The sequence below is a fragment of the Euphorbia lathyris genome, chromosome 7 (genome assembly GCF_963576675.1).
Source record: "Euphorbia lathyris chromosome 7, ddEupLath1.1, whole genome shotgun sequence".
NCBI lineage: Eukaryota > Viridiplantae > Streptophyta > Magnoliopsida > Malpighiales > Euphorbiaceae > Euphorbia > Euphorbia lathyris.
Genome location: NC_088916.1, coordinates 2,981,170 through 3,053,258, shown reverse-complemented (window position 1 = coordinate 3,053,258; position 72,089 = coordinate 2,981,170). Strand labels below are relative to the sequence as shown.

General features: G+C 34.5%; 3 protein-coding genes across 3 annotated transcripts; 1 reads left to right on the top strand and 2 right to left on the bottom strand.

The window, feature by feature from the left end:
- Window positions 1-4,971: 4,971 nt before the first annotated feature.
- LOC136200824 (flavin mononucleotide hydrolase 1, chloroplatic) lies at window positions 4,972-12,236 on the bottom strand. Its single transcript, XM_065991300.1, is given in 7 exon segments — window positions 4,972-5,263; window positions 6,363-6,450; window positions 7,754-7,905; window positions 7,907-8,021; window positions 9,549-9,600; window positions 10,545-10,620; window positions 11,871-12,236. Coding segments are annotated over 7 exon segments (840 nt in total). The 5' UTR covers window positions 12,098-12,236; the 3' UTR covers window positions 4,972-5,133.
- A 40,287-nt stretch (window positions 12,237-52,523) lies between these two features.
- Window positions 52,524-61,123, top strand: LOC136235235 (guanosine nucleotide diphosphate dissociation inhibitor 1). The gene is made up of 13 exons (XM_066024825.1): window positions 52,524-52,752; window positions 54,309-54,371; window positions 54,454-54,537; window positions 54,655-54,762; window positions 54,856-55,028; window positions 55,423-55,534; window positions 55,649-55,729; window positions 55,886-55,948; window positions 56,078-56,176; window positions 56,314-56,438; window positions 57,404-57,614; window positions 57,718-57,792; window positions 60,763-61,123. The coding sequence occupies exons 1-13, from the start codon at window positions 52,666-52,668 to the stop codon at window positions 60,811-60,813; spliced, it is 1,332 nt and encodes a 443-aa protein (XP_065880897.1). The 5' UTR covers window positions 52,524-52,665; the 3' UTR covers window positions 60,814-61,123.
- Window positions 61,124-67,324: 6,201 nt separating this feature from the next.
- On the bottom strand, window positions 67,325-70,139 carry LOC136201537 (uncharacterized). The gene is made up of 2 exons (XM_065992225.1): window positions 69,510-70,139; window positions 67,325-67,778 (listed from the first exon to the last, which is right to left on the bottom strand). The coding sequence occupies exon 1, from the start codon at window positions 69,892-69,894 to the stop codon at window positions 69,523-69,525; it is 372 nt and encodes a 123-aa protein (XP_065848297.1). The 5' UTR covers window positions 69,895-70,139; the 3' UTR covers window positions 67,325-67,778; window positions 69,510-69,522.
- Window positions 70,140-72,089: the final 1,950 nt, after the last annotated feature.

Genomic DNA, 72,089 nt, shown 5'->3' with positions numbered 1-72,089 from the left:
TCAGCCACATCTACAGAGAACAAAATCGAATTGCGGATCGCTTGGCGGCGGCTGGGCACGAGGGGATGTTAGGTGTTTCCACCCTTTTCTGATCCTCCTATCTATCTTTCTTCTCTCCTTTTAGAGGACAGAGTTGGGGTTAGCTTTCCTAGGCTGATCCCAGGTTAGCTTTTGTCTCGGTGTTGGTTTGTTTTCTTTCCTATTTCTACCAAAAAATAAATAAATAAATAAGATGTAACAAAGTCCTTTTCCTTGTATTCTTAATTTCTATGCAACTTTCTAGAAAGACATGTAATATGAAACCAAATGAGTAGTATTTATTCTCTTAAATACAACTAGCTAAAGTTTGACTATGATATCCCCTTCATACAAATTAAAGGGTTAACGTCCGATATCTTTCTCTATTAAGGTTTACTCGAACGCTCCATTCTCCGATAGATATATATATATATATATATATATATCAGGTTGGATTTGTTAATCTTCAACAACCAGATATCCAGTGATCCAACAGACACGCGCGGGTTCAATTTCCATCATTCGCCCATAGTCTATGAACCCAATAAAAAAAGATAAAAAATTAAAATAAAAGCTATTACTTTTAAAAAAACTTTGTTCTTAAATCTTATTACTTTTTTAGTTAATTGAGCTTTTTCTTTTCTATGTAAACAATAAAAAAAAAAAAAAAAAAACTTATTTTTGAAATATTAAAAGTTTAATGCGGAAACTCTTTTAATCAAAGAGAAATATGGTGGTGATGAATCCATAAAATTTAGTACAGTAAAACCTCGATAAATGCATATTCTTAGAACCGGAAAAAAATATTCATTAAGCGAGATTATTTATTTATCGATAAATGAATAAATTATTCATTTATCGATAAATCAATATTTATTATTTTATAGATAATTTTTCATTATAAAATGCATACAGACGAAGAAATTATCCAGTCAATAATGAACAATGATGATGGAAATGATCCAGAACCAGATGATGGTTGCGTTGTCGCAAATGTATCGTCAAAAGAGGCCTTTCAAGCAATGGTCACCTTAAACAACTATTTGCTACAACATGAGCAAAATATACCAGAAGTTGTGGATGATGTTCATTTTGGTTTAGGTGAAAAGAAAAAACAATCAACTATAGATGCATTTTTCTGGAAGAAATGACTTCTAGTTGATTGATTGAATTAATTGAGGAGGGGTCCCTGCCAATTTATTTGGCAAGAGGCTGCTCCTAAGACTCGAACCTGTGACCTCTTGGTCACACAACAATAACGTTTACCGTTGCGCCAAGTTAGGATAATTTAATAAAAATATGAATCTATAGTATTTTGTTTTTTCTTGAAATTTAAATCTAGTTGAATTTCATCTCTAACTATTCTTAGTGCATTCAAAAGTTCTGGTGTATCATTGTCAAATTGTAATAAAATGATGCTATAATTGCTTCCTTTCTTGTGACTGGTTTCAAAAGTACGTACCGAATCATCCTCAGCTTCATCCTCAATTGAATTTTGCTTAACGCTCGACACAATTTCTTCTAAACTTGAGCATTCATTGTTTTCACCTCGATAATCCAATATTTGATTGACATCCATTGTATTGCGGTAACCAAGCTGATCAATCGTTCCTTCAAGGTCATGAATGTCTTCAATGGTTGCTTCCTCTAAATTCTTTGTAACAGATTCATAAGAAGCCTATTTTTGGTATGATTTGAAACAACATTCCATATAAATTTATATAGCAATTCATTAACTATGATATATTGAATATTTTTAACATAAATACAATGAACTTCCAGGTTCAATTGACTTATATAATGCACATTTAATCTTATTTGTTCATTGATTTTAGACAAAAACTTTATTTAAATTAGTAATTTAAACTTTATTTTAAAAAAAAATTAAAATCACTCTATAAGTTAATAATTATTAATTTATCGATTAATTAATAACTCTCTAAATTAATAACATTTCATGGTCCTAATATTATTAATTTATAGAGGTTTTACTGTATATATATATATATATATATATATATATATATATATATATATATATATATATATATATATATATTTCAATAATTATTAATTTATATTTTCATTGGACCCTTAAGGATTTAAATATTTTTATTACTTAATGCATTTAGCGAGGTTAGTACTTTAGTCCATTGGCCAAAGTCGGGACCGAAGAATTTATTATATAAATGAGATTATCACTTTATTGAACATTCATTTATCGAGGTTTAACTGTATGTTACAATCGAAGAAAAACAATTTTAATTTCGAAGTGATGTATAACTGGTTTATAATTTTAAATTATATATATATATTATTATTATTATGTTATCCGATCCAACCAATCTGAATTACAATCCAAATTATTCGATTGAACCAAATGATTCATAACCTAATTATAAATTTGGTTTAATTATTATCGGATTCTAACAACATTGGTTTAAAATACTTTTTGATTTTGACCTATAAATATGATTTGCTAACATTCACCCCTATAAAAATCAATTCAGGGTGTAAACGCCAACATTTTTTTATATGTCAGGAGCCCAATAATGTTTTTACCCCGGAGAGTTTGGTATGAATAATAAATGGAGTGGAATAGGGATAAAAAAAAGGTAAATTTCAAATAAAATCCATGTGGTTTCACTCATTTTTAGATAAATGACTGTGGTTTACTTTTTATCAAAACGATGATTGGGGTTTCGCACTTTTAATAATGCTATTAAAACTATCTTTAACGACCTGAAAATGAAAATTTTCAACAATTAAAGTTGTTCAATGTCATATTTTCTATGGAACTACATTTTAGATTTTACAAAATCATCTTTTTTGGAACTTTCTCTCTCTAAATATTAACTTTCTCTCTCTTTACCAAACACCATCTAACTAATCTCGAAATAAAAAAGTTGAAGAATTAAAGTTGCTTAGAATATTAATAGTTCTTAAAATATGTCATTTTTAAGTCGTTAAGGGTGATTTTAATAGTATCAATCGAAAAAGTCCTTATTTTGCTAAAGTTGAAAACCTCAGTCCTCGTTTTGACAAAAAGTAAACCACAGTCCTTTATCTGAAAATTAATGAAACCACAGGGGTTTTATTTGAAATTTACCCTAAAAAAATCCATGAGTCAATTATCTCATGTTTGTTATATGTAGGGCTGTAAATGAGTCGGACCGCTCATGAGCAGCTCGACTCGATTTATAAACGAGCCCCTCGTGAGCACGATTTATTGGCTCGGTTCGTAAATGAGTCGAGCTTGAACAAGCCAAAGCTCGGCTCGAAAGCTCGCGAGCATACTCGATTAGAACATTTATGAACAAATTTTAGTTTTGTGTTAGTTCATACTTATCTAAGTTCCAACTAAAAAGGTAAAATGATTTTTCAGCTTGTTTATTTATTCACGAATTTTTCTTATCAGCTTGTTTATATACACAATTAAAGAGCTATTTGCGAGCAAATTTCATAAATATAACTAACGATTTACTCACAAACAATTTATGGATTGATAATTTTCTTAATAAACCAAGTTCAATGAGGATTTCGGGCTCGAAACAAGCTCAAAGCTCGGCTCGAGCTCGTTTATTTTCTAATGAGCTGAGCTGAGCTTGAGCAAGTCAAAGCTCAGCTCGGGCTCGAGCTCGTTACTTTTATAGCAAGCCGAGCTTAAGCGGGTCAAAGCTCGGCTTGATTACAGCCCTAGTTATAGGGATAGAGCAATGAAATAAGAAATGATAGGTTATCCCTCAAATCTTATACCTAGGAGGGGGTGGGATAATCTCCTACAATTTTAATGAAATGGAAAAGTCAATTTTATCCCTCAAATTAATCTTATGTAGTTTAAACAGAGACACTATAGTAAAAATATATTATTTTATCTCTATCTCTATCCCACGAAACAAACATTGTATAATAATTCTTAATTATCTATATCTAAACATTTATCTTTATCCCTATTCTTATCAAATGTCAAACGCTATTTATTTTAGGATTAAGATGCAAAAATACCCTTAACGTTTTGGGTCAGGAGCAATTTTACCCCTAACGTCTAAAATGGTACAATTTTACCTCTAACCTTGGAAGCCAAGAGCAAGTTTACCCCCAACAATGATAAATTAGGTCAATTTGAGAAATAATTCATCAAACTGTGTTCTCTGTCATGAATCTTACGTCTACATTTCGCACGTGCGTCATTTTATCAGTAACAAATCACATATGTTGGGATGTGGCAAAAGTGAAAAAATATACTATCTTTTTATACGAATTAGACAAAAAAAAATAAAAAAATTCACCGAAATTTATAAATATTAATCTCCAATTCTATTATTAAATTATAAAAACATGAAATCATTTTTTAAGAACGAATTGTTATGCAATTGATGTAGAATAAGGAACAAAAATATATGTGTTTTATAATATTGTCTGGAATTAACCCAATTTATCAATGTTATGGGTAAAATTGCACTTGACTTCCAATATTAGAGGTAAAATTATACCATTTTAGACGTTAAGGTAAAATTGCACGTTAGGAGTATTTTTACACCTTAACCTTTTATTTTATGAGGTATAACAGATCAAAGACCAAATAAATTTTGCAAGTGAAATGAGTCTAATAATTGATTTTAGGGTAAATAATTTATTAGTTCTCTCAATTTTACCTAACACGTTGTTTAGTCCTATTTTGAAAAACACATTATAAGATCTTTATCTTTTATCAATATTAACCATTTGATCCTTATATCTATTTTTTTTAGATTTTTAACCGTTATATTTGATATAAATAGACAGAAAGAAAATAACAGAGTAACATGACCATTTTGTATAGTACTATAGTTATCCTGAAAACTAAGATATGTTCGGTTAAAAATTTAAAAAACATATACAAAAGGACCAAATGATTAATATTGTGTTTTTCTAAATAGAAGGACTAAACAGTGTATTACGTACAAAAGTATGGACTAATAAATTATTTACCCTTGATTTTAAAATGTCAATATGTAATTCTTCCATTCCTAATTTTAGGCTGTTGAAGGAATAAGTTGTACACATTTTTTAAACTTTGAATCTGAAGAAAAAAAAATGTTAATGATTAATTTAGATTGCAAGTAGCTAATAATATCATGTCTTCTGGTATTCATCTTTGGATATAATAATTCCCATCTGCAAGAGATCTCTACGTAACACATCTGCATTTTTGAAGTGAATCCCAACAATTCCAACTTCATTTGCAGCTTCTATATTTTTCAACCTGTACGGGAAATAAATTATCGTGTCACAATTAATTTAGTGGATTGTTAAGTACCGCCCCCATGTTACTTATCACCGCCCTTATATGGACTTTTTCTTTACCTTCTCGTAATTTTGATCAAAAACTGAAAAGTCTCCCCAAAATCACAAACCGGAACAACAATAATTGAAATTATGAAAATAATTGATACGTGACAATCCGAGAACCCCGGAAATGGATGATTACGAGTCAAGAAACATTAAAATTTACGTTTTTTTTTATCAAAGAAATCATGAAAATAATGCATTTTGCATTTTTCGTCAAAAAAAAATTGGACGATTTTTCATAAAAAAAATTTATACAGATCCAAGGATCGAACTCTCACCCTCTCAAATAACTCCACTACATCTTTACCATTTAGGCTACCAATGCATTTTGTTATAAATCTAAGTCTACATAATTTTTAACCATAGCAATCTTAATAATTATCAAATTTGAAAAAAAAAATCTAATCGGGGAGCCCCAAAAATCGGAGGCCCTAGGCGGCCGCCTGTGCCGGATGCCCCTAGAGCCGGCCCTGGCTTTAACCACAATAATGATTTTACTGCTTTAACAGTAGCAACATCTGATGGAAAATAATACTCCCTCCATTTCTTATTATAGGTCGTTTTAGTCTTTCCAATTTGTTCATTTTCTATGAAGGGGCTTCTTACTTCCCAAACAGATCCTCCTACATCTATATATATATAAACGCTGGTTTATCAAGAATACGCAAGAAAAGCACTTCGAATTGTTGATTCATCGCCAGAGATGGCTTAGAACCAACAGTTCATTATCTAATGGATTTTTCCGCTCCGTTTTGCATTACCAATAGACTTTTGGCAATACTTTCTCAAATTTACCCTTATTTATGGTAGGAGAAAGATTTAGTATTAAACAAAATAATCTCAAATAAACCATACAAATTAAGAGCGGGAATTTTTGCATAGAAAATAGAGATTTAGTTTAGGAGGTATCAACGGTAAATTAGTCGTTTTAATAGTCTAATTAAAATTGTATTGGCATAAATGCTACCTAGATATTGAATCGTAATATAGAGGCAAAAGAAGAAAAACAAAACCTGTCATCAATGAAGAAACAGTTTGTTGGATCTACTTTAAGATGTCTAAGCACTTCCAGATAAAAATCAGCATCAGGTTTCCTCTTTCCTGCAATGTTGAGGTAGATAAACATCATTATTACAGATGATTTTAAACAACTTCATTTATATTTGAATATAATCAGTAATAAAAGTATATCCAGAAAAATCAGCAATAAATAATGAATGAAAGGACAAGAAAAGAACACCTAACCCACGTGTCATTGAATAATTAATATAAAATTCTGTCATAAGATTAAAGAACCAGAAATGGGATAAAACCACTGCTGTTAGAATCATACGATTCGCAAGTCGGCTCCATTTCGAGCCGACTCTATGGGCAGAATCGAAGCAGATCAAGAATTGGATGTGAATTGGACAACTCAGTGGTGAATCAGCCGGGTCGATTCCACCTATTCATGAATTATGAGAAAAAAAAAAGCTGCAGCAATAAAGGGTTTTAATTATTTTGGAATTTCTAAAGTTATATTAAAGGAGATGACTTTTTGTCGCAAAACTACCAACATGATGCGCTGTGCAAGATACGAGCTAAGACCTGGATCCCGTTTTCCGAGTTAGTTAGCTTGTTTGACCATGCTTTTATCAAAATTCTCTTAGATTTATACTTTCTCAGATTTTAAAATACTCGTTGCCATGTTAAATTAAAGGAATAAAAAAAAAATCAACAATCAAAATTCAAACTCAAAGAATCAAGACAGATTACAATTTATTTACAATAAAACTTGTGACTTTCCAATTTACAATTACAATGACTCTTTTGAGAATCAATCAACAGATATATAATTCCATTCCATCGTGGTGCATGTGGATCAAACTTTCTTCTTTCCATCAGGGCGAATGTGTAACTTTGTTCGAAATTTCAAAGCCAAAAATAGTTATTCATGGTTTTTAATTATCGGAAAAAGACGACGAGACTCTGAAACTCAAACTCTCCATTCTACTAAATTCTAAACTCAGTGAATTTTAGTTTTTATAATATTAAGAATTTGAACCGAATCTTACAATTTGATTTGTTTACAAGTCACGATTCACAAAATGAGGATTTCAATTCACGAGTCAATTCTCGATTTGACAACTACGGATCAAACTGATTGAAAGAGTTTTGATCTTATGACAGGAAATGAAATTCAATCTGCATCTATTGTTAATAGACAAAAATAATCAGCAATAACAAATCAGAATGAAATCAACAATACATTTCCTCATATTATAAGGAATACATGGTGAAGTAAATAGCATAGCAGAGAACTAAAATCCAGTTGCAGCTACTAAATCGAAGACACTGACACTCCAAAACATATACATGAACGCAAACATATACACAAGAATCAACAATCAAACCGCTGGCATACCTGATATACATGAACAAAATGTCCAGGATAAATATGCTGAGATGTTTAACTTCTCCTCAATCATTTTGTACCTATAAATCACAGTCTGAAGAATATTACAAGTCATTTCACCACATAAGCAATAATACGACACATCTATTTCATTCAGCTTACCAGATGGGATAGTTTGTAAAAGCATGTATCTCATAGTTATTTCGTTTTAAATCACAAAGCAACTCTTCAACACCATCTATGTAGGAATATCCTCTTTTCATACAAGCTTTCATCCCTGTAAAAACAAAAAAAAAAAAAGAAAAGAAAGAAAGAAAGAAAGAAAGCTAGTTAGTTCCTCTATAGACATGATGAAGAAAACATACATATTGAAAGAAGCCTCACATATAAGAACCATTCTTCTAAAATTAAGACAGTAAAATATTTAAAATATAAATAATCAAAGTTTCCTTATAGCATAGCCTGAATTGTAATTCTTCCATTCCAGTTGTATGGCAATCATAGTTGTGAAAGGCGCAAGGCTCAGGCGCGGCCCCGTACGACACAAGGCGCACCAAAATAAAATAGCATTTAAAATTATAAATAACAACACTCAACGTTTCTAAAATGACACAAATAGTCAAATAACAACAATCTTAATCATAAAATGCAATAGATAAATTCTAATTAACTACTAAAACATAATTATAATTCATAACAAAATTTAAATCTAAAACCAAAGTTCAACTTCAACTAAAAACTAAGTTAATAACTAATAATCTAATAATAACTACTTTCCTCAAGCAAGACTAAACTCTTTAGCCTATATAGTCCCTATTCATCATCAATGGAGGAGAAGCTGCTAAGTGTTTGGAGTTTTTTATCCTTTAGAATTATAGCTCGTCACTTTCCTTTCCTTTCTTGTTTTTTTTCTTTTTCTAACTTAATCACTTTCTATGGTTGTGATTAGAAGCCTAAAAAACCCAGCAGTTGCGCCTAGGTGCGCCCCACTCAAGACGCACGCCTGGCTGACATCGCCCACCTCACACACAGAGAGACGCTGACCCTTGACCCTTGCCTCAGGCGCGCCTTTGACAACTATGATGGCAATGACTCAATAACTTAGTGACTGGAGCTAATTTCAAAGATTAGATTTGATGAGACAGATTGACGATAATGCACAAATAGTTTATAACATTGAATTAAGCAAATTATAAAAAATAAGTTTCGACCAGAAATACACATCATAAAAAGTGTAACATTTAAAATAATAATAATGAGAATTTAAAAACTTCAATCTCCATGACTATATCACATAGTTTGATTTATCGAGTGCAATAACTATAAAAACGCATCAACCAAATTCTCATTAAGAACAGATGTTAATATCCAGCTTTTGGTAGTAACGTCAACAAAAAGCAGGTCGTCACAAAGCACATCATATCACGAATCATGTCACATTCCTTAAATGACAACAAATTAAATAAACAGTCGAGAGAAAACACATAAATGGAATCAGGATTAACCAGTACTCATAGTATTGGTAGGAAAGTAAGCCAAATTATGTAAGCGAAATCCTAAATCAGTTTTTTGTTAACAATTGTCAGTTACTGCTCGTAGTCACAGACAAAGTATTGAAAATGTCCAAGGGGTAAGATAAGATAAAAAGAGCATATTAAATTAGAAAAACACTAATTATCCATCAACTCTGAATAGTAAATATTCAGTTAATCATATGGCAAGCATAACCAGGCTAGGAGTATAATGCTAATCAATTCTAACAACACTAAAGAGAACGTGAAATATCTTAAACCAAGTCCCCAACCTTCCAAGTCAAATGGTCTTCCATCTTTGAATAATTTTTTGGACAGCTCCATCTGAAGGAAAAAATGAAACCTTTACTCAAAAGTGCACTTATACAAATAAATAATAATGGAAAAAAGAAAGAAAGAATGAAGTATGAAATTGATAGCTCAAGTAGTTTAAGACGAATCTTTGTCCCGCCTAGGAATAAACAACCAACCCCAAGAGAGATATTTTCTCGGACAAAACTGTAGTTGTAACTTAATAAGCTTGATTTTTTAGCATTAGCCACTAGATTTTAAAGTAAATTTCTACACTCCACATTCAGATTCCAGCCTGTAAGCAGCTACTTAAACACCTCAGTTCCTCAATGTCTCCAGTTGGTTGCTGCTTTCAAGTCAATCAACACTCTGTTGATTTCTTACGATGATATTATTAGAATCCCAAAGCTACACTTGATTTCATATATACATTTAAGATACTTCTGTAATCTACATGGCAGAATTTAAACTTAGTGGTGTTTGAATATGCAGATGGCAGCCTACCGTTGACATTTTTAACAGCATTGAACCTGCCAAATGAAGAAAGAAGCAAATGCCCATCTATACAACACAGAACAAGGATGTTTATGTTTCCGACTTTCAGTCCATGTACTACAGCCATCAATGCCCTAGGTAAGCATGACATTGACATGCGTAATTACTTTCCACCTCCATCCCTCATTCTTGTCCAACCAGCGGGCCTTGCCACCATGATGTAGGATAACATAGTACATAAGAAGCATGGTTTTCAAAAAAATAGATTTTGTGTTTCAAGAGGAATCATTTTTCATATAACAGAGCCTTGATTAAGATATTTACTCATGATCTAGTCTTATTAGAATTCACACTATGTATCTCCCTAATGTTTAATTTTAAGACAGATTTTATATGTATCTCAAAAAATGCCTCATTGTAAACCTCTTCACCCACACACAGATAATACGTAGCAATAACAATTCCAAACCAGTAAAGTGTACCTCATCTATTTTCCCTTCTTCAAACTCAATCCATGCAGTTGGGTGCTTGCTTTCTAATAGTTCCTCAAAAGACATACTGAGGATAAAATGTGATCCAATTATCCAAAAGAACTACTATAAGAATAAAAGCTTTCAGTGTAATAAACGTAACAATAACCATCCATCATATGATATAATTTAATAATACAAATAAAGAATTAGGCAGAGCACAAACTCATATCATTGTCAAAAAGCTACACAATGCCAAATCACCCGTAAAATTAATATAACACAATAGCAAACTAAAATCAAAATAAAAACTTTGCCACACAATTAGCCCAATTTTGAACTCTCCCACTAAAATTCACTAGTAAGCATGGATCACACATGCCTAAACTATACGGTTCTTCTATTTAGGAGTATGACAAAGGAAAAAGAAGGAAACAGAAATAGAGTGTCAAAGCACAAAGTCAGGGTAAATTACATTCGTGGCCACTGAATTTTGCCCTTAGCAGCATTATAATCACTTAACTTCAAAATCCAACATAAAAAGACTCACCTCTGCCCTTTACTAACACAAAAGCCAATCAACCTTGGCCATTCTTTTAGCAGGTTCATTGTAGCGATGATAGAAATAATATTTTAAGCAACTTTAATTCTTGAATTTTTTAGTTTTGAGCTATTTTAGGTGTTGTTTTGTTAAAAGAGAGTGACTATTAAGATTGATAAAACTCTGAAAATGGTGATTTGAAAAATCGTGAACATGTACTTTTCCATTTTGAGATGGACAAATGTCATTTTGAGGCTGCTTTCTTTCATAAGGTGCCATAGTGCCGCTAAAGGAAAAAGTTAATTGACTTTTATGTAGGTTTTAAAGTTGAGTGGTCATAATGTCAGTTTAAGCAAAACAGAGTCGCCATGGCTATATAATTTGTTAGTCCCCACTATTTTTTTACTTAACACACTGTTTAGTTTCCTATTTTGATAAAAACGTTATAAACTGTCCCTTACAGCTATTAACCCTTTGTACCTTTTGTCCATTTTTTCTAGATTTTTAACCAAACATATCTTAGCAATTACAAAATCAACTGTTACTAATAAATTATTTATCCTAGTCATAATGCTGAAGAAATTCAGTTATTCACATCATACAATGACCATTCAACCTTAAAAATAATGCAATACAACAGCAAATCAAAGTAAAAAACTGCAATACTACGCCAATTAGCTCAATTCCGAATCGTTCAATTAAAATTCCGGATCAGGCACGCATAAACACTGTAAGATTCCAATATTTACGACAATTACGAAGAACAGAATAAATGAAATAGATAGAGGATGAAATACCCAAAGAAAGGAGCAATATCGTGGTAAAACGGGTCGCGAACAATCGTGTCCATAATGTCAAAAAGCAAGACGGGAAGTTTTCTACCAGTGTTGTGGGAAGTCACGTCGGATGCAGCGGCGGAGAAAGAAGCTCCGGTAGAGGTGGATCTAGGATTAAAAGCCATTTTTGTGGAATTAGAGGAGAATCTCAGAGGGAAAGGGAAAGCAGCGGTTACTCCGACCACCATTTTCACATCGGCGGATCAATGGAAGATTAAAAATGGCCACATGCCGCATTGCGTGTCTGAAGGGATTATACATCGCCAGGCAGCGACAGTATAATAAAAAAATCGATTGAAATTTTGTGAAGATAATAAATTAGATTTTGTTCAAAAAATTAATAAAAACAAAGATTTGATATCATAAAAATATATATTTTAATCCCTTGAAAAACATATGTGTATATATATAATATCTGGCTTAATTAGGTTTGCTGATTGGTTGGCTGAGAAGCTCACATGCACATCACATGGGCCTCATTGTCTTTAAACTTCTAGAGGGGGTTTTATTGTAAATAGTGATGTGAATGGGTTGGGATTCGTTCTCATCGGTGACCCACCTCGACGGAACGGTCCAATAAGAATCTTCATGAGATGGGGGATGGGAATAATTTTGCCTCTCAGAAAAGAGCGGGGGTGGGAAAAGGTATCCCCGTCCTGCGGAGATCCCCATTCCCGCCCCATCAATCCCCGATAGGGATCCCCGATTATTTCCGTGATAATTGATTTTTTTGGATGATTTAAGTATATTTTAATTAGGTGATTGGTTGTTTTCAATTTTTAGTTTTTTTGTGATTTAGAAAATTTACTTGGTATTATTAGTCACTGTTTCCTAAATGTATTTGTTTTTACTTAGGGCACGTTTGTTTTACCTACTATTTGTTATTTGTTGTTTGGTGTTTGTTGTTTGCTGTTGGAAAAATCTGTTTTTCCAAAAAGTAGAGAATCTCAGTTTTTATAAAAGACTACTTTTCAGGTGCAAAAGGCAAATAGGAATATGAAAATGAGCAACCAAACACCTCTTTATTCCTTTTTAGCATAAACGGTGATTCCCCACGGAGAATGAAAAATGGAAAATATAGATGACTTTTTGGAACATCTGTAAACGGGGAATGAGAATCCTCGTGAGGACGAAAATGGGGTAAGTTTGTCCACGTTTAGCTCACGGAGACGGGGATGGGAAATGCATTTCCCACCCCGCCCGCTCCGTTTATATCCCTAATTGTAAACACTAGATGCTTGTAAGATTCCATAAGAAAGACACGAAATTAAGGTTCAAAACCACTCCTAAAATTGACAGACAGAGTCAGTTTAGCTCAAAACGAAATTTGAATATTAACTCAGCTTTGCAATTGGTAAGAATTGATAAATTAATCCAAAAGCAATATATGTAAAAGTTTGTCAAATTTAGACTAGTTTGTCAAGTTTTACCAACTACGGAACTGAGTTGATATCTAAAAACTTCAAATTGGACTAAATTGACTTTATCTACCAACTTCAAGGATCATTTTGACACTTAATTCGAAAAACAATGGTTGTTTTTTATAATTACAATATGTGTTGTTTTTCTTATAGGTAGGAATGTCGACGGATAAAATATACGCGGTTAATGTCAATTTTAAATATTCATCCGTTTATTTTTTAATTATCGTACCCATTTCAATACTCTAAAGGGTATATTTCTTAAATCTCATACCCAATTTTTAAATCGCGAGTACTCTTACTCATTAAGAATTAATACATAAAATAAATAAATTACAAATCTAACAAAACATATATTTAATAGATCATCTACAAATTTAACAAACATTCTAAATCATTCAAGTTTTCAAGAAATTAAAAATAAAAAGTTCTTTCATTTTTTTCCTCCATTTAGGGCTCGTTTGTTTTACCTGATGTTTGATGTTGATGTTTGCTCTTTGCTATTTGATGTTTCCTATTGATGTTTGTTGTTTTCTGTTTGTTGTTTGATTATTAGTGTTTGGTAAAACTATGATTGTCTCTTGCTGTTAGTATGTAAAATGACTAATATGGACATGATTTAAATAAATATATAAAATTAATTCTAAAAATAACATAAATTACAAAATTACAAAAAAAAAATGGTAAATTCTAAAAAAAACCATGTGGTTTCATTTTTTTCAAAAAACAATCATATGGTTTGTTTTTACCAAAACAAAGGATCGTGTTTTACGCCGTTACCAAAATTATGAAAAATGACATAACAACGTTAAACTCGATGATGTGGCAAAGGGTAAAATAGTCCAAATTTATTGGGGGGCCTATAAAAGCACCGTTCTCTCACTTTATGACTTTTCACATTTCAATCTGCTGGAAATCCTTTCAAAATCGAAGAATCAACTAAAAAAACTCTCAAATTCTTTCGAAGGAAGTTTCTACTATTGAAGGGTTGTGTTTTCTGGAGCCACGCAGTGGAATCAAAGTTGGAATTTCTGTTCGAAGTGGGTAGGGTAACCACATTTTAAGGTTATTCCAAGGGGTCGTGTGTCATCCAAGGTAAGTAAACCATAGACATGAACATTTCAATTTCTTCTTCTGTTAGATGTGTTATGGGTTTCTGGTTTAGTTTGAGTATGTTAGGGTTTGCAGTTCAAATGATTAAGAATCAGATTTGGGGTTTTTTTGTTGGGCTTCTTAAACATCTCAAGTTATTGAGCATGTAATGGTAATTGCACTCACAGATTCATGTAAATTATTGAAATTGGTATTTGTATGGTCATATGGGTATGAATTTTTGCATTTTATATATTGTTAACTGTGATAAGTATGGTTAATGTTGTTTCTTGTTTTTATTGGATTGATAACTAATATATTGTTATGTAATTTGGTTTATGTGATATCTATTTATGTTCTTTTTGTTTTTGCCTGTATGTTGAATGAATGGGTGCAGATGGCTGATTATGTGACCCTGGTATTTCACCATGGAGGCAAATGGTCCTCGTTTGATGACTCTATGGAGTATTTAGGGGGAGATATAGCTGAGATCACAGTAGATAAGGATTACTTAGGCTACTATAGACTTTTGGACTATTATAGGAAGCTAAAATATATAGGGGGTGTAGGATATGGATTCATGTGAAAGGACTTAGAGGTGAATGGAGTTATTCGGAGATAGTACATGATGATGCATTAGCGAATGTGGCAGATTTGAATAGAAAATGGGATACTTGGGATGTTTATTATCAGGCTCTACTTAAACATGTATCAATGATTAGGGATGATGTTTTTATCAATCTAGTTGATTCTGAAAATGATGCACCTACTGAAAATGATGCACCCAATTCAGTTAATGACTTGTGCCCTATGTTTGGTGGGTATGAGTTGGTGAGGGTAGGGGAGATAGAGGATTTAACTGTAATTGATGATAGGGTGAGAGTAGAAGAAACGGTTGAGGATGTATGTAATGGGGAAACAGTTAAGGATGTAGGAAATAGGGAAACAGTTGAGGATATAGGTAATAGGGAAACAGTTGAGGATGTAGGAAATAGGGAAACGGTTGAGGATGTAGGTAATGGGGAAACAGTTGAGGATGTATGTGGGAATGGAGAAACAGTTGAGGAAAAGGATTTAGGTAGGAATTGGGAAGCAGTAGATGAAGTAGAAGTAGAGGATTGCTTTGTTAATTCTGATGGGGGGAAGTAGATAGTGGGGATAACAGTAGAATTGAATATATTAATGAAGATAGTAGTGAAGATATTGGTGAAGACAATGATGGTGATAATGATGATAGTGAAGATAGTGAGTTTGAGGTGGGTGCAGGATGTGAATCCTCAGACAGTGAGGATGTGTCTTTAGATAGTGAGTCAAATTTGTTCAATAAAATGCCAAATGAGGGTACATCTAATGCCCCTAATAGACAAATGCACAATGATGGTGTCAATCACTATTCAAACATGAGGGAGGTAGAATTTGAGTTCAATGAGCCTGCTCTTGACTTAGATGATGAATTAAGGAGCTTACAAGGTTCAGATGATGAGGGAGCAACACCAAATGTAGAATGCAATGCAATGTCTAGAAATTTGGCATTAGGGGTGACATTTAGGAGTGCTAAGGAATTTAGAAAAGCCTTGAGGGCTTGGTCCATAGAGGGAGGGCACACATTTTTATACAAAAAGAATGGACCATCTATGGTACATGTGAAATGTGATGAAAATGGTTATAAGTTTAAGATTAGAGGATCCAAAATTAGGGACATCAAAACTTTCAAAATAAAGTCATGTAATCTCAACCATAGTTGTCCTAGGCAGTATAATGAGAAATTTTGCAAGGTTTCATACCTTTGTGAAAAATATTTAGAAGACATGAGGGATGATAGAGATTTGAAAGTTGCAGTCCTGAAGAATAAGATTAAGAGGGATTTGGGGTATGATGAAAGTGTTATAGAACAAAGAGTGAAGGGAGGAAAATTATATCTGGCCAAATTAGGGATCAATACAAGAGGCTCTATGATTATGCAGAGACTCTCAAAGTCACTAATCCAGGAACTATGGTCAAGTTGAAAACTGAATTGAAACTAGACCATGGGTTAGGAGTTCCTAGAGAGATTCTTTTGTTTCAACATATGTATGTTATATTGGCTGCCCAGAAACAAGGATTCTTCTCTGGCCTAAAGCCAATTATCTGCCTTGATGGTTGTCACTTGAAAGGAATGATGGGGGACAGTTGTTGGCTGCAATTGGAAGGGATGGTAATGAGAACTTATTCCCAATTGTTGTTGCTGTGGCTGACTCAATATGCAAAGAATCATGGTCATGGTTCCTTTAAGTCTTGCAAGATGATTTTGGCTCAGTTGGAGAAACCAGATGGGTCTTCATGTCGGATCAACAAAAGGTTAGTCATGGTTTCTTTGTTTCTTCTAATATTATATTATTTAAATTTTAATGGTTTGTTCTTATTTTATAGGGGCTGGTTCAAGCTATGAAGGAGCTAATGCCATATGTTGAACATCGTTTCTGTGTCAAGCACATGTACGAGAATATGAAACTGAGATTCAAAGGGGTTGAATACAAAGAGCACTTATGGAAGGCTGCATCAGCTGGGACTGTGAAGTTGTGGGAGCATCATATGGAGAAACTCAAAACATTTGACCATGCGGCTTATCAATGGGTCCATGACCCTCACATATGGGCAAGGAGTCACTTCAACCCTAGAACCAAGTGTGATGCAGTTCAAAATAACATTTGTGAGTCATTTAACAAGATGATATTGCCTACTGACCTACCACTAAGCCAACCTAAATCTACCATCTATCCTACTATCATTATCTCTACTCGCAAATATTATTATAATCAACCTCACTATTATTACAGTAACAATAACACCTAAGTTTTTCTTTAAACACTCATTTTCTGATTTCAATCTTGTATTATCTTCCTTCTCATGTGAAAGTTCTATCTCTAGCTTTTTCTCTGACATGATCTATAACTCCATTTCGAGTTCAACCACATGAGCACGACCAACCTTTAATTCATCAGGATCAAGCCAATCAAAATATCGACAAGCAGATCGATTTGGATATCTCGCACAACCAACGAATCTCCTTCCATTGTTTAACTTTGTTGATGCTCATCGTATTGCAGCTCTAATCCCATAGAAGCAGTTTGATTCATGCCACTGACCCAATGAAATATAAAAATCTAATGAATTTGATGAACTCATCTCTTCACGCTTTAGGGGTTCAATAAATTCTACACGAATTTGGTGAAATTTCAACTGCAAATCTTGGGGTTTACATTCGAAAATTCAAGAGAAACACTGATATGTTAATTAATCAACATGATTTGAAAGGAATTAGATTTTAGGGTTTTCGATTGAATGAAGAAGTTGAGAAGAAAAAGTAATGTGGGAGGAAGAAGAAGACGTTGTGATGGGGAAGTGAGAGAATGGTGCTTTTATAGGTGCCCCAATAAATTCGGACTATTTTACCATTTGCCACATCGAGTTTAACGATGTTTATGTCATTTTCTGTAATTTTGATAACGGCGTAAAACACGATCCTTTGTATTGGTAAAAACAAACCACATGATTGTTTTTTTTTTTTTGAAAAAAATGAAACCACGTGTTTTTTTTTTGGAATTTACCCTTAAAAAAATAATAATTTACATATATAACTTCATTTTCCATAAAGAACTATAGATTAATATTTAAATTGCTATAAAATAGTCTATAGTATGTATTCATTATAAAGATCAATTTTTATCTCTAAATATGATGGAAGCAATATGATTTTTCAAAGCATTCATTTGAGTTGCTCCAGTTTCCTCTTGATTTTCATTTGTTTCAACATTATTTGAACTACTCAATGAGTTGTACGGCACAAAATCAGGATCTGCATCTAAATGGTTAAAGCCCGGATCTGCTAATATCTTTCTTCGAATATAATTATGTAGTACAATTGAAGCAATCACGATATCCCTTTGTCTAGTAGATGTATAAGAAGGCATCGCTCGTAATATTCTCCACCTAGCTTTCCAAACACCAAAAGTTCGTTTAATACATCTAAGAGATGAGTGCCAACGATTGAAGGTCCCTTTATACCCCTCTGGTCGACCACCATGTTGAAAATCAGACAAATGATATCTTGTTCCCTTATATGGTGCAAGATATCATTCAATTTGTGGATATCCAGCATCAACCACATAATATTTTCATGCATATATTCTTAAGTAAATAAATAAAACAATATAGGATACATATTCTAAAATATAAAATTGAAAATGAAATATGATTACCTATAGGTGGTTTAGAAAAATTTACTTCTATTTTATTGATAAGCATATTGAAAAAGTCGTGAATCATGAGCAGTACCTTCCCAACCAGCCAGTACAAATATAAGTAACATGTCGAAGCTATAGACAACCATAATATTTTGTGTATGCACTCCTTTTCTACCAATAAATCGAATGATCTCGTTTTCTTTTACACAAGCTAGTACATGAGTTCCATCGATTGCTCCAATACAATCCTAAAATTTCATTATGTATATGTAGTTTATAAAATATGGTGATAAATAAATAAAATTAAGAATATAAACACAATAATAATTACCTTAAAATATGACATGTATCTTTCATCGTTAGTTATTTCAGATGAGATTGTGGAAAATGTTTGATCGTTAGGTTTTATCAAGTCCATTGAGAATTGTATCATTACCTTTAACAATTCATGAAAAACCCTATTAACAGTCTCACCCGAGTGCTGAAAACATTATTGAACAGCTCGATTTGAAGCTCCTTGAGCGAGTACATATAAAAATATACAAACTTTCTCCAAAATAGACATTTTATTTGATTGAACTAGTCCATAATGCATTCCAAGATTGCGACAAAGATTTATCAATGTCTTCTTATCCATTCTAAACATATTCATACATCTTGTTTCATTGCCTCCCATTATTTCCAGCAACCATATAATCCATGTTTGGAATGAATCCATGCATAGTTCTTTTTTAATATATTTCAAATAATGTTGAGCTAGAGTCTCAACACTATATGACACTGCTCTTAACGTATCATCATCTTCACTGTCATCATCAAAAATAATTTTACGAACAAAATATATATCTATATAAAGAAAAAAGAAAAATAATTTTATAAACAACTTTATTATATAAATATGAAAAGTCATCAATTAACTAAGCAAAGTTTAGACAAAATCCAAATTAATTATAACGTAAATAATATAAAAATAATAATAACAAATCCCTATAAAATAACATATAAAAGATATTAATATAAATAATTATAAAAATAATAATAATAACAAATCAGTTCTTTAACCACTCATTTATGCTGCTTTTTCGAATTATATTTATATTCAAACCATTTAATCTTCAGATCATCATTTTTCATTGTTTTGTATAGTTCCATATGCGATTTATCAAGAAACAAATCCATGCAAAAAAAAGGTATATCAGAACCAATTTGTACATGTGGCAAACTCAACACATCATCCATGATCTCCTGACACGTTACCCCATGCAACAATTTTATTTCCAACAGGTGCTTCAATAATATCCTTTAATGCATTAATAACATCAATAACTTTTGTAGTAATTGACTTCCTTTTCCTTTTATCACCTTTCCTTTTCTTTGTTGCATTGTCCATAAATGTCACTTTTCACTTTTGGTTACCCATGTTCAGCTGAGTATTAATTCTATCAGTATTCTCAAAGTTATTATCATCACCAAGCTGAATGGGCGAACCTCCTAATACAAAATCAGAATGCATCATCCTTTCTAATTGATCTTGAAAAGCTTCTTCTAAGTCATTGTTTTGCACCAAATTAATCACATCATTATAAATTGGATCCTCCTCGATATCATTAGGCAGAATTCTAGAAGACAGTGTATATGCATATTCACCAGTAGCCACAGTATCCATAAATAAAATTTCATATTTTTTATAAACATTTTGTTCAATTCCTTTCTCACGCAATGGGGCATAACTTGCATTTTCCCATTACAAGTGGAAATAAAATTATTCATAAATTAAGTAATTATGAGAAATTTTATAATTGAAATAAATATTACCAGACTCTACTTACTTGTATTTTAGCATTCCACCACTCATCAAAAGCATCTATTGTGTCTTTAATAGGATACCATCCTAATCCAGTCTTTTCCCTTTAGATCTTTCTGTAGTTTCCAATGGAGTTTCATTAAATCTCATTTATGTCTCATCTGATCTTTAGTAAACATATGACCTGCAATTTTCATTTCATTTTCTACTCATGGCCATCCTTTCAGACCCCATCCCCCTCCACTTCTTTTACCAAGAGTGGTGCCTCGGACACAAATCTCAAGAAACGTATTAAATTCTACATCATTTCATTTTTTTCTTGGAACATTTTTTTTACTCGTATTACCACCTATGAATAAAAAAAACAGATATGTATGAAATGACCCATAGATTAATTGGAAAGAGATACAAATTCATTTAAAGTAGTCAAGTATGTGTTAGAAGAAAACAATTCAATTAAAGAAAAATACCTATATTTGAAGATGATGGTGTTGCCATGAGTAAGAAAAATGCCAAAGTAAATTGATTGCACAATCTTCGACAAAAACAAATAACAAAATTGTTTATTCATAAAATTAACTACACAAACTTTAACATAGGATGCTAAAAAAGAAGAACAATAACATTTAGTTCTATTTGGGTAAAACAAATTGTAAGAACAGAAAACTTTCAATATTAAAAAATTACTAATGATTTATGTAAGCCAGTAATTACTAGTTTATATAAATCAGCAATTGTTGGTTTATTGCAGCAATTGCTGGTTTATATAAACCATCAATTACTGGTTTATGTACCAATAATTACTAGTACATAAACCAGTATCAGGAATCTACCTAATGGTGGGATAGAGAAAAGGCCCAGTGAAGAGAAATTTACTATAAGAGAGTAAGCCAACAACAGTAATGCTGATTTTTTTTTTTTTACAAAATGTCAATGGTAAATAAACTAGTAATGCATAATTTTAGAAAGGAGAGTCCCGCTCCAATTCCTTAAAAAAACAAACAAACAAACTCACTCTAATTTCAGAATGGAGGCAACCCCCTCCAATTTTATTATTTTCAGAAGATAAAACAAATTTAAAAATAGAGCATAACTAGAATTGTAAAATTCAATTGATTAGAAGAACTAATTTTTCAATTAATTACAAGAAATCAAAATTCAAGTTATTAGAAGAAATCAAAATGCAATCAGATTCCAATATGAGCGAAAAAAAAAGACAAAACTTGGACACAAGAATCAATATTTCAACTGCAAAACACAAGAGGAGAAAAATCAATCTTGCAACTGATATAAATAGAAGAACCAAGGGATGCAATCAGAAACCCCTATAAGAGGAGAATAAACATTCATGGAAGAACTAAGAGATGCCATGAGATAAGCAACCCTTCAAATGAGCCAAAGGAGGGGAAGAATCATATTATTATTTTTTAGGGGTATTAAAGAGAAAAAAAAATTGACGTGAACAGGAGATCCAAAAAGTAGGAAATGCATGTTGTTAGGAAAAGCAGTTTTTCATGCCTAAAACAACAATAGTTTTCAACCAAACACTCTAAATTCTCTCTTTTCAACCTGAAATATCAAACAGGAAGACAAAAAGTAGGAAACAAACACCCTCTAAAGACTCTTATTAAAATAATAATAAATAGATTGCTTATTAAAACATACTTAGAACGATTAAAAAACTCTTATTAAATAAGAATTACAATAATAAATATTGCTCTGATTAAAATATTTATAATAAATAAAATTAACCATAAAAAGCTACCATATAATCTATACATCTATACATATACTGAAAGCTGGAGACAAAATGCTGATGTGTCAGCTTGAGGTAATTTTTGAATTTATTTCTTATTTATTTACTTTAATTTATTTAATACTCTTTCCATTCCCTTATACATGTCATTTTAGTGTTTTTCATTTTTCCCAAATTAAACGTCGTTTATGTATTTTAGAGCAATTTTTTCCATCGTTACCCTTATCCTTATTCTCCTAAAATTACTATCGCCATTTTCCATTAATTACTCCATTGTTGATTTCCAAGGTTCATTAATGGAGAGAGATTCAAATGGCCAACCAATGAAAATTGAAAACAATTTAGAACACCCTGCAGAACTGAATGTTACGATTAGAGAAGATGAGGACGAGAAAAATAGCACCGTGAAGAATCAAGATGACAATTTTCAGGAAGATAATGAAGAAATCATAATTTTCTGGGGGATTGAAACCTGAAAAGAGGACAAGGTTCAAGAGGATATTGAAGAAACAAGAAGATGAACTTTTTGAAAACACAAGAAACAAGACAGAGTTCAAGCTACAAACCAAAAAAGAAGAAGAATACGGGGAGTTGAGTTTTACAAGGCAGAAAATTCCATTGCCCTTCGACTTGAATGAAAAGTCGGATTATAGGTTTTATTTAAGCAAATTTCCAGAAGAAGGAGATGAAGCATTTGAAAACCCAAAATTTCAACAAGTCTATAGGATGAGTTTAAAGGTTTTTCTTCCTAGTTTTTATTAAGAATATTCTGGCTCCTTATGTTGTAAAGCTTGAATTGCACTAAAAAAACCTAGAATTTCACAGCTTGTACAATCTCATCAACATTACTTGGTGCCTCCTTATGCTGTGAAGCTTGAATTGCATAAAAAAACTTGAGATCTAAGACATTTATATCTGGAGAATTAGCAGGTTGACATAGGAAATGAATATCAAAACCATCTTGGGCAACAACTTGATAAAATTCTTCATCGCTCCAATCAATGTGTGTTCTTGCATTGTCTTGTTGAATAAATATTGGATATCCATAATCTTCTCTTGGCCATTTTCCCCTAATTGCAGGTAGTACTTTTCCGATCAAATAAGACCTTATAACGTCTATAGTAATTGAAGTTATTGGCTTGGTCTCTAAAGTCCCTATAGCTCTATTAACACTGTTCATTTTCGCTGGAACTTGTGTAACCAACGGAAAAACACCAATTTTCCTAGATAAAACTTCATTATAATCAACATCAAACATTGGACGATCTAAGGCAACTAGAAACATGACCTTTCTAATAAAATTTGTGATTTTACAAGTATGTAATGAATCTTTTTCATCTAGCAGTAAGTAATATTTCTGATTTTTCTGTCATCTGGAACCATTTCTCGTCAGTATGGATAATATTATACATATCCATAAATGTTGGATCATGCGATATGCTGCTTTCTTGAATATGCAAAATTGCAAATGAGATCTCTTATTCTCTTCCTTTAAAAGAGGCTTTATAGCATTTGAATGCTGTAGTATATCTTCGGATTATAGACGTCTAGACATTGTGGTCTTTGTCATGTTCATAGCAAAAGCTAAAGATGTAAGGGTTGTCCGCTGCTGCAAAGGGATCTCACGACATCGATCTAAGTCAATCTTAATTCTCTAATGGCCACAATTCTTTGTCCTTCTGTGATAAACATCAGCATTTAATCCATCATTTTTCCACCATTTCCAAATGCGTTGAACAACTCAAAGACTAATCGAAAACAATGATGCCACTAACTTGGTCGTCCCTTTAAGCAATTTCCCATTATTGCTTTTCTGTAAAAGCATATCGTATATTTTCCAGCGTTGAGTATTGGATAATTTTTTCCTCTTTATTTTTTCAAATGTTGTGTGATCACCTTCTATATCTGCAAACATAAAAGAATTTGTTTAAAAACTAGATTAACCAAATAACAAAAAAAATCTAAATTAACCACAATTTACATAGGCGAATTTAGAAATGGACAAACAATCAAATTACAAATTCTAAAAAAATAATGCTTTGTTTTTAATTCAAAGTAACTACTACTCTTTACGTATTAATCTAAATATATAGGCTTAATACCTTTCCAGTCCCCTCAAGTTATCCCAATCCTGCAACTGACCCTCCGAACTTAGACTTGTGATAACTAAACCCCTCAACTTGCTTATTTGGAACAAATAACCCCTCAAATTGCTCAATTGGAACAAATAACTCCTCAAGTTGCTTATTTGGAACAAATAACTCATAAACCCAAAAAACATTCAACATAATATTACATTAGAAATAAAAGATTTCAAAATATCGTTTGCTACATTTAACTAATCTATTGATACATTAACTAAAGGGCAAAAAAAAACTCCTGAAATAACCTATTTGAGGGGTTATTTATTCCAAATAAGCAAATTGAGGAGGTTAGTTGTCAAAAGTCTAAGTTCGGAGGGTCTGTTGTAGTATTGGGACAACTTGGGGGGCTGGGAAGGTATCAAGCCAAATCTATATAAGCAAGTCAGATACAGATTTTAGAAAATACTTTCTCATGAACTTAATGCTTTGTTTTTAATTCAAAGTAGCTAGCACTCTTCCTAATTAATCTAAATATATATAAGCACTGAGGAAAATTAAAAACAAAATTCTAAGAACATACAAATTTAGAAAATACTATTTTTTTCATTGTTTATTAAACAATTGTATATCAAACAAACCTTGGTATCTATATTCAAAATGTGATTCCGTGAAATAAGGTTTGCTTCTAATTAATCTAAACTATAAAAGACAAGATTTTATTATCAATCACATAATTGTCTATCAAGTAAAAAAATAAAAACCAGAATGGATCAAACTAAGAGCAATATCAAGGTTTTCTGCAATAATATTAAGGTCTAAAAAAATATGCTTCTTTTCGTCGTGTCCATTACTAATCTCCATTACCATCTGATCCATGGAAATTCGTCACAAAATAATAAAAAAAAACAAAGGAAAAGGAAGAAGATGTATACTGAAGAGATTTTGTTATCAGGACATAACATTGAAGATAGGTTTTGTAATTTATTTCTACATAAATTGAGAAAGTGGAGTATTTCTGAGTTTAGAGAGAGAAATGATGAATTGCTGAGAGAGAGATTTTTTTAGGAAGCCAACGCGTTTTCTGTTGTATTAATGAGAGAGTTTTTTTTTCAGTTAAGCGTTGATTCTTTTTAGAGAATGATTAATTACTGGATCAAAGGGTAAATTAGTATTTTCTACCTATATTAATTGTCTTTCTTATTTTGTATGAAAAAACTAGAATGATCTATATAAAGGAATGGAGGGAGTATCTATTAATCTATTATTTAGTTTCTTTTATTTTATTCAAAATTAATAGTTATTCCCCCACTTATTCAAAAACCTCTACCGGTTTAGTTTGATGTTGGCTCTCCCACTAACTCATAACTTCTTAGTAGTTATTCTTACGCATTCTATAAACTCATATCCCTAAAATAAACTATTTCTCACGTATTCTATAAACTCACTACTTCCCATCTCACTCGACCTACTTCTCTTTCTATATTCTAAAACTGCTCTCTTTCACGTTCTAAGACTAATGTCTAAGTGGAGATAATACTAGAGAAAGAGAGAAAATAGATCCCAAATGTTCAATCTCTTAGGTTTCTTCCTAATCTTAACACCATTTTCTTTAACATTACTAACCGATCTGCAACTTCTCATTGGTTTCAATTATAAGCGGGATGGCTGTTTGGGATCCAAATCCACGTTTACTAGAAATTCTCGAACGATTGGATTCACATGGTACTCTGTGTTTTGATTCATTTCTCTTAAAAATGTTTGAGATGATATATAGTACTTGATGTAGAATTTACACATGTATTTTGCTAATTTTATTGGCAGTGGATCCTTGGAGTTTGTTATGCCGCCAGCAGATTCATCATTATTCTTCCCTATTAGTGTTCAGTGGCTAGCACATACATTAAACTAATCTCCAATTTTATTCCTAAGCACACGAGGTAATGTAATTATTTTGTTCTTCTTTTACTATTTAATATGATTTTTAACTGTTTGTGTGTTATTTGCTTTTTTTTGTGTGGTTTTGAGTCTTTAATTCGTTCCCCCCTTGCAATTTCCTCTAATATGAGACTGGTGATTTAAGAAATCGATGCTGCACTTTTTTCTCTATAATGGTAATTTGCCGCTATTCACTTACAATTCACTCCTTTATGGTATTCAACAAAATTTCTCCCTCCTCTCTCTTATGGTTACATCCTTTACACTTTGCAGCATCACAAGGTATAAGTTTTTGTTGGGTTATAGGTTTATGGCTTTTTGCCTCTTTTTTTTCCTTAGTTGAATTGTTAATCACAGGTTATTATTTTACAATTTCAGGTTCTCGTATCATATCCTTTTATATAGGATTCAGATATTCACATTAGGATCAAATAGTGTCAAGTACTCGTGAAACGTGTACCCATTACCATCCCAATACGAGGTTTTGTAAACACAAGTTGTTTATAATAATAAATATCATATGCTTCATTTTATATAAGAACTCGAGATAAGGATTTCCGTAGGTTGTAGTTTCTGTTTTGGAGATAAGATATAAACTTAGAACTATAGTTATTGGGGAATAACGATTTTAGCCTCTATGCATATGTCACGACCCAACCCAGGTCATGACCGACGCATAAATTAAATTAACTTTAACCTATGCTAGCCTTATTCTGAATTAATAGAAATTCCAAAATTAACTAACAGAATATCAAATTCGTTGAGATTACATCATAAACCTTAAAGGAACCTAACTATTTAGGTCAAATCTCAATAATCAAAGTCTCAAAAAAATAATATAAACCTAAATTATTAAGTAGTCTCCTTCAATATCAATCCAAGGTTTACTTCACGAACATGAACTTTAATCTGAAAAAGAAAGATTCAATATGGTATGAGATTTTCGTCTATACGAGCGAAAACCTCAGTGAGCAGTAGCTATAGCACACAACAGAAAAGGAACAGGCAGGCAGGCTGATATTCTTAAATCATATCAATTATAGTTCAAAATGTAGTATTTCAAAATCAGTTAAACTAAAGGGTCAATATAAGATAATCAATTCAAAATACTAGAAATCAATTGTCAAACAAAATTCTGAAGCCTTTCAAAATATCAAATAATAGAATAATCAGAAAATAAGATAAAAGCTTTAAAACGCATGGTACAGTGTAACAGAATGGTGATACTGCACACCACCAGGGCCAGATAAATGGTAAGCGCTACCAATAACAGATACAGATAACAGATAATTGCCTTTACTGATCTTATGCATGATTCTAATACTGACACAATAGACGACAAACTGACAATTGACAACCTGACTCAAAGACAGATGCAAAATCCTAATGTTATGAAGATCGGTGAGAGGCCAGATAACAGATACAGAGATACAAAGCACTTGTACTAGTTTGAAAACATATATGTATATATATATATATATAAGTCAGAAAATCATAACTGATTGAACTGATTATCAGATTTCTAAAAATAAAAGTAGTGACGGCGATAAATTTCATATCAGGAGGTACAAATCATATCAAATCAAAATCTTAAAAATTTCAATGTAACTGACAATCAAACAAATCAATATAAAAGACTGTTCCCAGAATATACGCTCTAATACTAAGGATATTTAGTAAAAATAAGGTTCAAAATATACGCTTTTATGAAAGGGAAAATACAGTCAAATACTAATTTTTGATAAACAATTTAAAGTCTGATATTTAAATCAAATTGTGTCATGTACTATAATTACCATTCACCTGAATTTTAAACCGAAGCAAGAACCAAAGAGCTCGTCTCTCAATCGACTGAAGTGATATCAGAATTTCCTATCGGGTTCAATAAAAAGAGAGTGAATTAACTAAGCTTAATCATATCTAAACTAATGGAGACAATTAACATATTAGGGAAGAAATAATTAAACCCTCACTAATCAATAAACTAAGAATTTCTTTTAAACCATAAGACTAATTTTAAATACTGCTACATTGGAATCAAAAATTTGGAAGACAATTCCATAAAGGAAAAAATATAAAATCATTACTCAATCTCTCATTTAGAATATATATATATATATATATATATATATATATATATATATATATATATATATATATATATACACACAATGGAGAAAGGTTTTGAATAATAAAACTCCATTAAAACAGCCACCAAAATAAAAATGGGATAGGACAAAATTGAACCATTAAACTTTAATTCAAAACAAAAATTGATGTTCCAGGATAAGACCAAGGCATAAGCACTTTCAAAAGACTCAAATATGAATTTTTTTTTAAAATAGAAAATGCTGCAGCAAAAGCCCAAACTTGGTGCGCATACGAAGGAACTACAAGTTGATTAAAATAGTAAAGTATGGGTGCAGGGGTTGATTAGATAAAAAAATCAAAATATACAAAGAATCAGCAACTTACTTTTTCAATTCCAAAAGCCACCGATCAAGATTTTGCAGGAGCAATATTATGGAAGTTTTAAAATTTGGAACAACACGGAGGAGGGCGGCTGCAGTTTCTTTTTGTTTTGAGATACAAGGTTAAAACCGTGTTTAAGTGACTAAGGCTATAATTGGTAAATGTAATTAGGTTGTAACAAAAAAAACCTACTTAATACAAATAGGGTTATTTATTAAAAAGCAAACTAACTAAAAATTATATCTATATATTTATAAAATGCCCAAAATTAAGGTTATACAGTATACATAATGTAATTTAAGTTTAACGTTTACTATACGGTACAATTTCAAACTCCTTTAACAAAAAATGAGTTTTTTCATATACAATTTCATGTGTTGGGCACCCTGAAACCTTCAGCAATTTGGTCACCCAAACCCAATAAAACTTGAAATCGCACATATTATATTAATGAAAAACTCATTTTTCGTTAATGAGACTTATTGCATCAGCAAGTAACCGTTAAGTTTAAGATTGCATTATTTTACATGTGAAGGTTGAATTCGTTTTCCCCAATAACCATAAGGTAAATTTATAACTTATCCATTTCGTTTTGTTTCTTTACAAGTAAATTATACTAATGACCCCCTTAATTTCGTCTTGCTTTTTTATGGATCTAAATTTCAGATCAACATATAAAAGTCCATGAATTTTGCTCTTTACTAACATAAAAAGTTTTTACCCTTTGACTACTTCAATAATAGGTAACCTGCATTGAAAATCTCGTGGAAATGATATTCTAAAATTTTTTTATTTTTGAACTTTTTTATTTCGATGTCATTTAGGTATTATTTGGTTGGAATGGAGAAAGTGATTGTTTAAATATTAAAAATAACTCTAAAAATTGTGATTTGGAAAATAAAAAATCATGATTTTCATGGAAAATATAGTTCTAAACAACCTTAATTCTTGAATTTTTCAATTTTAAGGTCGTCATCAGCCGTTTTAAAACAATTTATGTTTATAAAAGATTTGTATATTAATAAATGACAAAGTTCAAATGAAAGCAAAGACAATTATAGACATTGCAACAATAAAAAGAAGGCTTAATGCTTCTCCAGCCCCCTTAACTTATCCAAATTGGTCATTTTATCCCTCCAACTCATCGAATATCCTATTCACCCCCTTAACTCTATAAAAATGGTATTTCTTGTTAAAATAATTTAATATAAACTTAATTATTCATCACATCACATGCATTTTCTTCATTTGTCAAAGTATGCAAAGTATGCATTTTTGTCAAAGCATGGTATGACTTGTGATATTAGAAAAACAAAATAATGCATATTGCCCATACCTCTCCATTAAATGATGGTGGTTGTATTGTGTCTTTTGTGGTGAATAATTAGCTAAGGTGGAGTTGAATATTATTTCGTGGACTTATTTTTGTGTGACTAAACATTGAATTAAATGTGTATGGTTATATTAATAATTTATTTCTATGTAAAAGCTCTATATATAAAGAGCATCACTTTGTTGTAAGAGTATCACTTTGTTTTAATGTGTGTAATAAAAAAATATACGAAATAGTAGGTATAAAGTAAATTCCCCAATGTTTCCAAATTAGTCCAACTTCGTACCTTTCCGGCATAAACCGTATATCTCAGAGAAATCGTATTTCTTTGGGTTGGTAATAATGGAATGCTTTCATTATCTAAAATGAAGAACATTTCCCACCAAAGGATCAGTCCAATAATACCACTCACTGGTAAATAGCGCAAGACTTCTTCGTGAATCTCCGCTATTTGAATATGGAACATCATAACAACGAATAGGAATAAAACGGCTCTTTCGATACATAATCTAATGTTTAAAATAAAAAAAAGGGAAACGGATACTCAATTTAAAGTGAGTAAACAGAATTCCATACTCAATCTCATAGATACATATAGAATTCTGAGACGACCCAAAAAGCACTTGATCATCTTTTATTTTAGGCCTACTTGGGTATTGAGCATTTCCCTGTAAGAACGAATTCCTTGCAATGGAAGAGAATTGAGTGTATGTATTTGAGTATTCTGTAATTTACGAATTATATTTTTTAGTCCATTTCAAATTTCAACTTTAGTCCCTTATTTCCAACAAAGTGGTATCAGAGCCACGTTACGAGAGTCAGTCTTCCGCAAAACAAACCCTACAAAAATGTCAGACGGTCTCAAACTTCCTTATCAATACCCTCAGCTCACCAAAACCAATTATTCAAGTTGGTGTATTCGAATGAAGGCGTTACTCGGATGTCAAGATGTATGGGATATAGTCGAAAAAGGTTACGTAGTCCCAGGTAACGAGGCAGCGTTGACACAGGCAGAAAAAGATACTCTGCAAAAAAATCGCAAAAGCGATCAAAAGGCGCTTACTCTCATCCATCAAGGTTTGGATGAATTAATGTTCGAGAAAGTAGCCGAAGCTACGACCGCCAAACAAGCGTGGGAAATCCTACGAGTTTCTCTTCAAGGGGAGGAGAAAGTTAAAAAAGTTCGTTTGCAGATGCTGAGAGGAGAATTTAAGATGATGAGGATGAAAAAGACGGAAGCCATTAGTGATTACTCATCCCGAGTAAAATCTGTCGTAAATCAGATGCGGCAGTATGGAGAAAAAATTGAAGAGTCCAGAATTGTTGAAAAAATTCTGCGATCACTACTACCAAAATTTGATTACGTAGTGGTGGCTATGGAGGAGTCCAGGGACATCAGTGAAATGTCCGTTGATGAAGTTGTAGGGTCACTACAAGCACGAGAGGAGCGGTTTGAGAAACGAAGAGAAGATTCTGCAGAACAAGTCTTAGCAAAAAAGGCTGTGTTTAAAAATGGCGAAAGTAGTCAGTCCGGTAGAGGACGCGGAAGAGGTCGAGGAGGAAATGGTAGAGGACGAGGACGTGGCAGAAATCAAGGCAGAAATGAAAACGGCAACAACAACAATGACAGAAGCACTCAATTCACCAGAGGCAGAGGAAGAGGCCGAGGACGCGGTCAAGGAAGAGGAAACTGGAGGCCGAATGAAGGACGCGACAAGTCCAACATTCAATGTTATAATTGCTCTAAGTACGGTCACTACGCGGTGGAATGTTGGAGTCCGCCTAAAGAGGTAGAGGAGACTGCCAATAATATTCAAGATGAGGAAGTAACTGGCACAGTGTTACTTACGAAGGTGAAGAAAATCGCGAAAATAATATATGGTATCTTGACAATGCGGCAAGTAACCATATGTGTGGTGACAAGAAGATGTTCGTGGAGCTCTATGAATCCGTTCGTGGTAATGTTGTATTTGGAGATTCCTCTAAGGTTCCTATTACAGGCAAAGGAACCATTCTTATTCGGCTCAAAAATGGCGCTCACCAGTTTATTGATAATGTTTATTATGTTCCCAACATGAAAAGCAATATTTTGAGTTTGGGACAATTACTGGAGAAAAATTATGAAGTTCACATGGTGGACCGAAAACTACTCCTGTTGAATGAGAAAAAGGAGCTGATTGCACGAGTACCCATGACGAGAAACAGAATGTTCACAATTATCATTCAGACGGACGTGGCCAAATGTTTGAAAGCTTATGTGCAAAGTCCCCCTTGGCTTTGGCATTTACGGTACGGACATCTCAATTTTGGAGGACTGAAGCAGTTGGGACAGAAGCAGATGGTAAACGGATTGCCTCATATTGACCAGCCTCATCAACTATGTCAAGGATGTCTTGTTGGAAAACAATTCAGAACCAGTTTTCCAAAGGAGTCCATGTCAAGAGCAAAGGCGCCACTTGAGCTAGTTCACACAGACGTGTGTGGACCGATCACTCCACAGTCCCTGGGAAAAAATAGATATTTTCTACTTTTCATTGATGATTATAGTAGAAAAACTTGGGTGTATTTTTTGAAGGAAAAAACAGAAGTATTTGAGACATTTAAAAAATTCAAAGTCCAAGTGGAGAAAGAAAGTGGTCATTTTATTAAGGCACTCAGATCAGACAGAGGCGGTGAATACATGTCCATCTCTTTCAAGCAATTTTGTGAAAAGCATGGAATCCGTCATTTCCTTTCAGTCCCCAGATCACCTCAGCAAAATGGCGTAGTAGAAAGAAAGAACAGAACGGTGCTCAACATGGTGAGGAGCATGTTAAAAAGCAAAAATTTACCGAAGGAGTTATGGGCCGAAGCAGTAGACTGTGCTGTCTACCTGTTGAACAGATCGCCAACTGTCAGTGTTTGGGATCAAACTCCACAAGAGGCATGGAGCGGAATAAAACCCAATATTTCTCATTTGCGTGTTTTTGGCAGTGTTGCTCACGTCCATGTACCGGATGAAGAACGCAAGAAGCTAGATCATAAAAGCAAGAAATATTTGTTTGTGGGCTATTCAGAACATTCCAAAGGGTACAAAATGTTCGATCCGCAGACTCAGAAAATTGTAATCAGTAGAGATGTCACCATTGATGAAGAAGCAGTTTGGGACTGGACCGGTGAAAAAGAAAATAACTACAGTTTTTATCCTTTCATGGATGAAGACAATGATCAGGAAGAACCAGCCACAGTCACAGCCACAACACCAGCAACCAGTTCGACATCAGCAAGCTCATCCAGTTCGAGTTCGTCCTCGAGTGATGGAGACAGTTCAGATGAACATCCGCCCGGAAAGCCAAAAAAATTCATACCTATTAAAGATCTCTATGATGTAACAAGAAATCTCGATGATGAATTAACTCTTTATTGTCATTTTGTTAATGATGAACCAACAGATCCAGAAGAAGCAATGAAGGATGAAAAATGGAGACAGGCCATGGAAGAGGAGATTCATTCGATCGAGAAAAATAAAACATGGGAGCTGACATCACTTCTGGCCGGTCAAAAACCCATTGGAGTTAAATGGGTGTTCAAAGCAAAGAAAGATGCAAACGGTGAAATTGTCCGACATAAAGCAAGATTGGTGGCGAAAGGGTTCATTCAACGACCCAGAATTGACTACAATGAAGTTTTTGCTCCTGATGCCAGAATTGAGAGTATCAGACTGGTAATTTCTGTAGCTGCTCAACACGGGTGGAGAATCCATCAAATGGACGTGAAATCCGCATTTCTCAATGGATATCTAGAAGAGGAAATTTATATCCAGCAACCACCAGGGTATGTTGTGAAAGGTCAAGAAAATAAAGTGCTAAAATTGAAAAAGGCACTTTACGGTCTCAAGCAAGCACCACGAGCCTGGAACAGTCGCATTGACAAATATTTTCAAGAAAATGGTTTTGTCAAATGCCCACATGAATATGCCCTGTATGCGAAGGTGAAAAATGGAGATATGTTACTTGTTTGTTTGTATGTGGATGATCTCATTTTTACAGGGAACAATCCTAAGATGTTTGAGGAGTTCAAGAAGACAATGGCTCGTGAGTTCGAGATGACTGACATTGGTCTAATGTCATATTATCTTGGGATTGAAGTGAAGCAGAATGACGATGAAATTTTTATTTCTCAAAGTAGTTTTGCAAAGGAGATCTTAAAGAAGTTCAAGATGGAAAATTGCAATTCCGTCAGCACGCCAGTCGAATGTGGAATCAAGTTGACTAAAAATGAAGGTGGAGACAAAGTCAATCCGACATTATTCCGAAGCTTGGTCGGAAGTCTCAGATATTTGACGTGTACGAGACCGGACATTCTCTATGGAATTGGCTTAGTAAGTCGATACATGGAAGCCCCGACGGTGTCACATTGGAATGCAGCAAAAAGAATTCTCCGTTACGTGAAAGGTACAACTAATTTGGGATTATTTTATTCAAAAACTGACAATTTCAAATTAGTTGGATACTGTGATAGTGATTGGACTGGTGACAAGGATGACCGAAAAAGTACAACTGGTTTTGTATTTTTTCTGGGTGATACTGCATTTACTTGGAGTTCAAAGAAGCAGGCAATTGTGACGCTGTCAACCTGTGAAGCTGAATATGTTGCTGCAACCTCATGTGTTTGTCATGCAATTTGGCTTCGAAAATTGCTTGAAGAATTTCAGATGACTCAGAATGATCCAACGGAGATTTTTATCGATAATAAATCTACACTGGCATTAGCTAAAAATCCAGTGTTTCATGACCGGAGTAAACACATTGACACGAGGTATCATTTTATTCGGGAGTGCATTGAGCAAAAGGAGGTGAAGCTGAAATACGTGAAAACTCAAGATCAGATTGCAGACATTTTTACAAAGCCGCTGAAGTACGATGTGTTTAGTCATTTGAGAGCTCAATTGGGAGTCACAGAAAATTAAGTTTAAGGGGGTATGTTAAAATAATTTAATATAAACTTAATTATTCATCACATCAGATGCATTTTCTTCATTTGTCAAAGTATGCAAAGTATGCATTTTTGTCAAAGCATGGTATGACTTGTTGTAGACACCGAGTCGGAGGACCTGTGACGAAAACCTGAAACAAGACGGTTGAAGCGGTTGGTTCCGGGAGTTTTAACGCGAAAAAAAAAATGTATAATAATAATAATAAAAAAAAACGAAAACGAGAGGTCAGTAGGAGTCGCGATCGCCGAGTGGACGGCTCGCGAGTGCTCAACAACGTGGTGCGAGCGCCTAGCGGCAGTCGTCGCGTGCCCGACGACAGTTGGACGCACGCCCGACAGCGCGGGGTGTACGCCCGACGGCCGCTGGGCACGCACGCCCGACAGCGCGAAGCGTACGCCCGACGGCCGCTGGACGCACGCGCCCGGCAGCCTCTGGGCGAGCACCTCACGATGTTGGGCGAACGCCCAACGGGCGTTGGACGAACGCCCAACAGCGGTGGGCGAACGCCCAACCTTCGTTGGGCGGACGCCCAACGTGGTTGGGCGAACGCCCAACGAAAGTTGGGCGTTCGCCCAAGTTTCCGGGGATCCATGCCTATATAAGGCACGGATCCCCATGCATTTGAGGGGAGATCTTTTGGAGCTTTCTCACTCTAAACATTTTTAGAGAGACAAAGTCAATTTTTTGGAGAAAAATATTTTTTTTCCCAAAAAAAATCCAAATCTTCTAAAGTTGAATATTTTATCAAAAATAAAAAAAACACCGGAAAAGCACGATTCGTGGAACCGACCGACTTCGACTGTCAGATACCGATCTTAAGGTATTATCCGAGGACTAGACTCGTTTTAATTTATTTCCTTTATTTATTTATTTTTATGTTATAATTTTATTTATTTAGTTATTTATTTATTTATCACGTTTTATTTAATTTTTCGTATTTATTTAATTTTCGTCTCGTATTAGATAAACGTTCGGTTTTGTTTTAAAATAAAAACTTCGTTTTAATATTCTAATACGAACTGTGATCCGATTCAAAGGTAGTTCGGGTATTAAAAAACGTTGTAATTATAAGTTTTCAAAAAATTTCTAAATAACGTTTTAAATAAAAAACATCCTTTAAGAACCTCCGTTATAGACTATGATCCATTTTTTGTAGTTCGGAAGTCCAAAATGATAGAATAGATCTAATCTAAAGCTTTTGAATAAAACTGGAAACTTCTGGACTGTTTCTGTAATTCTGCCTTTTCTGTCGCTAACAGCAGATTGGCGACGGATTTTCCGTCGGTAATCTGCTGGAATCCGAAAATTCCACTTTTAACCATATTTTCTCTTCTTTTTGACATTTCTACTTGTATATATATGTATATAACTATGTAATATATTTATAAAAATTATTTTTGGGCCTTATAACTATTAATTATGTATTATATAGCTATTTATTTCATATTTGGAATTTAATTCGTTTTGACTTAGTTTTGCAAAGTATTATATATAGTTTTAGTATATTTAAGTTATATTAGCTCTTATTTAGGGTGAAAGTTATGTTCTATATATTTAATACTTAAAACTATTTAGAACTAAATGTTATTCTTTACATTTATGAATTTTCTTCATTGTTTTTATATAGTTATAATTAGGGTAAAAAGGTATTTTGTTTAATACTTTTTCTCATTTTCTTCATTATACCATATAGTATTTTTTACTCATTTTTGTCTATAGATATATCCTTATTTTTTAGATAAAACTATGTATATATATATATTTCTATCTTATTTTTGTATATATGTATATATTTTAAACACATTTGATTGGGTAAATTTGGCCTTGATTTGTTAATTATTGTAATGATGTTCAAGTGAGGGCTAATTGAGTGAAAAATGAAAAATAAAAAACAAAAAGAGATTTCAAGTTGTTTGTTTAAATTAAAGTTTTTCTAGATATTCTTCAAGTGTAAATAAAAGATTTTTTTTGTCGTTTTAAACCATTTCCAAAACCTCACGTGTTGAAACCTTGATCCGTTCCAACGACGGATTAGGCGAATCTGGTAATTAAAATCGTTTTCATTGTAAATAATAGAGTTTTGAATCTTTTTCTTAAATGGTTTGTACAAAATAAATTGACTTGTATGCCTAATCACGTTATTTGGAGCTAAAACTTTTATCTCAACATTTTCAAACGCTCGAGTCGTTCCAACGGCGATTCGAGTGAACGTCACTAAATGGGGTTTTGAAACGTACCTAAATCGTTCCAACGGCGATTAAGGTACGAACCAAGTAAATAAACTCATTCTTGGGAAGTGAGTTTAGTTTAGAGTTAGTGTGTAATACGAAGCATAAATCACATTGTAAATAAATCAATTCGTTCTTCATCCCCCTCTCTCTCCTATGTATTTTGAACTGATGTAAATGGGTGATTCTTTACCAAAATGGCTTTCAATAATATATGCTCAAAACGGTTTTCAAAACGAGAAAGAAAAGGTTTCAAATGAATTTTAAACTTAAAGAAATATGCGATTAGTTCGTTATCGCCTAACACGCTGAGTAGAAGGTCGGTGGTTCATAACCGGGCGATGTCGGGGTGCCTAGTAGCCTTTCTCCGGAAAGGAGCTAGCCTTCTCGGCTCGTACCTAAGTTTCCCGAACCCTCACCGGTCTCTCGCAAGGGATCGGTGTTCATTTTCCCATTCGTGGGTGGCGACTCTTTCATACTCCGAGCTCCGGTCCTGCCGAGCAGCTTGATTCCACGATTGGTTGCTTTCGGCGCCAATCACCGCTTACGTCGCCATGAGGTGTCCACCCCCCGGTCCGCCCGGGAGATTAGGCCGCGGCACCTCATTTAACAAGTGGCGACTCTGCTGGGGAAGCGAGAAATTTGATTCCGGAAGGCGTGTATTAAGCCCTTAACGGGGACGGATCGTATTATTTCTTTTCGTATGCATTCATAAGCATTATTGCAAACCTTTTGGGTAATTTCCGCGAAACCTCTAGCGAGAGTCCATTCGTCGCTCGAAAGAGGCTAGTGTAAGTTCCCCCTTACAGTAAGGCGCCAAAGGGTCCCCATCCATTCATTAGGGGCGAATTTGTGCGGTCCCGCGATCAGCCGTGTCAGCATATAGTAGCCTTAGAAGTTACCATAGGATTACCCGTTACCATTTTTTATGTGATAAATGAATCAGTTTGTGTTTTCAAATTGCCATGATACGTGTCTAATCCTAAAATATGTAAAGAAAATGAAACGATACGTTAATATATATTCTTAAACCGATATACAAACTACCCTAAAACATCGAAACGATTCGAGCTAAAGACGACTTAGTCATCTCGTATGAATGAACTTGTGCGACCCGCCTGGTCCCGTTCCGTGTCCCGAAGAAGGCACATGTTCAGGAAATACGTTATGACGTAAGCACGTATTAGTACGAATCGGTTTGGCATTAAGGATAGTTATATCTCGATTCAAAAGACTATATTAACAGTAGCCGTTATTCACATTCTTTAAATGGGTTGGGATGAAACGAGATTATGACGAAACGAAAACAAAGAACATTTCTGTTTCGAATGACCCCACTGTAACGTAAAGAGTTTCGCAAAATGTGGCCCGTCCCTTCTGAATAAAAGACGAGCTCTTACGTTATGCCTTGTGTTGTTCTTAAGAGAAATGGACGTGTCCGCAAAAGTGACTAAGAAAATAAAAGAAAAGCAAAAATAAACAAACGACCAAAGTCATTCTGTATCTACGATGTATACCCATCCCGAGGGTAGTTAAAGAAAATGAACCAATACCGTTGAATATGTGTCTCGAGCCGGTATGTATGCCGTTTAAAATCACAAAACCGAATTAAGCTAAACCGCATAATTGCGCCATATGGACGAGACTGTGGGTTTGACTAACGACTCGATCATTTCGACCGTTACCAAAACTACAAGAAGTATGGCCCGATATGCACGTTTGCTTAAACTCGTGCCTAAATGAAAAAGAACGGTAATATCCCTGCTTCGAATAAACATGTGATTCAATGAAACGTTGATTTTCTATAACCACGCTAAGGTGATATATCCCGTAGATTGGAAGGAATAAAGAGTTGTTGCTAGCCGAAAGATTACCGTGCGCTCAAATAAGACTCGCCGTCTTTTTACGTAGCCAAAACGAGCAAACGGATTCTTGACGCTAAAAAAACAAACACGTTACGCGATGAGTCCGTTCCCTAAAATAAAAAGTGATTTCATCACTAAATAAACACGTGGTTACGTCTCTCGATAGATCCAAAAGATCCCGTCGTAATCCAAAAATCGAGACACGAACCCACGCGAATAAAAGGGAACGAGTCATTGTCAATAACGAACGATTGAACCAGAAGAATAACTCGTACCACGTCTAAAATCCGAGATACACTCAAAAGGGAGTCAAAACCCGAACTAATGCATCTCGCGAAATAACGAAAGATGAGTTTTTCAAAAGGACGATCCGATTTGGTCAATATCTTAGTCACTGAACGCTGATGCGTTAAAACGAATTGTATTGTTTGGTGAATGATTTATTTTTCCACAATAATCGACGGCATCACGCGTCCTCTGGACCACGATGTGAGCCCATACCAAAATCCTAGGAAAGAGACTTGGACCAACGAGTGTGTGGAGGAATAAGGATGGAAGAGAGATGATGTGATGATTGTGATTGATATCTAACATTTTCTTTCTCTTGTTGCGATTTGATTACGCGTTATGTACGATTTTCGCTAACTAGTTTGTTTGTATAGATTTATATCTTGTTGTACATCAGTCGAGTCAGATTTAAGTTATAACGCATTCTATGATTAACGAATCATTGCAGTCATACCATATAGAGCGCTGCATGCTAACCAAATTGTGTGCAGCCATTCTAGGTTTCGTAGACTTAGGACGTATTTATTAGGAATGTGAGAAAGAGTCGACCCCAGCGTCGCGTGTCATTCTGGAGGCATACTAGTTATGTCGTGACGTATCCCATACGTCTTTGCCTTGTCATACCTAGGTGTTGGGATGCATCCTATGCGTCCTTGGCACGTCTCGTGCATCTTCACCATGTCTTTTGTATGCTAGCTAGGAGGCATGTCCATTATGTTGTGACGTATCCTATCTGTCTTCGCCTTAGCATACTGTACGTATGGTAGCTTACCTCGTACATTTCTCTCGTATCCTAGGCACTAGTCAGAAGGTACAACCTTTATGTCATGGCGTATCCCCTACGCCTTTGTTTAGGCATACCCCGTATGTCACGACACCTCCAATATGTCCTTACCCTGTCAAGAGGCGTACTGTTCTCTCGTGACGTATCCCCTATGTCCTTGCTGTGTCGTGTCATCACGCGTCCACCCGTCAGGAGTCCCACCTGTCATGTGCTGACGTATTCCTTGCATCTTTACTTTATCGTACCCATGAGGACGTAACGCACCCCCATGCATTTTCCATTAATCATTCAGACACCGATCAAGGGGCATACCTGTTATGCTATGACGTATACCACATGTCCTTTCCCTGTTGGGCCTCGTATATTATGATCCATTCTTTATGTCTCTACCACGTCATTACACACCGGTCAGAAGGGGTACCATGTGGGTCATAACGCATCATGTACATCTTCGCCTCATTCCTTGCACTAAGCAAGGGGCATGAGTTGCATGCCCCATATGTCAGGGCATATCAGGTGCTTGTTCACTATGTTATATACGTTAGACGAATGGCATACCATTTGGGCTGTGACGTAGCCCATACGTCCTTACCCCGTCCCATCTTCCATATCGTGGAGTGTCCTATGCGTCTCCATCACGTCAGCTATACGCTAGTCAAGACGTGTACTCGATGCGCCGCCGTGCACCGCGTACGTCCGGGTATTGTCAAAGTCGTACATCGCGATAGGTCGCATATGCGTTTCCCATATCGGATACACTAGTCTAGAGCCATACCCCGTATGTCATGACTTGAGTTCTCGCCTTGCTAGGTGCCTAACGGAAGACATACCCCATATATCTCAATGTATCTCGCGCGTCTTTACCATGTCTCGCATGCCCATCAAAAGGTCTACCCCGCATGTTATGATGTGTCTCATATATTAGTCCGAGGGAGCACCTTTAGACCCTAAGGTATTCCCTACGTCTTCGCCATGTTATACTTTGTGGGAGATACACCGCACATATCTTTATCATCCTGTTCATACCATTAGAGATTGTACCTGGTGCATCGTGACATGTCACATGCGCCTTCACCATGGTGTTTACATCATCCGGAGACATATCCCATATGTCGTGATGTATCCCGTATCCCTCTATCATGGTTAGGCTTGTTTGGTGGTCATACCCCGCTTATCCTGACATTCGCATCGTGGGACAGGTCCCGTATACTGTCCGCACGGTCAACTCAAGACATACTAGGTGTGTCGCCATGTCACCGAAAACATATCAGTTGTTCAAAAAAAAAATGTCACGACATCGGTTCCCCCGAGACTCGAATTAACCATTCGTCACATGTCTCCTACACGTCCTACTTACGCCTCACGACATACCCACGGATGTCGCCACGCTATACACAATGCCCAGGTGATTCCAAATTACGTTGTTTTATTATCCGTGCCCCTTATCTCGTAAGTTGTCATCATGACCCCCGTACTTTAAGACATGCCACGCATGTCGGCGCACCATACACCTATACTCCAAAGTTACGTCGTTATACGATCGGTACCTTAGGGTCGAGTGAACTGTTTCACGCGAATCTCACTTACCTATCGTCATTCGCATCTAGGGAGGTAGTCCATACGTAGCACCTCCGTATTTCAGAATTATGGGCAATACCCTGAGCTTCGAAACGAACCCTTGACTGGTGGTTGTCCATGCTTCCCATTTGTACCTTTAGGTGCGCCACGTGCGTCGTCATAGTGCCCCCTCGTATTTACATCATCCCACTGTCCGGACCCCAGGTTCACATTGACCCTCTGACGCACGCTTCACACGAAGTCATGACGTCACGTCCGCGCTTTAACTGGCGCCTTATATGTCGCCTCGTCACATCTAATGAATCTATGCATCATCGTACTAACCTCTTGGCTAGTAGGTCATCCTCATGCCCCATTGGTACTCTCGATCGTACCTTGTATATCGACACGTCATTGTGCTAAGATAACCCGCGCATCCTTGGCCTTCTCAAGACACCCCGTCGTATCTTCAAAACGGGCAAATCGATATGAGACATACCAGGTGTGTCATCATATATCGTAACACATCAGTATTCCAAACACATGACACTGGTGCTTCGAGCACGTATCAGTTTTCGGTGCATATCCCGTATGTCACCGCTTGCGCTTTAGTCATACGTTGGGCCTCGTCAAAATGTGCCCCGCATGTCGCCTTATCATCGGTAATATTTGTAGTCCGCGAATATGTCATTAGGCTATCCAATTCTAGACCGACCTTTGACGCGCGTTCCGTATGTCATCCCTCACACCTTACTCACATATCAGAGACTGAGTCGTTTATGCCATCCAGTCAGGGTTAAGCTTGGGGCACATACCCCCATACATGGTTTGGTACGTCCCATCCGCATGTCAAATGTCGAGTCATTCATGACATCGAATTCAAGTCAAATCTGGGGCAAGTATCATATATGTCATCACGTGCATCTCGCTTACATCTCCAATGTCGAGTCATTTGTATCGTCAAGTTCGAGTTGAACTTTTGGCACGTACCTGTCATATAGAGTGATTCATATCATCGAGTCCAAGTCATACCCTTAGGCACGTACCCTATGGGCCGTCTCGAGCGTCCCGCTCATACACGCTGAGTCGTTCATGTCGTGAGGTTCCTATCAAACTCTTGATGAACGCCCTATAAATCATCACTCATGTCTTGAGTACGCCTCAAACAGCGGTTTGTTTATATCGTCAAATCCTCGACACGCTCCCCCTACATCATTGGTACCGTTGTCTATGTGCCCCCAAACTCCGAATAGCCTTATTCACGAGTCTGAGACATATGCCCTATGTGTCGCTATTTGGGTCTCGCTCGTATCAGTAGTATCGAGTTGTTCGTACCGCGTCTAAGTCCAACGTTTGGCACTTACCTCTAAGGTCTTGGTTTGCACCTTCGTTGCTCCTTAAATTGTTCATAGTGATAGGTTCCAGTCGAACTATCGACGTCTACCCTGTGTGTCTTTGTTGGTATCTCAAATATCGGTGATGGACCAAATACGTCATAAATATCCACATAAGATCGTTAGGAGTTCTCATAAAACATATCATCGTCAGGTTTGCGCTATGAAACAAATTAACCTTTGACATATACCAGGTAAGTCGTTGTTTCCGTCTCGTTGGTACCTCGATCGGGTTAAGGCACCTCTCATTCTACCAGATGCACCGATGTCCGCAAATTCATCGAGGTATTTGTGTCTCTAGCTTGAGTTAATCCTTAGACTGCACCCTGCGTGTCAGTATTGTCTCTAGCTGACACCTCCAATGTTGTAGGAGATACCTCTTGAGTCATCTCTGTGCGTCATCTATGCCCAAGTTGGTCAGTTAACACGTGTGTCGTATGTGTACCCTATTTGTGTCTCGTACCCAACATGTCGGATTTCCCCCATAACGGTCGAAATCCCGAAATCAAGCCATCATGTCATTCGTGAGTTGTGTATGAGTCAATCGTGGGGGCACATCAAACGTGACTCCCATCATGCCTTTTGGCTACCTCTAAGACATACCGTAGGAGTTAATAATTGGCACATACCTCGTATGTTGACATATGCATCCTATTCGGACCTCGAGTATCAGGTATTCCGTGTTCATTGTCCCGTCAAATGATACCCATCATTGTAATAGTTGCTTTCCGAGCTGGCAACTGGCGCACATCACGCATGTCACTCGTGTCTTCCTTATGCCTTAACCTGTTTGAGGCACACCCCGTGTGTTACCATTTTCTGTATAGCACGCCAAGGTTCCATTGGTACGTCTATGTATTTGTATCTTGGGTTTAAACTAACCATTGACCCACGCCCCATATGTGGTGGTCTCGTCCCGCTTACTTCTAGCTTAGGACACACCCTCTATGTCGATTTGTTTCAGGAAACTTGTGTTTCCTAGAAAGGCGGTTCCCTGCTATCAGTATCGTTACCAGGTAAACTATGGACACATGCCCCGCACGTCTCCATCATGGTCTGTTTAGGTCTCGGACATACCATGAGCGTCACATCAGCCTGTGTAACGCCCCGTATCTTCGAAGTATGTCATTACAACCGATGATGACAATCCCTAACATACACCTCATACATAGTCGCTTATGTTGTTTTTTTAGATCGTGAGTCATGTCGATGTACCAAGTATGTCATTCCCCCCACTCATGTCGCTACCCCTTGAATATATCTACACGTCACGGATATCATCGGGGTACACTCTCATCTACCTAGCGTCCTAGGGAATTTTACTCATCATGAGGGTCGTCTCAATCTCACAAGTGTCAGTCGTGTCAAGCGTCATTCAACATTGTACATCTTGTAAAGCATTGCAAGGTAAACTTGCAGGGTTCGTACTAATATGTGTATAACAGTTGAAATGGTTTCAAGCATCGGCACTTCCAAACAGGTAAGTTAGCACAGACGACTGAAGTACTGCCGACGGCTCTGGTAAAAAAAAAGAAAAAAAGGAAAAAAGAAGGGGTTTAACTCCAGTCAAATCGTGTTTACGTTGTAAGAAATAAAGCGCACACCACGAATCATGCATAAATCATACATCCATCTATAGGAGGCACAAGTAGATAGCTTTAGCATTCGCATCGCATGTGCATTGCATCATCAAAATTCATAATGCCTAAAAAGCTCCACTCACCTATCCTTTCTCTTTCCTTATTAGAAACCCAACTCATGGCCCAGTCCAGCAATTCAAACCACAATATTGAGAGCCGTGTGCAAGGGGCTTTAGCCAAATACATCTTTTCTGATGAGTTCAAACGTGCTCTTAATAATCCGGAGAATACTAAGCATGAGGGGGTTGAAAATTCCCAAGAGATGATAGGAGATTTCAATCTCAGAGCAGAAATCGAGCGAGTTCTTCCCGATATCCTTGCTTCAGATGAATTCAAGATAGAGCTGAAAAGGTTGGTCAGGGAGGTCCTGAGCGAGTCACTGGTTGCGGAGATCCCGAAAGCTGCTGTGGAGAAACCTATGTTCCAGCTCGCGTCACAAGTTAATCCACAAACATTCACTCCACCAAGGGTAGTCTCACACCATATTTCACGAACACAACAAGATCCACACCATCGGGGACATGAGATTACCAGGGTTGTTCGCCCTCCATCGCCCACTCAGTATAGAAGGGAGGGAAGGGAATTCTCCACTTTCACTCAACCCTTGTTTGAAGTGTTGGAGGGTCTACGAATGCATGACATTTTGCCTGCGGTCGATTTAGAGACCAGGGTTGCTTTTGAGCCATTTTGCCTGCGGTCGATTTAGAGACCATGGTTGCTTTTGAGCCATTTTACCCACGATCGTGGACCAGGGTTGCTATTGAGCCGTTTTACATGCAGTCGATTTAGAGACTAGGGTCCCTAGAAGGAGCGTCCGTCGATAGCTGATTCAAAGGCAATGACAGGACAGCCAAGGTAAAGATTGAAGACGAAGAGGGAACTTGCGACATGGAGATCAGGTATTTCTCCTCCCACTCTTTACGTGTCTTTTACTTTAATATATTTACATTGCATGTGTTGCGTTAGCAAAAAACGTTTTCCAAAACACACACATCACTGTCAAAATAGAAAAGTAGGGGCAACTGTAGACACCGAGTCGGAGGACCTGTGATGAAAACCTGAAACAAGACGGTTGAAGCGGTTGGTTCCAGAAGTTTTAAGGCGAAAAAAAAATGTATAATAAAAAAAACGAAAATGAGAGGTCAGTAGGAGTCGCGATCGCCGAGTGGACGGCTCGCGAGTGCTCAGCAACGTGGTGCGAGCGTCTAGCGGCAGTCGTCGCGTGCCCGACGACAGTTGGACGCACGCCCGACAGCGCGGGGTGCACGCCCGACGGCCGCTGGGCACGCGCGCCCGACAGCGCGGAGCGTACGCCCGACGGCCGCTGGGCGCACGCGCCCGGCAACCTCTAGGCGAGCGCCCCACGATGTTGGGCGAACGCCCAACGGACGTTGGACGAACGCCCAATAGCGGTGGGCGAACGCCCAACCTTCGTTGGGCGTTCGCCCAACATAGGTTGGGCGTTCGCCCAACTAGTGTTGGGTGATAGCCCAACCTACTTCGGGCGACGCCCAAAGTTTTCGGGGATCCATGCCTATATAAGGCACGGATCCCCATGCATTTGAGGGGAGATCTTTTGGAGCTTTCTCACTCTAAACATTTTTAGAGAGAGAAAGTCAATTTTTTGGAGAAAAATATTTTTTTTCCCAAAAAAAATCCAAATCTTCTAAAGTTGAATATTTTATCAAAAATAAAAAAATAACCGGAAAAGCACGATTCGTGGAACCGACCGACTTCGACTGTCAGATACCGATCTTAAGGTATTATCCGAGGACTAGACTCGTTTTATTTTATTTAATTTATTTCCTTTATTTATTTATTTTTATGTTATAATTTTATTTATTTAGTTATTTATTTATTTATCACGTTTTATTTAATTTTTCGTATTTATTTAATTTTCGTCTCGTATTAGATAAACGTTCGGTTTTGTTTTAAAATAAAAACTTCGTTTTAATATCCCAATACGAACTGTGATCCGATTCAAAGATAGTTCGGGTATTAAAAAACGTTGTAATTATAAGTTTTCAAAAATTTTCTAAATAACGTTTTAAATAAAAAACATCGTTTAAGAACCTCCGTTATAGACTATGATCCATTTTTTGTAGTTCGGAAGTCCAAAATGATAGAATAGATCTAATCTAAAGCTTTTGAATAAAACTGGAAACTTCTGGACTGTTTCTGTAATTCTGCCTTTTCTGTCGCTAACAGCAGATTGGCGACGGATTTTCCGTCGGTAATCTGCTGGAATCCGAAAATTCCACTTTTAACCATATTTTCTCTTCTTTTTGACATTTCTACTTGTATATATATGTATATAACTATGTAATATATTTATAAAAATTATTTTTGGGCCTTATAACTATTAATTATGTATTATATAGCTATTTATTTCATATTTGGAATTTAATTCGTTTTGACTTAGTTTTGCAAAGTATTATATATAGTTTTAGTATATTTAAGTTATATTAGCTCTTATTTAGGGTGAAAGTTATGTTCTATATATTTAATACTTAAAACTATTTAGAACTAAATGTTATTCTTTACATTTATGAATTTTCTTCATTGTTTTTATATAGTTATAATTAGGGTAAAAAGGTATTTTGTTTAATACTTTTTCTCATTTTCTTCATTATACCATATAGTATTTTTTACTCATTTTTGTCTATAGATATATCCTTATTTTTTAGATAAAACTATGTATATATATATATTTCTATCTTATTTTTGTATATATGTATATATTTTAAACACATTTGATTGGGTAAATTTGGCCTTGATTTGTTAATTATTGTAATGATGTTCAAGTGAGGGCTAATTGAGTGAAAAATGAAAAATAAAAAACAAAAAGAGATTTCAAGTTGTTTGTTTAAATTAAAGTTTTTCTAGATATTCTTCAAGTGTAAATAAAAGATTTTTTTTGTCGTTTTAAACCATTCCCAAAACCTCACGTGTTGAAACCTTGATCCGTTCCAACGACGGATTAGGCGAATCTGGTAATTAAAATCGTTTTCATTGTAAATAATAGAGTTTTGAATCTTTTTCTTAAATGGTTTGTACAAAATAAATTGACTTGTATGCCTAATCACGTTATTTGGAGCTAAAACTTTTATCTCAACATTTTCAAACGCTCGAGTCGTTCCAACGGCGATTCGAGTGAACGTCACTAAATGGGGTTTTGAAACGTACCTAAATCGTTCCAACGGCGATTAAGGTACGAACCAAGTAAATAAACTCATTCTTGGGAAGTGAGTTTAGTTTAGAGTTAGTGTGTAATACGAAGCATAAATCACATTGTAAACAAATCAATTCTTTCTTCCTCCCCCTCTCTCTCCTGTGTATTTTGAACTGATGTAAATGGGTGATTCTTTACCAAAATGGCTTTCAATAATATATGCTCAAAACGGTTTTCAAAACGAGAAAGAAAATGTTTCAAATGAATTTTAAACTTAAAGAAATATGCGATTAGTCCGTTATCGCCTAACACGTTGAGTAGGAGGCCGGTGGTTCATAACCGGGTGATGTCGGGGTGCATAGTAGCCTTTCTCCGGAAAGGAGCTAGCCTTCTCAGCTCGTACCTAAGTTTCCCGAACCCTCACCGGTCTCCCGCAGGGATCGGTGTTCATTTTCCCATTCGTGGGTGGCGACTCTTCCATACTCCGAGCTCCTGTCCTGCCGAGCAGCTTGATTCCACGATTGGTTGCTTTCGGCGCCAATCACCGCTTACGTCGCCATGAGGTGTCCACCCCCCGGTCCGCCCGGGAGATTAGGTCGCGGCACCTCGTCTAACACTTGTGATATTAGAAAAACAAAATAATGCATATTGCCCATACCTCTCCATTAAATGATGGTGGTTGTATTGTGTCTTTTGTGGTGAATAATTAGCTAAGGTGGAGTTGAATATTATTTCGTGGACTTATTTTTGTGTGACTAAACATTGAATTAAATGTGTATGGTTATATTAATAATTTATTTCTATGTAAAAGCTCTATATATAAAGAGCATCACTTTATTGTAAGAGTATCACTTTGTTTTAATGTGTGTAATAAAAAAATATAAGTGAAGAGAATTGAGTGTATGTATTTGAGTATTCTGTAATTTACGAATTACATTTTTTAGTCCATTTCAAATTTCAACTTTAGTCCCTTATTTCCAACATTTCTCACCCCCTTAACTTGTCCAAATTTGTTATTTTACCAATTCTCAACTCATCGAATATCCTATTTACCCCCTTAACTGCATAAAAGTGGTATTTCTCACCATTTATGATCTTATTTACCCTCTTAACTCCATAAAAATGGTATTTCTTATCCCTTTATAGTAGTAAAAAAAAGTTGAAAAGAGAAATAACGAATAAAAAACAAATAACAAGAACATTAATATAAACAAGTTAAATACATTATATGTAGGGATAATGTACCAAAATAGGCCTATGATTTTTAGGAAAGTATCAATTTAGGTTCCACTTACAAAATAGCATAAATATAGGTTTAACGTTTAAAAAAGTTATGAATTTAGGCTTCGATAACAGATTGTAAAGGGTGAAAAATACCACTTTTATGGAGTTAAGGGGGGTAAATAGAACATTCTATAAGTTGGAGGGATAAATGGACAAGTTGAGGGGGTGAGAAATACCACTTTTATGGAGTTAAGGGGGTAAATAGGACATTCGATGAGTTGATGGGGTAAAATGATCAATTTGGATAAGTTAAGGGGGTTGGGGAAGCATTAGGCCTAAAAAGAAAGACGATAGAAGGAGAAAAAATTTAGCTCTACAAAAGTTCGGATATTATAAGAGCAACTCTAGTGGAGTTTGTTACTTCCACTTACACATATACAAAAATAACACATACAAATAATATACCATTATACTATTCTCTTACTTCTAATTTTTGCGGGACTCATTTGTCATAAAACATTATATACACTCAATTAATATACAATTAATAATTTGTACCCAACAAAATAATTTATTCAATATATTATACATTCCATATAAAATATTTATTCAACAAAATAATTAATTCAATACTTGATTATATATTTTCAATGTATTTTTTTTTGTCGTAATAGTTGCTCTGCGTGTTTGGACGGTGAAATTGCGAACTTTGTGAGATTTATTTCGTTAATTGAGTTGAGTGTTTGGATTTTAGAATAATAGTGGCTAAAATGATTTTGATTATTGTCCATTATAAATGTAAAATGTAATTGAAAATGAGATAGAATAAGGAAATAAATTATAGTGACAAATGAGAAATTGTGTTGTATTTATAGTGCTTTGTAAAATTTTATCGTTTGAATTAATTACAATTTTTGAAAAAAATATACAGATTATTGTTTATTTATTACCATTTTAGTATAATATACAAACATTGCCATTCAAATTTAAAGGTTTAATATACACTGTAAAAAGTTTGTAGCATTAGTTTGTGCCTTTTGAGGCGCTGAACACGCTGCATCCCACGTGTGTAATACACGCGCCAGATGCAGACACATTGGCGCCTCGTGTGGCACAAAACTAATGCTATAGACTTTGGTTTTGGATTTCAACGGGGATATCAATGCTTTGTTACTAGTTTTAGTAACATACCAATTAAGATAACAACTCCTCTACTGGTTACTAACAGATTGTTTTACAAACTAACAACTAAGTAACAGCCAGTAGAGATGCTCTAAGAGAACTAAAAGAAAAACATTAAAAAAAGTGTTGAAAAGGAAACTGTTGTAATGCGTGAAATGTTTGAAGAACGATCCGATTATTCTATTAAAAAGGTCATGAATGATGCGTTGAGTTTATCACACATAAAAAAGGTAGTGAAATATTATTATTTTTTCCTCGATTTGACTTGTTGAAAAAATCGATCAGAGAAACATACAACACACTAAATGATAGAGATGAAAAGCTTTATGACTTAAATTTCATTATAATTCTGAAAACTTATAGAAATTGAGTAGTTAGAAAACTAATTTTATATTTTATTTTTGTTAAGTATGTTAATTTTTTTTGTTATCATTGCCATTTTAATTACTCGATTTATATAAACTTTTGACTTTTTATATTTATATAATAAAATTATTTGTGAAATTAATTTTTATTTTTTCTTTATAAGATTAATTGGGACAAATAATGATCTGCTAAACTCTAATCAACCAAGAGAAAACATAATACATGAAGAAGTAAAAGTTGTCTTTCTCTATATGCCTCCTTTGTGTCGCCACTCTCTCTCTCTCTCTCAGTTTCAACCATTCGCTTTTCTTTCGTGGATCGTCGCTTATTCTCCTTACTTACCTCAATATAGTTAAACCATGACTGGTAGTACGTGATTGAGATTTTTGTTCTTCTACTGCAATATTCTCAATGAATATTTGCACTACGACATAACATGATAATTTGTTTCATATTTGGTATTATATCTGTTATAATCCCCTTATTGGTATCAAAGTCATAGATTGTGTATTTTGTCTGTATTTAACCATGTTTTAGACCAATAAACGTGTTTTTAAGATGCTTAAAAATTAAATATATGTTGGGTTTAATTATATGTGCATAAAAACTTGCTCTTAGGACTTCCTGATATGGCAAATGAGTTTTATATTAATTAGGTCCAATTAGGGAAAATCTGCTACGTCATAGCTAAAACTCGCGATGTAGAACCCATTATCAAATCAGATCCATCCACATAAACATATCAGCTTCGGCTAAAAGGTAATGTCTCATTAAGCCTAAAATTTATAAAAAAGACACTCAAAACTTCTAAGAGAGAAAGAGCTCTAATCATTATCGTAACTAACTTGATTTCTGACAAAGATAAAGGAATTTAGGCAACTTCCGTCCAATTATCACATCATTAATCATTTTATATACTAATAACAATGATTGATTATAATTTTTACCAAATATTAATAATCAAATAATAAACTACTAAAACCACTAGCAATAAAATAGTAACAACAAACAATAAACAATAACCAATATAAAGTATATTATTAATTTTGTAGTAGTTTAAAAATAGTTTCTAGTAAGTCTTTTTAGATATTTGATTTAAAATAATTTTTTTTAAAGAAAACTTAGGATAATTTTAATTATACTAGAGAGTACTTTTTTTTTTGTACTTAAAGCTAAAACCTGCAGTGTGGAACCCATTATCAAATCGGATTCGTCCACAAAGACTTATCGAGCTCCGACTAAAAGGACTAAAAGGTAATCTCTCATCAAACCTAAAATCTATAAAAGACAGTAAAGACTTTTAAAAAAGAAGAGCTCAGATTCTCTTTATTTTTCTTAATCATTGTGGTAACTAACTTGATTTCTGACACATAAAACAGTTTAGGCAATTTCGATCCAATTATCACATCATTAATCATTTTATATACTAATTAACAATGATTGATTATAATTTTTAACAAATATTAATAATCAAATGGCAAATAATAAATAAAATAGTAACAACAAATAATAAACAATAACTGATTTAAAGTATACTATTATTATTTTTTATGTATTTTTTTCAGATTTTACACAAAATTTTCTTAGTTTTTGAAATCAAATTGTACTTCTTTTATTACAAAAAAAAACATAAAAAATATATAATTTTAATAAAATTATTGGAAGGGCATTCATTATTCTTCCTTTCTATTACAGTCTCGAATGTCTTTCTTACTAGATTTATTTATTTATTTATCCTTTTTTCCTTTATCCTTCATTTTATTTTTTTGAAAAAGTAAAAATATATAAAAGTATTTATTATCTTTAGGTTTTCCGATTTAATAAAGAAAGGCATCTTTGTTCTTCTTCATTATAAGTTTCTTTTCTCTGTTCTCTCTCTCATCACTTCAATACATACATCTCTGAAATCCCTAAAAAATTTCATCTCTGTATTAGTGTTTGATTGATCTGAATCAGTAATCATGGATGAAGAGTACGATGTAATTGTGTTAGGAACTGGTCTCAAAGAATGCATACTTAGTGGTCTTCTCTCTGTTGATGGCCTTAAGGTGATCTTCTTCTTCTTCTTCTGTACTACTTCATAGTTTCCATTTCCATTGTTTTTTCTTAATTTTGATTTGATTATTTGGTAGAGTTAAGTATGGCGATTGTTGACCGGTAACTGTGATTTATCGCAATCTCGTGGATCTTGATGTCTGATTTTAATGGTTTCGATGGCTTTTTTGTTTTGCTTCCTCAATTATTGGTTTGGTGCAAGGAGATCTATTCATAGTTTTTCCGTTGATTTGTTTTGCTCTCGGTCTGTGTGTTTAAGTTGAACTGCTTCATCGTTGTACTTGCATGAAACTCAAGGTCGAACTGAGAATTGTTCTTGTGTTTTAGTGCTACTGGTAGTTGAAAGGTAGCTAGGAAATTTTGAGAAATGAGATTTTGAAGACTTCCTTAGCAGCTTAGGTGGACCTGCAAATAGATCTGCTTGTTTGTAATGCAGTTGACTGTATATTGTCATTATATTAGTCTCTACTTGTATGCACGCATTTTTTTTAATTATGTTCTGTTGGTCAATGTTATTTGGTATTCATTACTAATACTGTTTTTGGTGTTGAGTTTGTTTATCTGAATTGTCATTGTTGAATTGATTAGATAGTGTGGCTTTCTTGAGCAGCGATTAATAGATTCCAGGAAAGGAATATGTAAAGAATTGTTGGGGCTGGTTATTAAGGAAGACAAAAACAACAAGGCTATGTTGTTACCAATAACCAGCCCCAACAATTCCTTACATATTCCTTTCCTGGAATCTATTAATCGCTGCTCAAGAAAGCCACACTATCTACTCAATTCAACAATGACAATTCAGATAAACAAACTCAAAACCAAAAACAGTATTAGTATGAATACCAACTAACATTGACCAACAGAAAATTTAATTAAAAATAATTACCATATACAATCAACTGCATTACAAACAAGCAGATCTATTTGCAGGTCCACCTAAGCTGCTAAGGAAGTCTTCAAAATCTCAATTCTCAAAATTTCCTTGCTACCTTTCAACTAGCACTAAAACACTTGTTCTTTTTGTCTTCCTTTGCATGCTTAAGTTATGTTTTTCTGCCTATTGTATATGATGCTCTATGGCCTTTTGTATATCCTTTGATGATAAATATCTGTGCAAGAATTGGATAAATTAGCATACTGTATTCTGCTGGAAAGGACAACCTTTTATACTGATTTATTTATATGCTCCTTTTGGAAGTTTTCTAATCAACGTGTTTTAGACCTTGTACATGAAAGCTGGAGTCTGAATTTTTCTGTTTTTATAATTTTTGCCAAGTGTTGCCACCTTTAAATATGCAGTAGCCAGGATTTTCTTTTTGAGCTATTCAAGTTGTAAATCTGAAGATGAAGAAGTTTGGAAAATGCTTTTGGTGTTTGTCTTTTAACATTTCTTCTTCTAGAAGAATGTGAAAATGATTTTGAAGTAAAAGTTGTCATGTCTATTTTTGGAACATTTGGTTTTTATTTGGATCAGTTTGTTTTTGAGGTCTTATTTTTGTTGTTTTACTGAGTGCTTCGCTAACATAATGGTATGGTTGATCGTGAGCAGGTTCTGCACATGGACAGAAATGACTATTATGGAGGAGAGTCAGCATCACTTAATCTCATTCAGGTCTGGATCATTCATTATATTATTTCAATTTTTAGCAATTATCTGTTTGTAAGTCTTTTTTTATTGAACTATTTGTTTACAGCTCTGGAAGAGATTCAGGGGAAATGATAAGCCTCCAGCTCATCTGGGTTCAAGTAGGGATTACAATGTGGATATGATCCCTAAGGTATTCGCTTTTTTTCTTATTTTGCTCACGTTTCCCCTTTATTTTTCGTTGAGCAAGTATGTATTTTTTCAATCTTATTTAACTTTTTGGATATTGGATCTTTATTTGTTTTGCTAGTTCATGATGGCAAATGGAAATCTTGTGCGAGTTCTTATTCATACTGATGTTACCAAATATTTGTACTTCAAAGCAGTGGATGGAAGCTTTGTCTACAGCAAAGGAAAGGTAAGATAATATTTATAGCTTATTGACTGATATTATGACTTCATTTCGGTATGTCCTGAACTCAAATCTGCTCACATTTAATTATTTTAATAGGTTCACAAGGTGCCTGCTACTGACATGGAGGCTCTCAAATCCCCACTGATGGGTATTTTTGAAAAACGCCGTGCTCGCAAGTTTTTCATATACGTTCAAGATTACAAGGAAAATGATCCTAAAACACACGAGGGCATGGACTTGTCAAGGGTGACAACCAGAGAACTGATCGCGTATGCTCTTAAGCGCTGCTTATGTTTTCAGAAAATATCATTGCAAATTATTTTCTGATGTTAAGTTTCACTATATTCTGTTTTTTTAACATTTATAAGTCATTTTGGGGCTTTGTGTCAATGCTGTTGTTGGAATTTTTTTTTTCTTTTTAAAGAAAAAAATATTTTATTATAATAATTGTCTTTGGTTGATAACGTTTTATAGAGCTGGAGTAAGAAAGACAGAAAATTGATTTAGGAAATAAGGTTACCTTACATTCTTTCCTTGTACTAGATTGTAAATATTATCTTTTTTTATTTAGTTCTTTACTTTCCTTATCTCATTATAAACTTAGTACCAAATTAATTGAGCATATTGATATAGTGTTCTAATTATAGAATCACATTTTGATAGAAAATATGGTCTCGATGACAACACTATAGACTTCATTGGTCATGCTCTAGCGCTCAATAGAGATGATCGTTACCTAGACGAACCTGCACGGGACACTGTGCTGAGAATGAAGGTAAAGTCTATTTGGAGTCTTAAACTTTAATTCTGTTCCGCAGTCTTAGAAGTCTTGTGAAATTCCATTCCGTAACATGTTTCTTAAATTTCTTCCCTTTTGATTGTGCTGTAGTTATATGCGGAGTCTCTTGCTCGATTTCAAGGAGGATCACCATATATTTATCCTTTATACGGATTAGGAGAGCTTCCCCAGGTCTCTCTCTCCGCCTCTCCTTCTCTTCTCTCTTTGTCTAACATTTCCAACTCCTCCAATCATTGAAGGAAATAGAAAGGACTCATAATGCTAGTGTGGTAAATACTTTTGACCGATATATAATTGTTTTCCTGTTGATTTTGTTTCCATACTCAGGCATTTGCACGGCTTAGTGCTGTTTATGGTGGCACCTATATGTTGAATAAACCTGAGTGCAAGGTACTTGGTTACTTTCTTGAATTGGAGATCTGTTAAAAATATCATTCCGTGCTTCATAAATAGGGGGGATGCACATATAATTTTTGGGGTGAGTATCAAAGTTCATTTTACATATTGCTCAAATTTCAGGTAGAATTTGAGGAAGGTAAAGTTATCGGCGTCACGTCAGAAGGGGAGACTGCTAAGTGCAAGAAAGTTGTTTGTGATCCTTCATACTTAACTGGCAAGGTATTGATTGAAATCAAATACTGTAACATCTGGTAGAAAATAAGGACTTGATAATGGTTAAACAAAATTACTACTGTAATCAGACATTCACTTTTGTGAGATAGACGTTTCAGTAATATTATTTACTAATTGTACAGGTCAAAAAGGTTGGTAGAGTTGCCAGGGCAATTGCCATTATGAGCCACCCAATTCCAAGCACCAACGACTCTCATTCAGTTCAAATTATCTTGCCACAGAAGCAGTTGGGTCGCAAATCAGACATGTGAGTTCTAGATGCGTACATTTGCCCCACTTGTATATCTGATTCTTTCATCTCAAAACTATAAGTACGAAGATTTAAATTCTTTAACATCCTCCATGGTCTATACTATCATTTAAATCTGTCTATCGAGATACAAAAAATTGACCTGGTCTGGTCCATTATTCATGGAGTATAAATTAGGAATAACATAATAGTCACATTAATTGCTCCTCCATAAAGGCATGCCTCAGGTTCAAGGTTCATAAAGCCAGCACTAAGGCGTACACCTTGGTCATCCACGAGCTGTAGAAACAAATCAATTAAGGGATCACGTTTCTTCTTTCATCTCATGCTTCTCTTACAATAACAGTCTTTTCTCATTAATTAAGCATTGGCATCTCAATGTGGTGCATCTTACTCATTTAAGAGATGAATGCTAGAACGAACTATTGATGGATGGAAATTAATCATGCATAGTTATTAAGAAGATGAGTTTGTGCTTCAATATGATTATTTGATGTGCATGGGTCTGGAGCTAGTAAAAAAAAAAAAAAAACATACTCATTGGAGGACCAATACTCCATAATACTCAGGGATGAAGGTGATATTCATTTAAGAAGAGTACAAAGATGATGGAATTCTTTTTTTGGAAGTGTCCAATTTGAATATGTTGATAACTTGGTAATTAGATTAGTTTTTTTACGAATAAAATTAGTGTTCTTCGCCTCCATTTTTTGGGTTTAGAAAATATCAATGCTAAGTTTACGTGTGGATTATATTATATCATTTGTTGGTAGCTGAATGAAAGTTCAGTTTCCATCTTATGGGGTCATCAAGATGGAGGTGCCAAGTGCTCAATCCCACATAATGTTGCTTTCGATTTTTTTTTCCAATCACTTTTTGCCTTTGACTCACAAAATCATATTATCTCGTCAATTGTTGTTTCCATCTCTATGCTCGAGTTAATGACATTTAATATTGAGCAGGTACCTTTTCTGCTGTTCTTATTCTCACAATGTCGCTCCAAAGGGAAAATTTATTGCATTTGTTTCATCAGAGGCAGAGACTGATAATCCTGAGGCTGAATTGAAGCCCGGAATCGATCTTCTAGGTCCTGTTGATGAGATATTTTTCGAGATTTATGACAGATATGAACCAGTCAATGAACCCGCTCTTGACAATTGCTTTATATCAACAGTAAGTTTATCTCTCTCTTTGTAGTTTGCGTTGACATACATGCTTGTGAATGTGCTGCTTCTTCTCTACTTATGCTGATTGGAATGATTCGAATCTTCAACAGAGTTATGATGCTACAACGCACTTTGAGTCTACTGTTACAGATGTTCTGAATATGTATAGCATGATCACTGGAAAGGTAAGAATTTTTACACTTTTACTTGGAAAAATGCAAAAGTTAAAAGTTAGTCCTTGTACTTGGCTCGATTTGTACCTTTAATTTTTGAATTTAAATTTGATCGTAGTTAGTTCCTTTTACATTTTGATTTGATGATAACCAGTCCCTGATGGATGGTAAAGACGCTAGTATAAACCATGACCTGTTAAATTTGATTTTTTTTTGGCACACCTCTTGTTTTCTTCCCAACAGAATGTTGATTTTGCCAGATCAGAAAGGTTGATCTCTATTTTTTGCAAAGAGATAACCTTCTGATTGGGGGCAAATTCAATCTTCTGACGTGTGCTAAAATTTCAAGTTTAATGCGCGTGCTTTACGCTCGAGCCTTTACTGTTTGTCAGGGACAACTTGTGAATAAATCGAAAAGTAAAGGGACTAAACTTGAACAAGCCTATGACCAAATTGATGTTCATGTGCCTCATAAAATTTTGCATTTTGCGCTTTTACTTTGTCAATGTCATGTTTCGACGAGACTAAACTTGAGCAAGTTGGCTGTTTTAAGCTCTTGACCTATATTGCACGGACACGGAAACAGACACTGGGAGACGTTATTTCTAAAAAATATAGGAAACGGAATCGTGGGGAAACGTTAAAAATATAGGGACATATATATAAATATTAAAAGTATAATAATAATAATAAAAAGAATTTGGTATTTATACTCTATAGATGATTACAACAGTGACCAGAAAATAAGAATGATTAGAAATTGTGGAATAGAAATTATCATCAAGTAAGAAGTTCTAGCTAAAGAGTAAGTTTGAATTAGCTAGAATCATAGTTGGAATTGGAAGTGGATTGTGTTTCCTGACCGAAACGGTTTCCTAAACCAGAAATGTGCTTCCTGTTTTCATTATCTACAGAAACATGCCTGGAAACGTGTTGTACTGGTTTCCAGGAGTTCCATTTCCGAAAGGACACGAAATGCAGTAACGCTACTGAAGAGGAGTTCCCCTGCAACATAGCTCTTGACCTTTCAAGCATTTGTGTTCCTTCCCACCTATGTTGCACGGAAACTCCTTTTTAGTAGCATTTCTGCGTTTTGTGTCTTATCCGTTCCCGTTGTCGTTCCAAGGCTATTTTATGAATGTTTTGTTTTAGAAATAAGGTATCCCGTTTCTGTGTCCATCTCACCTGTCAAAAATGTCTAGGATGGCACTAAAAAACTATTATAATCTAGGTAGCACCGACACAGGTACTCGTATGGGTGCGCCAAACAGCATTATTAAAAATATGACATGGGGGTACACTGGGGACATGCCAAATATATATATATACAACATTCATAAGTCATAAACCATAAATAACATCTATAATAAGTCATTAACTCATAAAAAAGAAACATTTATGGAGCGTTTGGTTCATAATGAGGAAAGGAAAGGAATAAACATTAATTCCCCTATGTGTTTGGATATGTTTAGGAAAGGGAATGGGGGTAAAGGGAATCCAATTCCCTACATGGGTTGGGGTCATAGTTATTAAAGGCGCGCCTATGGCGCATGGCGCACCAGGCGCAGGCCTTAGCGCCATGGCAGCCCCATGGCGAGGCGCAATCGCCATGGCGCGCGCCTGGTGCGCCATTTTGCGCCAAAGGTAGTTGCCAAAGGCGCACCAAGGCGCGCCTTGCCAGTTAGAGGCAGTTATGGGCAGTTTTTGTAGTTACTTCATATATCTGGAATGGAACACATGTTATATTAACAAAAAGTATTAAAAGGAGAGAGGTTATAGGTTTTAAACTAGGTAGAAGACGAAGAGACTCTTTGAAGAGGAAGAAAGAAGCCAAAGGGAATTCAACTTCAACAGTTTGATGATCAATAGTTTGATGATGCCTTAGATGAGGAGTGTGATAGGGATGATGAGGAGTGATGGATTTGGAGAGTTTTGATTAGGAGTAGAACTTAGGAATTAGTATTCAACTTTAAAGTTTTCTAATATGGTGTTTATTTTGCATTTTAAAATTTATTTATGCTTAAGATATTTTCATGATTTAGTTTTATGTTAGTTTTATATTTTTATAATTTTTATTTTTTTAAGTGCGCCTTGTCTCGCTATGGCGCGCGCCATCGCCATGCGCCATGGCTCCAGGACCCCTTGCGCCATGCGCCTTTAATAACTATGGTTGGGGTAATGGCTTAACCTAAAATGGGGTAAACCTATAATCTAAAATGGGTAAAGGGAATGAGTTTTTTTTTAAACAAACAAGAACAAAGGGAATGAAACCCTCCCATTCCCATTCCCATTCCTAAAGACCCCGAACCAAACACCCCTTTAATACTTTAAGCTATTTAAGATACCAAAAAAAGGGTGGTTGCAGTATTCTTTTCTTTAGATTTTAATTTTTTTTATTAAGGTTTTATTTTCGAGGGCGAGCCTTGGCGCAACGGTAAACGTTGTTGTCGTGTGACCAAGAGGTCACGGGTTCGAGTCTTAGGAGCGGCCTCTTGCCAAATAAATTGGCAGGGGAAGGCTTGCCCCCAGTACACCCTTGTGGTGGGACCCCTCCCCGGACCCTCGCTCAGCGGGGACGCGTAGTGCGACCGGGCCGCCCTTTTTTAAGGTTTTATTTTATTTTATATATCAACCCCTCTTTTTTGTAAAATAATTTAAAAAATCCCTATATGCTACTTAATAAGTGTCCCCATATTTTAAAAAAAAAAAGAAAGAAAGAGGGGACACTTATTTTGGAGTGTTGGGTGCGTGTCCCCAAGTGTCGGGTGTGACACTCATACATTAACATAGTAGAAGTGCTGGCACTTCATAGATTATAATCAGTTACAAATTTTTCTGCCCCTGGAGTGTCCAAAGTGTCCGACACTCGTACGTTAACCTCCTGGAAATGTCGGTACTTCATAGATTATAATCAGTTACAAATTTTTCTCTGACGTAAAAAAATTTGTACGTTCATAGCTAATTGTGGTTTCGTGATTCCAGGCTCTTGACCTGAGTGTGGATTTGAGTGCTGCGAGTGCTGCAGAAGAATGAGGAAAAGCTATAGCTACATTGTGTGAATCGATACTTTAGCATTTTCGAAGTTCCATGGTGAAATTTACGTAATTGAAGTACGAAAATGCGAATTTAGTCTCGAGTCTACTATATTTATCAACTATATATCTGTTCTGTTGTAATAAAATTATGTTTTAACATGTAAGTTCTGAAACTTTCATCATGCTGTGTCTCAAAAGTTATCATCTGTGCATGCTTGGTCTTGTGTCGAGAGAGGTTATAATTTTTTTTGTTGACTCTTTTTTCTCTTTGGCGAAATGCACTATTAGGCCTTGAAATTTTCCTGTTTTATTGAGAATTTTTGGTTTGAGATTTTAGGTAAATTTCAAAACATATGGCAACTAATTTGCTCTACCTTTTAAAGTTTGTTGTGATATTTTTACTAGTACAGAAAAGAAAAAACCAAAGGTATATTAAGGTGAAGTTGTACAAAATTTTAAGGGGTAAAAGTTTTTGAACTTTGCACCAATGAAAGTTGTGGTTTTTAAACTTCAAAACCAAATATTATGGAACTTGAATTGTACTTTTATTAACATGACCTGACCATTTTTAACGTTACAAGGATATTCTTTTCTATAAGGATTTGAATGGGTTAAATTTAATTTTTTTAAGAATAATTAAAGTTGCTCAGCATGTTATTTTATCAGTTCACTTTTGTATTTCTCTTTAAATAATCGTTTTCTCATTTCGAACTGAACCACCGAATTATGCATATTATATATATAATTTACACTTAGTGTCTACAATAGTGCAATTAACATTGGCAACCAAAAGCAATTTTACCTCCTAACGTTCTCAAGTTGGGTCAATTTACATGTACGTCATTTTATCACTTTGGACAGAAAAAATTCAAAATATTTCATCGAATTTATAAATATTAATCTCTAATTCTATTATTAAATCATAAAAAATATGAAATCATTTTTTAATCGAACAATATGCCATTGATGTAAAATAAAGAACAAAATATATGTGTTTTATAATAATGTCTAAAATCGATCTAATTTGCCAACTTAGGGATAAATTTGTTTTTTTGCTGCCGACGTTAGGGATAAAATTGTACCATTTTAAACGTTAGAGGCAAAATTGATCCTTACAGTAAATGGTAGAGGTATTTGTACGCTTTATCCCTTGATATTTTACCTACCAACTAATGATCTTCCAATTTTTGAACGATTTAGTTAAATAATAAATCCAATTTAACATCTAATTAAGTCTAACCAATGTTATCAGAACCAAATCTTACATCAAATCGGAATTGTAGTTGAATCAAGGGTCACTTGGTTGAACTGGTTGACTCGAATTGGTCGGGTCGTATGTCGTAATAAACAAATAATATATATATATATATATATATATATATATATATAATTATAATAATAAGTTAAAAAACTTCATTGTTGTGAAATTTCAATTAGGAAAGAACAAAAGCAACAAAAACAAATTTCTGCAATTTTAAGATATGTACACACAGATTGGTCCGAATTTTACTTTTGGAATTTTAGAAACTAAACAAAACATAAAAAAGTTTCTTAAAAACTGTTTTTTAAATACTTTTTATTAGTTTATTTATTGTTTTGAAAAAAGAGCTAATTTTTTAGATTTTTTTTAAAAAAAAGTTAAAAACTCAGGGTCACACCAGTTCCCGGTCGTAGTGCCGGGTTCCGGTTCAACCCCGAGTCTTAGATCAAACTTTCATTAGGGAAAACGAATTACAAAACCTTTTGAATGGAGATTAGAAATTACTATTCACAATTTCCTCTACCTACCCTCACATACCCGAAAAAGACTTCCTAATAGCACTCTTTGAATGGATCAAATTTATCAACATTAGAAGTAAATTTATTTTTTGATGTCAACATTAGAGGTAAAATTGTATCATCTTAAACGTTAGATGTAAAATTACTTCTGACTGTCAACATTAGGGGTGTGTATTGGTTCGGTTTAAACGGCATACCGAACCGAACCGAGTGGATTCGGTTTTCGGTTCGGTTGTTTTAACAATTCGGTTCGACATCGGTTTTAATTTTAAGTGTATTCGGTTCGGTTTGACAGAAAATGTAAAAAAACCGAACCACACCAAATTACACATATTTTACATTTTTATATATATATATACACATATATTTTTTATAATATACACATATATTTGATTATACAAGTTTATTTTTTATTATTATTATTGTTGAGATAAGAACCCAATATAGATATATTTTGAAAACATTTCAATTTTTTTGTTATTGTTTAGGTAAATTTAATGAGAAAATATAGTGATTTTTATTTGTTATTTCTAACTTAATTCGGTTTAAACTGAACCGCATATTTTGGTTCGGTTTTACCTATTATTCGGTTCGGTGTTGGTTTGAATTATTTTGATCATTTCGGTATTCGGTTTTTTTGGTTCGGTTTTGTACCAATGCACACCCCTAGTCAACATTGTGGATATTTTACACTTTGTCCCCATAATATAGAGTTAAATGCACCGTTGGTCACTGAATTTATATGATTGTCTCAAAATAGTTACTAAACTTCAATTTATCTCAATAAAATCACTTAATTTTAGTTGTCTCAATTAGATCACTCCGGTAATTTCATTGGTTAAAAGGCATCAAAATGATTCCATGACTAACACGATAGCACGAGTCAACTCAGATTTTTGACCAAAACGACATGGAACAACCAGTATCAATAAAAAATTAAGTTTTGAATTTTTTTCATAAAAATTAACCGGCACTTGGTTGCCAGGTGGCACATATGAGGATTTCATATGTTTTGATCAGAGATTTGAGTTGACTTATACTAATATGCCAACAAGAAAGCAAGATAACGATAATGATACCCATGTCATCATTCTGATCCCTTTTGATCACTAAAATCGTCGGAGTTACCTAATTGAGACAAAACTTAAAGTTGAATGATTTTAGAGTAAATTTTAAATAAAACCCCTATGATTTTACTAATTTTCAGATAAAGGACTGTGATTTACTTTTTTTTCAAAATAAGGACTGAGGTTTTCAACTTTAGCAAAATAAGGACTTTTTCGATTGATACTATTAAAATCACCCTTAACGACTTCAAAATGGCATATTTTAAGAACTACTAATATTCTAAGCAACTTTAATTCTTCAACTTTTTTTATTTTGAGATTATTTAGATGATGTTTAGTAAAGAAAGAGAAAGTTAATGTTTAGAGAGAGAAAATTCCAAAAAAGATGATTTTCGAAAATCGAAAATGTAGTTCCATAGCAAATATGATATTGAACAACTTTAATTCTTGAAAATTTTCATTTTCAGGTCGTTAAAGATGGTTTTAATAGCATTAATTCAAAAGGTCATTGTTTTATTAAAAGTGTGAAACCTCAATCCTCGTTTTGACAAAAAAGTAAACCACAGTCCTTTATCTGAAAATTAGTAAAACCACATGAGTTTTATTTGAAATTTACCCATGATTTTATTAAGACAAATTGAAATTGAATGACCATTTTACGACAATCAGGTAAATTCAGTAACCAATGATGCATTTAACCCTTTAATATATCTAAATAAAAGAACTTGATGAACTAAAAAATGGAAAAAATGGAAGGCCCAGGGACCTCATAATGTTTTTTACCAACTTTATTTCAGGTCAAACTTTGTGCTTTTAATGACTCAATCAGTTCCTTACTCTAACGGCTCAAATCAAACAGCTATATTTCAAACGGATATATTTTTAAAAATTCACTCTATAAATATCAGTAAAAAAACACAGTTGATCAAATATTTCTTTGAGCCAAAATTACTCTTTTACCCAGACCATTTTTTTCAAATGAATAATTCTCAAAATCAAAATAGTCAATATCATTCTTACTCCAAAAATCCTCCAAATTTACAAAATCAAAACTCTCAAATTCCAACTCAAAATTTTTCAAATTCCCAAATATATCCGGTTCGGCCCCCTCCCCAAAATTATCACTATGATCCAAATCTCCCATATCCCCCTGACCATCAAACTCGAAAAAATTCAAATTCTCAAATACCTCCTATTCCGCCCCCTCACCGAAATTATCACTATGATCCAAATCTCCCATATCCCCCCGACCCTCAATTGTACTACCATCCCGGCTATTACTACCCGCCTATTGTTGGACCGAGTAATCGTCCAATAAGACCGTGCTACTATCCTCAAGAACCATATATGGTTCATGAAAATACAAGAATGAATAGTTTTGAGGCAACCAACATGCCCTATTACTACCCACCTATTGTTGGACCGAGTAATGGTCCAATAAGACCGTACTACTTCCCTCGCCCATCGTATCCTCAAGAAGCCGATATAGTTCATGAAAATACAAAAAGGAATAGTTTTGAGGGATCCAACACACACCAGGAATCAGAGTCAAGCGACGAGTTGGTAAAAACGGAAGATGATTCTTCAAAGAAAGCAAAGATTGATATCTCAAGGGAAGACATTTCATCATCCTCAAGTCTTGATGCAAGTGATGATGACGACGACAACAATGTAAACGTGAAGGATGAACAACCAATATGTCAAAATGCGATAAAAGGTAAAGGGGAAAACACTAGCAAGAGGACTAATGAAGTTTCTATTCAAAATCGGGATAAGTATGAAGCGATCCAAACGAGGAAAATTTCATTGCATGAAGAACACATTCGCCAAGAGTATTTCAAGCTTCTGTATACAGATACTTCGCAAATGAATGAAAGGACTCGGAAAGATTATGAAAATATTCGTGAAATCATTAAAGCTAAGTATGGACTACAATAAGTAGATATATTCTAAGCAATATATACTTAGAATATGTAAATTGTTCCTCTCTGCATTATAACAAACTATTTACCTTTGAAAATTTGCAGCTATCATTGAGTTAAGGGATGTAAATTCAGATATAAATTGACACCAAATCAGAAAATTAGAGTCATAACAATAGAGGGATCTAAAAAGACAGTAAATCAAGTAGTATAGCAAATAAGCAATCATATTTATCAACAAGGCCTTTCCTTGAGTAACTCGAATAGGAAATTATAATCATGGAATCGAGTCGATTATCAGATTATATAGATTATAGGTTCATAACAGACCTACTAATTCTTTGATTCCAGTTAGGGATCTTGAACTAAGAAATAGATTCTAGAAGCTAAAAAAGGGTATCTTGAGCAATTTCAATAATCGGGTTCGTTGACATTCCTGGTATCTTGAGCAATTTCAATAATCGGGTTCATTGATATTCCTGGTATAGTAGATGCTATCGTAACATTGATGACAATAACACATATAATAACATAGAATTAAGGTCAATTTTACCCCTGAAGTGGGCGGACAGGTTTAGTTTAGCTCAAATCGAAGTTTAGGTATCGACTCAGCCCTGAAGTTGGCAATATTTGACAAAATTAACAAAGCATAACAAAGTTAAGGGATGTAAAGTTCAGATATAAATTAACACCAAATCAGAAAAGTAAATCAAATATTATAGCAAATAAGCAATCATATGTATTAACAAGGCCTTTCCTTAGCAACAAACATGAGTAACTCGAATAGCAAAACATTGATGACAAAAACACATAGAATTTAAGGGTCAATTTGCCCCCTAAAGTTTGCGGACAGGTTCGGTTAGCCCAAATTGAAATTTAGGTATCAACTCAGCCTTGAAGTTCAATATTTGACAAACTAGCTCAAATAAGATCATCTTCAATACCGAACAATTTATCAAATTTGGGGTAATTTGTCAAATATGGAACTTCATGATTGGGTTGATACCTAAACTTCGATTAGGACTAAAATGAACCTGTCTGCCAACTTTAGGGGGCAAATTTACCCTTAATTCTAATAACATATTATTTACCTCAAAAGCAACTACACAATTGCACTTGTAGCTGTTAAAAAGAACATGAAGTAAGTTTTAACTATATGCAAAGAGAATTAGCTTGTATCACTTTGTATCATTCAGACTGAGCAATCAAGACATGTTAGACTCAGAGTAAAGAGAGAGAATTTAGAAAGATTAGACTCAGAATATTTATAAAAGTTCAACCATTTTGGCCTACGTTCTCTGCTAACGAACACCTCTTGAGTTTTTCCTTTTGAATTTGAGGACTATGATATGGAAATGCCAAAAACTTTAAATTCTTAAAGAGAAAGTCATTGCGGTTTAACTTTAGTTTCACTCATGGTCCTTCTACCCAGAAACCAGTAAGCATATTTGCCGGAGATGCCACCTGGATGACAGGTCATCACAATCTTGTCGGGTGGAAAATATTTTTCAAAAATATTTTTCTTTTAATTTCCACATGGCGGAATTTTAATGACATGTCATCCACGTGACATCTCCGACGAATGTATTTACTAGTTTCTGGACAAAAAGACCACGGATGAAACCAAAGTTAAACGGCAAATAGTTGGAGGACCTTGTAGCTAACCCTATTAAATACTTATTAGTTTTCAACTTATTTAATGACACTAGTTAAAAATTTCAATTAAACTCACATAATCTAATAAATAAAAACACTTCACTTCAAATTTTAATTTGAACACTACCGGTAATAAGTTTTGAGTCCATTTCATGGATTAAGCCAACAAAATAATTACCTCGATAGAAACCACACTAATGAAGATGAAACTTGTGTAAATTGCAAACATTCACAACACTAGCTTAATTAAATGATTAAGCTTCTTCTTAATCTTCCAAACTTCTCTACTATAAGAGCAGAAGCTAAACCATTGTAATTCAACGTAATTTATAGCCTACAATATTCGGTATCTTATAGTATTGATCTCACTACTTCATGTTGACAACCTACGAGACAAATTAATACATTACTTACCCAAAATCTAACCTCCTAAAAATTGCAGCAGTCCTCATGGCAAGGCGAACCACTTCATCCAGTTCAGAATAGCAAACATCAGATGTCATCACACTTGGCTAGCGAAAATGTTGCATTTTTCGGTACTACAATAATAGAATGGAAACATTCAGTTAGAAAACTCCACGATATCATTACGAAAAATCAAGAAGTCTATCTATTCAAACTAAAAATTGAACTATTTCGACACTAATGCCATCAATCCCATCCAACAATATCTGTATCAGTTTTGCAACCATTACTTGTAGTGTCCCGATTCATATATGTTGGGTCTTTATCTCATCAAACTCTACTCACATCAATTGGCAAATGATATCAAATATTTCAGATTAGAAACCAGTTTATACAGCTTTAATTGATCAGCTAGCAGTTTAGCAACTAATTTTGTAGGTTCATCCACAATTCCAGTTGTCTCATTTCAGCTAACGTCATTAATATAACTAAATTTAGTTAGTGTTTTACTGCATAATTTAAACTAATGATGAAATACAACAAACAGTGTCATGCTTAGATGATTTGTAGATCATGTATGAATGAGCAAAAATGAGGATTATATAGTTCCAACAAATATACAAAATACTGAAAATAAGCTAATGGCATTGGCAATAAACGAACTGATTGTCCAGAGAACAAACAGAAAAAGATGATAAGAAGTCATGATTGAACCTTCAACATCTTTGAAGCAGTTAGGAGAAGTGAGTCCAAATTGAAATTCAGCATCTTCTCCAAGAATTTTAAATTTCATGGCCCTGCTTCTCATGGATTCAAGATTAAAAATCTAGATTCATAGGGGATAATTCCAAAATAGCATATAAACAAAACTTGAATTCAAAAATTCAAGCTGAAGTACGCTAGATTAACTTCATCATGTTGTATAAGCGGTAGACATGATCAGTGAGTAGGCAGAGGTATTCTATCATGAAGCTTGTTGGTAATGGGCATTGAGCAAATATGTTGGGCGGAAATGGAAATAGACACCGGGAAATGTTATTTCTAAAAAATATAGCTAGAAAACGGAAAGGAAACAGAAACGCTAATGAAGAAGAGTTTCCGTGCAACATAGACAAATTCTGTTCCAAGTATAAACCTATTAACTTTTGCATTGATGATACCACATTTGACAATATGAAAATGAGATCCCCTTAAAAGAATTAAAAACTGAAAATTTCATGGAGAGGGAGTGACCCGGCTATATTAGTAAGTGTGTTTCTAATATATGTATAAACGATTTAAAGCTGTTTCTAATTGGGGATGAACCAGAGGGAGTGACCGGGCTATATTAGTAAGTGTGTTTCTAATATGTCTATAAACGATTTAAAGCTGCTTCTAATCGGGGATGAACCAGGTGGAAGCCAATGGGCCAGTAACGATCCGGTCCTAGGGGTGCTCAGAGAGTGGAGTTGGGGTTAAAGTTCTAAATAAAGAGTGGCCCTGAAGGACAGGGAGGGGTAGGAATTGAATTGAATTCCATATCGGAAATGTGGAGGGAGTGACTAGGCTATATTAGTAAGATGTGTTTATAATATATGTAGAAATGTTTCAAAGCAGTGAGTTTCCAGGAATGAGCCCTTCAACCAATGTCAGAAATCCAGCAAATACACAAATAGGAGCCATCAAAGGAAGCATTCCCTGCTAAAGTGTATTTTTCAGTTATCAAACAATCAAAACACTGATATCGGCATTAACAATTACATAAAGAAAAAAAAAAACCCCTAACTAAAGGTTCAGCATGTCTTTCTTTCAAGTTATCAAATTAATCAAAGTACAAAAGCTCTGGAATCAATCGAAGTATGAAAAACTAGAATAAAGGATCAGACCTGAAAGATTACATCATTTGCAATATCGATCCGCCTTCTTCTTAACGCGATCATCCAAAGCATCTTCCAATGATTTGAACTCAGCCTTGCCATGGTAACCAAACCTCTTCGTCTCCACAGGGAAAAGCTCCTCGTATTTAAGCCGTTTAGCCGCGTCGATTGTGTAAACCTCGCCTGCTACGCCAGTTTCAATATCCTCCGTCCCTTCAACGACGACGGCGGCGGCGGCGGCAGAAGAAAGCTGCGTTTCGTCATCGACTTCACCGGCCTTCTTGTTCTTTTTCTTCTTCTTCTTGTTCTTCTCGATGGTTTTGCTGGTGGTCGCTAAAATTCCTCCTTTGAAGGTGAGTCTTCCTCCTTTCACTTTCCCGTATGAATCCGACATCGCTTTAGCTTCCACGAATGGAGATTCCTTCCCTTCGCTTGCCTCTGCAACTCCTGAACTTGTTTCTTTCCGATTCTGGAATTGATTTGAATTACTCTTTAGCTCTTGCTATTGGATTGGATTGGATTGGATTGGATAGCTTAATTTGAATTGAAGATCGTCACCATGCCTGTGTGTATAACTGGATTGGATAGTCGGGTTGATGACGGGTTTGGACCGGTTACAAACTTCGTCTAAAACTGTTTAGCCAAGTCCGGGTTGGTTTAGCTATTTTCTAAAAAAACAAAAGGATTCAATGTTTTAAAAAAAAAAAAAAAAAAGCTTAATACATCATTTGGCCCCTGAACTTGTCCAAAAAAACTTGATTGCCCAAACAAACTGTTTTCATGTATAAAAGTAACAGTATGTAATCAAATATCTAAAATTCTATCTTTTAAAATTAAAAAAAAAAAACAAGAGAAAAAAAACAAATATCCCTAAATCCAATGTAATTGTTGTTATTTTAGGCGGTTTAGATTTAAAAATTAAATTCTAAACACAATCCACATAAATCTACCGATATCTGTTCATAGCTTGGATACGTACTCAGTCCGTCCAAGTCGTGTCTCCTGCATCATATTTAGAAAAGAAAAACTATCTTAGGCCTAGCCCGCTCTAGGCTTATACAGGTCTGACTATTTTTGGGACGGATTTAGAATTTATATAAGTAACATAGATCGGCTTAGTCTGGTGCACTTAATTTTAAATAAATGCTTTGTGGTTTTATATTTTTCAAATCGGTATTTATGAGTTTTTTTTACAAACCGAACCTTGTGATTTGTAAAAAAAATTATTTTTTATTGACTTTGACCGATAACGACCTCAAATGAAAATTTTTAAAAATTAAAATTGTTTATTATCATATTTACTATGGAACTGATAAGCCCAAAACATACCTAAAATAACATTAATAATTATGTTAGTTTTGTATTGAAATCATGTTAATTATATTCATTTAGAATACTTTTACGTCTATATTTGTTTCTATTGTGCAAGGTACTTAATTATTTGGAAAAATCCAAATAGGAGCTAAAACGGAGCAAAAACGAGAGAGAAATCACAATTAACGAGCTAAAAGGCACGTACGATTCAGAGACCGAAACGAAGAGTTGGGAAACAGTCTTGGAACGGAGACAAAAGTCTCCGTCGCGACCGAGATTCCCAATATCTCGGTCGCGATATGCATTTTTCAGACATGAAAACGCGCATTCGTGCATAATTCTCCCTCAACCCAAAGTCGCGACCGAGATTCCAAGAATCTCGATAGAAACAACAACTTTCCTGCACAGATTTCATATGTTTTAATTCAAAACAACACGTCTGTTCGTCCGGATAGAAACGACTCTTCACCAGCGGACATGACACTTCAAACAAGACCATTCAACAATTATAAATAAAGCATACATTTTCAGAAACAAGAGTTGAATATTTTGTTGAAGAAACTCTAATTCAGAAGAGAGTTAGATAGTTAGATTTAGTTTTTCAATTTTGTAAAAGCACACTTGTTGTACACAAGTTGTTCATTAGTTTAGATACAAACACAGTTTCATTGATTTAAGTTTGAGAATTGTTCGAAGACGAGTTTACATTCTGTAGGGGATTCATCGATCTCTATTTCGAGGATTCAGCGAGAAGAACTAGCGGCTGAAGTGCCCCAGGGTCTGACAAGCCTACGAAGTTTGAGGAAAGGATTAACAACCCGGAACTCAAATTAGTTAAAATGCTATCCAAGCTTCTTCTTCTCAGTTAACTTGTGACGATTCACAGTTCATTAATAAATTATCTTTTCAATTCAATATATTTTCTACTGTTGTTATTTTCAAGTTTAATCTAGCGATATTCTTTAAAGTAATAAACCGGTGTTTTCGATTAAAAACCTTTTTACACAAAATATATTTCAAAGGAAACTTTGTTGAACACTTAAAAGAATTAGGATTTATGGATGATATGATCGATAGCTCGACTTATCAAATATAGAACACCAATTTGATTAAGGTATAATTTGAACAATTTTCAGAATCATATTATCTTTTCATCTCTTTCAGAAATTCTGAACTTCTCTCTTTCAATTTATCAAAGTTACAGACACAAATATTCCTTAAACATGACTTCTTCTCCAAAGACCAGTAAGACAAATGTGTCTGCTAATAGCAAAC

Coding starts and splice junctions, on each gene's coding strand:
- LOC136235235 (XM_066024825.1), top strand. CDS start 52,666: ATGGATGAAGAGTACGATGTAATTGTGTTAGGAACTGGTCTCAAAGAA. Junction 55,535..55,648: donor ACACTGTGCTGAGAATGAAG/GTAAAGTCTATT, acceptor ATTGTGCTGTAG/TTATATGCGGAGTCTCTTGC. Junction 57,793..60,762: donor ATAGCATGATCACTGGAAAG/GTAAGAATTTTT, acceptor TCGTGATTCCAG/GCTCTTGACCTGAGTGTGGA.
- LOC136201537 (XM_065992225.1), bottom strand. CDS start 69,894: ATGTCGGATTCATACGGGAAAGTGAAAGGAGGAAGACTCACCTTCAAA.